The sequence below is a fragment of the Mus caroli genome, unplaced genomic scaffold, assembly GCF_978045245.1.
Source record: "Mus caroli unplaced genomic scaffold, Mus_caroli_1 scaffold_4, whole genome shotgun sequence".
NCBI lineage: Eukaryota > Metazoa > Chordata > Mammalia > Rodentia > Muridae > Mus > Mus caroli.
The window spans coordinates 150,873,718-150,945,806 of NW_028227259.1; the positions used below are offsets into that span (position 1 = coordinate 150,873,718).

The 72,089-nt window shown below is 47.5% G+C and overlaps 1 protein-coding gene across 1 annotated transcript; it reads right to left on the minus strand.

Annotated features, from left to right (window-relative positions):
• Positions 1-5,450: 5,450 nt before the first annotated feature.
• Usp12 (ubiquitin specific peptidase 12) lies at positions 5,451-59,779 on the minus strand. The gene is made up of 9 exons (XM_021163215.2): positions 59,548-59,779; positions 32,979-33,059; positions 26,996-27,209; positions 18,705-18,934; positions 16,176-16,252; positions 15,977-16,060; positions 11,407-11,604; positions 10,227-10,305; positions 5,451-8,419 (listed from the first exon to the last, which is right to left on the minus strand). The coding sequence occupies exons 1-9, from the start codon at positions 59,593-59,595 to the stop codon at positions 8,318-8,320; spliced, it is 1,113 nt and encodes a 370-aa protein (XP_021018874.1). The 5' UTR covers positions 59,596-59,779; the 3' UTR covers positions 5,451-8,317.
• Between the last annotated feature and the right edge of the window lie 12,310 nt (positions 59,780-72,089).

Genomic DNA, 72,089 nt, shown 5'->3' on the forward strand with positions numbered 1-72,089 from the left:
GCAGAGCCCCAAATATGGCCCAACGTGTTGAGCTGGTAAGCCCAGAATCCAATTAGAACCCCCTGGGTTGAGGTGGGGGCAGGATTCTTCACCTCTGGTCAGAGAAGGAAAATTCTGGGGATTTACCTCAGGAACCAGATTTAAGAATGGCTAGTCTGGGGGGCTGGAGAGATGGCTCAGCAGTTAAGAGCACTGACTGCTCTTCCGAAGGTCCTGAGTTCAAATCCCAGCAACCACATGGTGGCTCACAACCATCCGTAATGAGATCTGGCACCCTCTTCTGGAGTGTCTGAAGACAGCTACAGTGTACTTAAAGCATACAATAAATAAATAAATCTTTAAAAAAAAAAAGAATGGCTAGTCTGACCATCGAAACGGCTATTTTTCTTGATATCAAGCAAGGGTTGGGTTTTTGTTTTTTGGTTTTTGTTTTGTTTTGTTTTGTTTTTTTGTGATGGTGTGTGTGTGGGGGGGTGTTTTTTGTTTGTTTATTTTTAGTTCTGGGGTTTTTGTTGTTTTGTTTTTTGAGACAGGGTTTCTCTGTGTAGCCCTGACTGTCCTGGAACTCACTCTGTAGATCAGGCTGGCCTCGAACTCAAATCCACCTACCTCTGCCTCCCAAGTGCTGGGATTAAAGGCATGCACCACCACTGCCAGGCTATTTTTAGTTTTTAGATACAGGGTTTCTCTTTGTAGTCCTGGCCATCCTGGAACTCACTCTGTAGATCACGCTAACCTTTAACACCTGCTTCTGTCTCCATATGCTGGGACTAAAGGCATACACTACCACTACTCTGTGATATTAAGACAGTTCTTAAAGTAACCAGTGTGAGCTTTTTCCTTTTTTCTCCCCCTAGTTTGAAACCAGATAGAAACTGAGAAAACACCAGGAATTACCATGAGCTACAAAACATGAGCATGGTGTAAAATATTGTACAACTTTTCTCAGGAGTCAGTCAGCCTTGATGAGGACGACTTTGCAAAAGTGAAATATCCGCATGGCATTGGCGTCTCAAGTCTATCCCCAGCCATAGCATTAATTAGCATCCTTCCATCCCCAGCCCTTTCAATCGTGATTTTTAGGTCCCCGTTCTGGACCTGCACCCCATGGGTTCCACGCTGTCATCTCCACCTGTTCTCTAAAGCTGTATGCATGTTCCTTTCCCACCAAACCAGGCTGCCTTTGACTCCTTAGGTGGTGACATAGACTGTGTACACCTTCCAATTCCTCAAGGATGACATATATAAGTGTCAGTTATGATTTAAAAACAAGGGGGAAAAGTGTTTGATGTTCTTATATTCACCCAAAAGGTCTAATGGGTGAAAACTTCCTAATTCATTCTTCGAGGCCACTATCACTCTGATATAAAGATTAAAGACAGTACAAAAAAGGAAAGAAAAGAAATGAAGGCTGGGATACAGCTCATTGATAAGAGGGTCCAAGGGCCCAGATTTGACTCTCAGCATCACAAGAGACAAATACAAAGGGAAAGGAAAACCACGAGAACTACAGACCAGTGTGCTGTGGAGTTGGTCTAACACTTGTGTCTTAGTCAGCATTTCTTTTTTTTTTTTTTAAAGATTTATTTATTATATGTAAGTACACTGTAGCTGTCTTCAGACACTCCAGAAGAGGGAGTCAGATCTCCCTATGGATGGTTGTGAGCCACCATGTGGTTGCTGGGATTTGAACTCCGGACCTTCGGAAGAGCAGTCGGGTGCTCTTACCCACTGAGCCATCTCACCAGCCCCTAGTCAGCATTTCTAGTCCTGCACAAACATCATGACCAAGAAGCAAGTTGGGGAGGAAAGGGTTTATTCAGCTTACACTTCCATACTGCTGTTCATCACCAAAGGAAGTCAGGACTGGAACTCAAGCAGGTCAGGAAGCAGGAGCTGATGCAGAGGCCATGGAGGGATGTTACTTACTGGCTTGCTCAGCTTGCTTTCTTATAGAACTCAAGACTACCAGGCCAGGGATGGCACCACCCACAAGGGGCCCTCCTCCCTTGATCACTAATTGAGAAAATGCCTTACAGCTGGATCTCATGGAGGCATTTCCTCACCTGAAGCTCCTTTCTCTGTAATAACTCCAGCCTGTGTCAAGTTGACACACAAAACCAGCGAGTACAACTTTTTATTTGGGTTCCCAATATTGTAAGAGAATCCTTATGTAAGATGCTGAGGGTCCCTGCCCCCAGTTGGTTCTGATTGGTAAATAAAGTTGCCCGGCGGCCAGTGTCTGGGCAGGGAGACAGAGGCGGGACTTTAGGATTTGAGGGCAAGGGGACCAAGAAAAAGGAAAATTGCCATGCCAGGAAAGGAATAAGGTCCAAGCCTGAGAGCTGCAGGAGACCAATCACATAAGAATAGAAGAGCGGCCCCAGCCCCTGTCCCCCCATAATTTGATCTAGAGTAGCAAAAGATGGAATATAGATTTTAGTAAGGAATAACTCAGGAGTATTGGAGGGGAGGCGTTAGAAACATGGAAGTTTGCGAGTGGCCCAGCCATTGAGCTGATTCAGGCATATTAAAAACAAGGCTGCCTGTGGGTCTTATATTTATTTGGGAATTCAGAACACTGGGGCAGGTAGTGAGGAATGCACGAAGCTGCTGCCGCCGCTGCCATTATCAATCAATGTCCATGGAAAACTGGCCAACCAAATTCTACCAAATGGAATTCAGGAGCCACGTAGAAAGACCACATACCGAAACCTTGTGGTGTTCACTTCCAGAGTGCATGGATAGTTCCTTAAAGGGCCAGACCTGTCCTATGCCACAGTGATTCAATAAGGGTGAACAACACCTGATTACCTCAGTAGCTCAGACATGTGAGGAAATGTGATGTTTCCAATCTGCCCTCAAAATGATAAAAGGCCACGTGGGAAAAACTATAGCTGACATCATCCTCAGTGTGAAAGGTGGAGCTTCCCTTGGGGATAAGGAAGATGTCCCGCCGCCCTTTTTACGGCTTCCATTCGGAGTGGTATTGGAGGTTCTAGCCAGAGCAACGGGACAACAAAAAGAAATTCGAAGCATCCGAATTGGAAACAAAAAGGCCAGACGGTGAGTCTACAAGCGCCTTGCCTGTCACTGCTACATGTTTATGGTCAATGGGCCTGAGAGCAGACACAGGGCAACACAAACCAAACCATGAGGAGATAGAGCACGCCTATCTCGATGGCAATTACTCAACCAAAAACCACAACAGAGGTGTATGCCGGGAGGCTGAGAAAGCAGACTGGTGAGCTGCTGACAGGGGAAGCCGGCACGGGGGTGGGAAACGCCATGGTTGGTTGTTTTTAAACTTGGTAGCAGAGGATTCCATATGATCCAGCATTTCCCACATACACACACACCCAGGAAGAGACAGGCTCAAGGGTTCGAATGTGCACACTAGTGCACATGAGTCTCAATCTGTCAGCAAATGATGGGGCGGGGACAATGAAATGTTCTTTAAGCCTTGTTTTACTTCTTTGGTTTTGTAAGACAGTTTCTCTGTGTTATTTAAGCTTCATAAGGACATTCTCTCAGAGGCAGAAGGATGGCAAACTTGAGACCAGCCTGTGATATTTAGCAAAACTGATTTAAAAAAAAAAAAAAAAGGAAATGTTGGCGCACTCTACTGAGCCTTGGGAACCATTTAATAATAGACACAAAACAAATCCTTCATAATTCCACTTCTGAGGGATGTAAAACAGCCACACAGACACACCTGTGGTGACCAGAGGCTCAGCAAGCAACCCCTGGCAGCCAGACAGGGAGGGAGAGGGGCCATGGCTACGTGATAAAGATGGAGAACTCCCAAGGTGGCTGGATTCCTTACCATCCAGATCTGAAACTGGCAGCTTAAACAAAAGCTTTGTGGGCTCTTAACTCCCACCAGCAGCAACTCCCCCCCCCCCCCCCATGGACTGGCTCAACAAGTCTGATGCCAGAACAGGACAGGTTATAAACCAGTTGTGAGCCAATCAAACCTTTATCTCCAATCTGACTGACCCTAATTACAGGAAAGAAAACCTCAGATACTGAAAACCAAACCAAACCATGGTCTTCAGCAAGAGACTAAAGCGTTGTTTCTTGACCCCCCCACCCCCACCCCTCTTGCAGAGGGTCTGTGACTGCTGCCTGTTTCCACCCCCGCCCCTACCCTCCAACTGCCTTTCCTCATCTGCTGCTGTCTTCTGTGTTTGAGATGTCTCCACTACCACCTGTCATGCCAGAGATTTCTTTTCCTGCCTTGTAACCCTGTAACTAGCAGAGAAAATGAAGCCGATCAGGCCCCGCAGACTATACCTTGGGGACAGTCACGTCCAGATGGACAGCTCGTTAACTGGACTCTCGGGAAGGGTCAGAATGGCCTTCGTTTTACCTCACTGCAATGAAAAAACAGCTACGATGATGAGCTCAGGCACCCAAGTCATAACCAGTTGGAGCCTGGTGGATACTGAGTGTGTCTGGTCGAGTTCTCGGCTTCTAGAGAGACAGGAAGGAACTCTTTCGGAGGTGAAGACGTCATGACTGACTGACATTGGGAGAAGTAAAATACTCTGTCTAGGGCCACAGAGAGCAGCATCCAAACGTTCTTCCTTCAGAAGCTGAGACAGGCAGAAGTGAAGGCAGAGGGCTGGGAGGGACTCTGGGTGGGTACCGCCCAAGAAGAAGGGCTTTGAGCAAACGTGGGAGGCATGACTTCATCTGCTCCCAGTGAGACATGTGGGAAATGTGCTACAGACGTGGGAGACAGAAGTCACTCATGGTATGGCACATCCTCCTGACAGTGGGGCTCACTTACCGCTGACAACTGTCTTTTCAGAGCCCCAACAAAGCAGACTTCCACTAGGTGGCTCTCGGAGGGTCAGCTCTCAGAATAGAGGGCCACTGGGAAAACAGAGGGAGGTCCAGAGACGATGACCTCACCAATTACAGCTCAGGATACTCAGACCTGAGTGAATGCTCAAGACAGAACAGGGGCAGAGGAAGTGGGACAGACAGACAGACAGACAGACACTGGCCTCTGGGAACTTACCTCTTATTAACTAGGGACCTGTCTTAAAAGGCATGCATGCCATTACATAACAGCCAGTCTGGACCTGGCGCTCCCTGAGGCCATGGAGGTGGCTTGCTAGGGCAAACAATAGGGAGTTGACTGTGACTTCCACAGGCTCTCAGCCTACATTGCCACCATGCCACAGGCCCCAATTGCCGATGAACTGAGGCTCCTAGAAGCACAAGCCCAAACAGACCTTTCCTTGTTAGAACTTGTTCACCTTGGGAAGTCTGTCACAGGGCTGGAGGAGGAGACCCCACAAAGCACTGTTTTCTATGTGTGTGGTTTTCTAGGGGCTCTGGAGAACAAACGTTGTAACTTGCAGAAGGACTAATACATATTCCTAAAATGTATGCTTCTAATTTCAAATACATTTTGGGCAAAAGGAAAAAAAGTATAGTTAAAAACCAACAAGCACAAATAAGCCAACTTTAATAGATATTATTTTGTATTTATATAGCGCCTTCTTCAAGAACCTTTTAAATGCTTTACAGACTTCCTCTCTAATTAATCCCCACAACAACCCTGTGAGGTAGGTATTACTCCCATTTACAAGAGGGAGACTGAAGCACAGAGAGGTTAGGTGACTTGCCCAAGGTCACACAGCTAAGCTCACTGGAGAATGAGGACTCCAGCACCTTGCCTCCCAGCTCCCAGCCACATCCCTCCTGAGAGAATCTTTAATGAAAAGCATCTTTACACAAAGTATCAGGAGGAGCATGTTATGAAAGTGAGGTCTTCCTACGGCCATCATGGAGAGAAAAACCCGATGCTGATGGCTGACACCATAGCACATTTCCTGCCCCTTCCTAAGCCGCCCGGCTCCTGTCTTGAGTAACCTTCTAAAGGCGAAATCCCCATGACAGAAGCTGCATGACTCAGAAGTGGGCTTCACTTACAATATTTACTTTTAGTTATGCTAATTCATAGAAACTTTTGTCCTAATATACAAAATTTGGGACAGCTGCCCAAGCAAACATGTACATAATAACACAGCAGCTAGCCTTATCTGAAACTTGCATCTGCCCTCATCATAATCGCAGGCAAACAAACGACAATCCCCTGAAGTGTGTGCTGGGCGGGTCACCTTTGTCACCTTTCTTTCTCATTCCCCATACCTGCCTTCCCCAGTCCCCAACCCAAACCCTGTATGCTTTTTAAGTTTACTGAGTCTCTGATAAAATTCAAAATGTCTTCCTCAGATCCATCTGCACTATAAATAAAAAGTAAATTTAGAGCCAACACCCAGGAGTCCTTCCCCTGCAAACCGTCCAGCGCAGACCTGAGCCAAGCAGGTCTGCTCGCCTGGAGGCTGGCTCCCATGCTACAACTCACCTCATGGAGAACTTAACTAGGTTTTTCCTGCTTGTGTTTTAACTTCAAAAATGTGTGTGCAAGCAAACACAGTATTCAGTGCTGCACAAGGCCGCCTCGAGGACCCAGCCCCACTGTATGCCTTGTCTCTGAACCCAAAGCTGCAGCAGTGGCATTTCTTAATTCCAACACAATCTGGCGTAGGCCCTCACAGGCCTGTGCTCCTGGCTCTACCTCCCATGCTCTTGGTTGTGGTTCTCTGTGCAATGCTGGCAGATCACAAAACCCAGCCAGGGTAAGGCTTCAGAAACTATCAGAAAGAGTTTGTCAAAGGCCATCTTTTTCTCCCAGCACATCTGTCTACGAAGCCCGATTAGCTAAGTGACCCCGCCACAAATCTGCTTATGGGATGAATAGATGAAGTCATTTCCTGAGCTAAAGGTAGAAAATAAATGTTAATCATAGCAGCACAAAAAAACATTTCTTTTTGCTGTTTGCTTCTCAGTCAACAGTTTTAGTAAAATAGCTTTAGAAAACCAGGGGCTTTATCAACAGGCCACCACCACCACGGCATGCTTCACGGAGGGCAGTGTGAGGCTACCCAGAGTCTGACAGCTTCGACTAGAATCCTCATCCACTTTCTGCAAGCTACATTCAGCCACTGTCCTACCACTTGATGCCTGGCGGGACATGGAGACCCCGTACTGTTTCTTAAACTCCCAACAGGTCTAGTTGTAAGCGTCTGAACACTGTTCCAATAGGACGAGCAGGTCAGGAGGGGGAGGGGCTTCTTTTCGAGATTACTACTTCACCAAAATGTAATCTTCCAAAGGGCGTGAGCTGCCCTGCTGCTAGGGTTCTGGCTGCTCTACTAGTCCTTCCCAAGGCTAAAAAGAGACCGGAAGAACGCGCCGCGCCGCTGCAGCTGTGCATGGTCCTGGAGTTCTGGCTGGCAAGAGTGCCGGCTTCACGCTGCAGCTTCCTTTACCATTCTAGCAACAGGGAATTCCTACTTTACTGAAATTAAAGCTTTAAAAAAGTGACAAACTATAACCAAAGAGGAAATGCTCAGCCAGAGAGTCCCTCCTGACAGCACTGACCCCGCTCACTGCAATCTTGCAATCATCTCATGATTATCTTAGTGATTTCAGCTAGAATGTTTAGGTCACCTTGAAAACAGAAACGAACAACAGGACTACTTCAGCTGACAAACTAATAACATATGCTAAGACTTGCTGGTAGAGTCACTGGCACTTCACACAATGCTTAGACTCAACCAGTTTAAGTAAAATAAATAAGGGAAAAAAGATCATTACAAAGCCAGTCTTTCCCCTTGGGGAATCAAGAAGCCAGTTTTGACCAGCTGTTCCCTCCATGTACATACACTGTATATGATCACACGCTTCTCCAGAGAAGCAGGGTATCTTTGACCTCCTGACACTGGGCTCTGTGTCTGTGCTCTGTGCGTCAGGAAGGCAACTGCAAGGGTTGGGCCCAAAGGTACTTTCCGGGATGCTTGACAAGACCGCCACTGCTCCCATGCACAGTGTACGCATCCCGCACGCTGGTGCACAGTGCAGTGTGCTCAATCAGCCTAGCACATCTAATTCTTCACTGCCCTCCCGAGGAACTGAAATCATCATTGGTGCAATTACTACAGAAAATGTGTTGGCAGCTGGCAGCTGCTTCACACGGGAGCTGGTATCTCTGATTTTACTTCCTTGTGTGAACTGCACAGACAGCATGATTCCTGAGCAAAAAATTCCACTCCTGTCACCGGAAGGGCATGCTAATCCAGTCTCTGCTTTATCGTACGCAAAGTGAGCTCCTGCCCTGAGCGTCCTGCGGCTGTCTGTCTGTCTGTCTGTCGTGCTCTCTCTTCTTGAACATCGCTCGATCCTTTCTGAAACAACCAGAGAAGCCTGTAGAAGCTTCTCCCCACTGTGGCTCCTCTCAGTCCCGAGACTGATAGAAAAGGATGTACCCAGACTCCGAGTTCTTGGAGATATCAGATGTTAATCCGTAGAATTCTTCAATAGCTTGCGCATCGATTTTCTGTAAGACAGAACAGAAACGTCAGCACTTCCAGCTCTGACAAGCATGTTTTAAACTCCAATGAACAGCAGTGTCTATCCCATGTCACTCAGAACGGAGCACACCGTGTTCAGTGTTCTCCACGGCTGAGGAGAAGCCCTGTAGGAAACACCTTGAGCAACAGGTCCAAAGCTGAACACAACAGCTACCCTTGAGCCAGCGCCTCTCCTTGCAAGTGTCAGCCCAACCACATGAAACCCATTAGCTGTCAACTATTTTGGATGTGTAAAAATGGTCAACCCAACAGACTGGCCTAGCGCCAAGGAAGGTGAGAGACGCTGTCAGTAAAGGACCAACACAAGGACTGATCAGAACGGTCCACACTGATGATGCGCCAGTGTCTCAACTGCTCTATCCACCCAAGCCACCCGCAGCCAAGTGCACAGTGAGCAGGAGGCACTGGCGTGCGTGCAGTGGGCACTGTGGGGATGAAGCTTACAGCAATGGAAGGATGAGAGCCAGGCTCAGAGGCACTGTGCAAATGTGCTCACAGAGCACAGGGAACACTAATCACCACCGCAACACAACAAACAGCAACAAAGGCGCCCGCCCGCCTGCCTGCCCGCCCGCCCGCCCGCCCGCCCGCCCGCCTGCCTGCCCGCCTGCCTGCCCGCCTGCCCGCCTGCCCGCCTGCCTGCCCGCCTGCCCGCCTGCCCGCCCGCCTGCCTGCCCGCCTGCCTGCCCGCCTGCCCGCCTGCCCGCCTGCCTGCCCGCCTGCCCGCCTGCCCGCCTGCCCGCCCGCCTGCCTGCCCGCCCGCCTGCCCGCCCGCCTGCCTGCCTGCCTGCCCGCCCGCCTGCCTGCCCGCCCGCCTGCCCGCCCGCCTGCCTGCCCGCCCGCCCGCCTGCCTGCCTGCCCGCCTGCCTGCCCGCCTGCCTGCCCGCCTGCCTGCCTGCCCGCCCGCCTGCCTGCCCGCCCGCCCGCCTGCCCGCCTGCCCGCCTGCCTGCCCGCCTGCCCGCCTGCCTGCCTGCCCGCCTGCCTGCCCGCCCGCCCGCCTGCCCGCCTGCCTGCCCGCCTGCCTGCCTGCCTGCCTGCCCGCCTGCCTGCCTGCCCGCCTGCCTGCCTGCCTGCCTGCCTGCCCGCCTGCCTGCCCGCCTGCCTGCCTGCCTGCCTGCCTGCCCGCCCGGCCGCCCGCCTGCCCGCCTGCCTGCCTGCCTGCCTGCCTGCCTGCCGGGGTGAGGACTCCCTGAACATCCATCTGAGCACGCTCCCCTCTGCAAAGGAGGCCCACACTGCTGTGGAGGCCTGACTGACTGAGAAGGAGGCCCACACTGCTGTGGAGGCCTGACTGACTGAGAAGGAGGCCCACACTGCTGTGGAGGCCTGACTGACTGAGAAGGGCCCCTATGGACTCAGATGTTTGGATGCTTGGTCTCCAGCTGGGGCAGCTGGAAAAGAACTAGGAGGTGTGTCACTGTCAGTGGGCTTTGTGGGTGTATTCCCACTCTCGCCTCTCCCAGGATGGTTTCTCAGCCTCCTGCATGCAGATCAAGGTGTGAGCTCTTCCTGCCTCTATTATGGACTCTAAGCATCTGAAACCATAAGTTCAACTAAATGCTCTATTTTATAAGGTGCCTTGGTCATAGTGCTCTATCAGAGCAACAAAGCCTCACTATATTGGTTTAGACATCTGTACTTGAACTCTGACTACAAAATAATGCCCTGACCAATTCTGTAATTAATACCAGCAGTCCTACGGGAATGAGAAGCTGTGAAGGGAAACAGTAAAGAGACACGCCCAGCTCCAAGGCCATGAAGAAGCTACTTACTTCTACAATGTCGTCATCAAACAACAGCCAGAAATCATGACTCTTCACTATTGCAATATAATGGCCTCGGTTGGGACCACTAAAACAAGAGAAAAAAGAAAAGTTAATTAAAAAGCATTATATTACCTTCTTGTCCTAAATTTCAAAATTAAAAAAAATTTTAAGTGTGTGTGTGTGATACACACACACACACACACAACACACACTGCAGGTGCCCTCCATAGGCCCAAGGAGGGCTTCTGAGCCCTTGGGGCTGGTGTTGGGGCAGGTTTCCGCCTCCTGAGATGGGTGCTGGGAGTCAACTTTCCTGCCCTAGAGGAATGCTATGCGCTGAGAGATCTGGCATGCAGCTAGGTGCCACAGCACTTACTTGGCATGTGTAAGGCTCTGGGTTTAGCCCCCAAATCACACACCCTGCAAGGAAGGGCTACAGGCATACGCATCCACACAGAGAACACATGCCCTGTGGGTTCGAGTGGGACTGTCCATGAATCTGGATGGCTGGGGATGGCGAACACGCACTGCGGGACAGTCAGAGCACTGGACTGTTGCATGTCACATCCACCAGCACTCAAACGCTTCTCATAGTCACTGATGAGAACACACTCACTCACACACTCGGGAACAGTCTGTCCTGCAAAATCTATTCAGGCAGCATCATTTCAACACCAAAACCAAAAAAGTAAAGGAAGCCAACAGATGACAGCCAAGTTCTATAAGCTGCAATATCGGGCCCTTAGACTCAGTCAGACAAGAATGAAAATGAAGGCATAAAGCTAAAGTATTAAAGGTTTAAGCGAAGCGGTGATAAAGTATGTATTTCAAAAGCTAATTTCAAAACAAACTGATCTTGAGAAAGATGAAGAACACTGGAGTCCAGCCAAGTGTGGGAGCACAGACCTGGGATTCCAGCACTGAGGAGACTGAGGCCACCCTGGGCTTCACAACAGATTCTGTCTTTAAAAAAAAAAAAAAAAAAAAAAGATGTGGGGTGCTGGAGAGATGACCCAAAGTTAAGAACACTGGCTACTCCTGCAGAGGATCTAGGTTCAGGTCCCAGCACCCACATGGTGGCTCACAACTATCTGTAACTCCAGTCCCAGACAATCTGATGCCCTCTTCAGGGCTCTGAGGGCACCAGGCACAAACGCAGTCACATGCTCTCCAGAGCCACAGTTACCTTCCACAGTGAACCACAACGGCGACCAGGTCATACATTCTGTCAGGGTTAGTTGCATCTCCTGAAGTGTTAAACAGACGGAGCTCTAAAGGAAACACCACGCGGTATGAAAGCTTTGTGTATCGGTGAAGCTGGTCCATATACTTAAACCTCTTCAGGTGCAGAGCCAGGATCATGGGCAGTTTCTTAACTTTCATCCTGAAACAAAGAGGAAGACAGAATTTCAGAAAACAGTCACTGTGAGCTTGAAAGAATTCTCAAGTTGGTGCAGAAGAATTATGTTCTTGACCCTGTTGAAATCTGACTTTAATACTGGAATAATTCCCCGCCCCCTTCTACGTAGCCCTGGCTGTCCTGGAATTCACTTGTAGTCCAGATTGGCCTCAAACTCACAAAGATTCCCCTGCTTCTGCCTCCTGAGTGCTGGGATTAAAGGCGTGCGCCACCACTACATTCTTAATAAATATGCTTCTGTTAGACATCATTTAGTGGACACATCTCACTTCATGCTTTTTTGATAATGATTTACTTACTTGTATTTATTTTATACTATGGAACTGATACTAAACAAAAAGCAGATGTGAGAAGTTTTGGTTTTGGGTTTTTTTTTTTTTTTTTTAGTTGAAAATGCATCAAAAAAGCAGCAGAGACAGCTGGCAACATCAGCAACTCGTCTGACCCAGGAACGCTAAGGAAGGCGCAGTGCGGTGCTGGGTGAAGATGCTTCATAGAGGAGAGGAGTCCCTGAAGATGCAGAGCACTGTGGCAGCATCAGAAGCTGACAATGACCAATTGAGAGCGGCCAGCAGAGCCAGTCCTCTTACACCTGCAGAAGTGGTCATTTGTCCTCTCCTCCCAAAAGTGACCCACTCTTGATCTAACTGTGACCTGGGGGACAAGTGGAGTGTGGCCAGTGACAATGACTGGCTAAGCAGCAGCTGCAGCAACACCAGAGCTCACCCCAGAGCCAGTTACTGACAGTCTGCTGCTCCGTGAGCCACTACAGCTTTCTGGATCCCAGCCTCGCCTGTGCATCCGGGCAATGCTCACAGCAAAGTACACGGCTGCAGCAAGCACTCTCTCATCGGACAGGTCTGCTCTCTCCCACAACACAGCCGGACCTCACACAGCTCAGCCAATGCGTCCACCAACAGGAAGGCTATGGAGCTTGGTCTCACCCGCCCACCATGACACCTAACCCAAGCATCCTGACAGCAGTTTTCAGGGCAGACACTTCCACAAGCAGCAGGGTACAGAAGGTGCTTTCTAGGAGCTTGATAGATCCCGAGGCACAGAGTTTTATTTACACTAGAGGAATAAATAAACCTATTTCTCACTGGCAAAAATGTCTTGACTGTTTTGGTTCCTACTTTGATTGATAAACACATGCTTAAACCTGATTATAATGACTTAATTGCTCTGCCCAAGTAGCAGGGTGATAAAAGTAGCTTTCCCTGGAGCCTCTGACCTAGTTTCAGGTTCTGGGCCTCACTGACAGTGTCAGATATGGGTTCATCGCAAGCAGTGGCCCTTAAATCCAATCAAAATAAACCTCTCAACATTAATCCTACTGGCTCCTCTCCCCTAAAGAACTGGAACTCCAGGGGGAACGAGAAGACTCTTCATGGAAGCCACCTGCACTCTGAGCAGGGAGACCCAGGGAGGTAGCTTTCCAAAGTCATTGGCCATGCTCCAGGGAGTCACCACAACAAACTCAATGCTCTATCAAGCTAGACGGTGGCATTTCCTTGGTCCACAAGGAGAATGGTTCCTCTCACAACAGTATTAAAGATGAGTTCAGAGTGTTTGCCACAGTTAAGAATCACAAGGTTTAACAATGAGATATCCTCTATGAAGGGATAAAATAATCTGGGAATCAAAGAATTTGGCTTTTAACTGTGAAACATCCTAATGCTATATTTGTTTTCTTCTTCATTGCTATCTCACGCACTGTCGCCTGCCCTCACAGTCAGTTCTCTTCAGAGCAAAGCTCCCATGACTCTCTAATCCTCCACCGACACTTTACATGCTGGCCTTGACCCCTGTACCGCTCCACGCCCCAATCTCATCTTTTTTTCCCTTCTTTTATGAGCAATCCATTTGGACTATTAGGACCAGAAAAGAGCAGTCTGTATAAGCAAGGGAGGAGGGACTGAGGGTATCTGCAGGAGGGATGGGAGAGGGTCAGGCTAGGAGAGAGACCGGTTACTTACAGGGTGCTAACCAAAAATAGAGTATATGTTACAGGTTATTAGATCACACTGTGAACCCCAAGACTGTGTTGTTTATTGGAAAGACTTGTCTTTGGTTGTGGTGTAGCTCAGCCTTAGCACACACCTTTAATCCCTCTGGCTGGAATACAGACAAGCTCTTAGTACTCACCTTTAATCCTAAACAATGAAAGTAAAGTTAGTTTGTAGAAGGAAGCAACCACGTTTTAAAGTGATGTCTAGTTTAGAGGAACAAAGTGACGAATCAGAGAAAGATTTGACAGAATAGGATATGCCCAACTCTCATGAGAACAGAGAGTAAAGAGAGTCTACTTAAGAGCAGGCAAAGAAAGGGGGTGGGGGGGCAGTTTTACCAGGACAGTTATAGACAGGTTGCAAAGAGAACAAGCTAGACACAGGTGAAGACAAAAAAGCAAGAGAATGAGAAGGAACCAGACTAGAACAGACTGCCAAAGTTAGTCTGAGGCCAAACACAGCAATTCAGTCAGAAACTGAAAGAAGCCAGATTGAATCAGTCGGCTTGGAGAGGAGTTTGAGTCATAACAACTGAGTTGACCAGCCAGCCAGAGCTCAGAGAGAACTAGAAAGGGTGAGCTTATTCAGCAGTCAGTCTCAGAGGCTGAAAACACTCTAGGTCTAGATTAGACTGTACTGAGGCCAGAAGCTTCCAGGACGAGACCGAGGTTAGTAGACGGAGGCAGCAACCTCGGAGATGACAATTATATCAAGCGAATAAAAGATACTTTTACAAGTAAAGACAGCAGGAGCCAATCTTCACTCCTGGAGGAGAGAATTACAAAGCTTAAAAAGGAAGCACGGCAGGGAAGCCCATGCTGTCAGCTGCAATGGGAGCCACAGTGAATTCACAAGTCCTGGCTTCCAGGCCAGACAGGTACAGGGCAGAGTTATGATGTCCACACATCCTTTGCTCAGTTCAGAAGCTCAGGAAGCTGAACAGCAAGGCATACATTTCCCACAACAGGACCACACAGCAGCACAGGATCAGCTAGTTCCAAGGTGAGCTCAGAATGTATGAGGGAGCAACAGCCCAGAGGAGCCACAGGGACCTCCCCTAGCCACCAGCTGGGCTGTGGATAACCGGAACACAAAAACAGGAAGAGTAAAGGACTGTCTGGGTGTGCCTCAAGTTTTTAAAATGGCAGTTTAATGAAGAATGACGTATTTGCAATATTTAAATATCTCTACATTAAATACTTAAAAATTACAGCAGGAGAAACCATAGCTTACAAGGAGAATTCCAGGAAATACCTTAACCAAGAGTTGGGTGACAGTGGCAGCAGCAGTGTCGTGTGCAGAGACCCAGCATGGCCAGCAGACTCCCTGGCACTTGGGAACTGAGGTCTAAGGAGCGCCTCAAACCACACTCACCAGCTATGCCCCAGGCCCAAGCTGTTTGCCCAGCACAGTTAACGCTGAGCACCTGCTTCCCTCTGAGGGCCTGGAATTCGGAGCCAAGGAACCGAGAAAGCCTGCATGACAAGCCCGGAATGGCAAACCCGGGCATGGAGCCCGCAAAGAGCTTCCCATGATGTCATTAGGCAGGGGAAATTCAGTGTCTTGTGTCACTTCACTGGAACAGGGCCTCTTGGAAATCTGCCTGGCTTTGTCCTTTGCTCTGTGTCTTTTTCAGTGATGACATTAGCTGTGAGCATGACTGTATACCAAGTACTGAGTCCTAGAAAATCAGCAAGCATAGGGACACACAAATACTGAGGACACACTACAATTACACGCACTTAACAAGATGCACATCTGCAAGACTCCTCTAAGACATCTCAGCCCAACACCTGAAGACAGGAACCACAGATGTAGTGTATGGTTCCGGCCTGGGCACCATTCATCGAGCATTTCTCATGGAGCCGTAACTGCTAAGGCTAACAGTAAGAATGTGGGACTGGAGCTGGAGAGATGGCACAGCTGTAAAAGGCTAAACTCACAAACTAATCGTAGAACTGGAGAGACAGCTCAATGGATAAGAATGTTTGCTTCTTATCCATTGAGTGTGTGTGTGTGTGTGTGTGTGTGTGTGTGTCAAGAAGCAGCACTCAATGTGCAATTCTGCACATCATTTTCAGATAGAAAAGCCTACCCAACATCCCTGGCCACAGAATCATTAAAACAATTTTGAAACAGGCTTGGCAAAATAGTTCTGCCCAAACCTGAAGATCTGAGGTCAATCCCTAGCTGGTAGAAGGATGGAGTCCTGAACGTGGTCCTCTGATCTCTCTGTGTGGTCCCCTGTACACGAGTCAGCACCCCCACACACTCATACCACCACATTCTGATGACCCGAGCCCGGGAGGGAGGCGTCCACGTACCGCTTGTGTGCTTCCTGCTTGCTCCGGCACTCTTCACAGTAGTACTTATATTCACTGCACAGAGTTTCCGTGTTACTGAACCCTCTGTGAGAAACACAAATTGGGCTTGTTAGGGATACCCGAGAATTACTAATTCGCTTAAAAATCTTCTAAACGAAAAGTAAATATGAAACTGCAAAGAAAATAATCCTACACAAACCTTAAGCAGTGAGTAATTGATGTGTTTTGTTCCACGTCAACAGAAAGGTCTAGAAAATCTTCATCTTTGCTGCTTATCTGTAAAACAGGAGTCATTTCAATGACCAGGAAACCAGTTTCCAGCTGCCATACTCAAAAGACACCCACTTGGTCTGAAATAGCAGAAAAGCACCGAGCAACCGTCCACCCCTTACATCTCCTGGATGGGAAGACACCCAACACCTGACCATCTCCCTGGCTGAGGACGAGAATTTCCCTGCTCCCCAGTGACGACACAGGGAGTACACAGTGTCACCCTGGTCCTCAGAAGCACAGGCTCCACCTGGACACCGCCCAGCTGCTCTGGACGAGATCCTCAAGGCCAGGACTTGTAGGACGAGCCACCGAGGTTGGAGACCTGGGTGGGACTGACTTGGCCTGTGATAATGGATATAGACTGATGTCCCTGATGCATCATTGTATGAATGAAACTTGGCAACATCCACATTTAAGGGGAAAAAAATGGAAAAAGGCAAGGCAAGGCGTGTGACTGAAATCAGCCTTGGAAGAACAGAGGAAAGCACAGAGAGGTACAGCAGCGGTGGCTGGCTCCCTTCTGAAACCCTCCACTGTATTCACTGTATCCACGGCACACCTAACTCACGATGGAGTCTGTTCTGGCCTTTACTTTAACACTGTCTGGACATCACTGGCCAATCTTTGCTCCCTGCTGGGCATCTTGAAGGCAAGACTTCCAGCTTAATAATCTTCTACTACCTACTCTCTACTCACCGTCTCTCTGGCAGAGTCGGTTCTTAGATTTGCGTGTAATCAAATAAAGAAACGATGTGTATTTACACACTCCCTAGCTTATTTCGATAAAGGCAGCAACATGAGTATTCACTGTGAATCGGCATAATGATGGCCACAGAACTTATTAGTAGCAAAATAGTACCTACCCCATACAAGTTACATTAATGAATAGTCAAACTTTCGAACAGAATGGCTAATACTGCTTTCTCCTTCAAAAAGCTTTCTTGTCCGTCTTCCCCATCCAATACAAACCTGACTTCAAAGGCCTGGCAGAGTACTCTACAAGTCTCCCAGAGGCCCCAAATCTACATATAAGTCTCACCTATTACTACATTTCTCAACATGTTATGTAACTACTTTGTTTTATTGAAGGCTAAAGTGTGTGTATGTATGTACCAATACATACGTGTACACATATATTGATGTCTTGTAACAGATCAAAGTTCATTATAATAAACATAAAAAACATCCAATTCCCTGATTGTATCCACTATTCCAATGGAAACATTGCTGTAATAACTAGCAATCAAACATTGCCCTGCACCACTGACTGCTGGTTCAGGCAATGAAAAAGGCCCACACCACAGGCAGCCTTTCTCTAGCCAAAAGCATCTTCACAGACTGCTGTAGAATACGCCTCTTCCCTGACCTGGATGAGACCCACCACGAAGACTCACACAGGAAGGGCAACTGTTTCCTAGCGCAAGGCTATCTGATTCTTGGCAACCAATCTAGAGCTTGGTCTTGGCCAAGCGTCCACCCAAAGGGTGCTCCCGTCCTTGAGGGCATGCGGTACTGTTCTATTCCAACAACAACCACATGCACAACTGTAGAAAGGGAACTCCCAGTTGTGAAGGCTTGAAAATGTTTGGCCCAGGGAGTGGCACTATTAGAAGGGGTGGCCCTGTTGGAGTGGGTGTGTCACTGTGGACGTGGGCTTTAAGACCCTCACCCTAGCTGCCTGGAAGCCAGTCTTCTCCTAGTGGCCTTCAGATGTAGATGTAGAACTCTCAGCTCTGCCTGCACCATGTCTGTCTAGATGCTGCCATGCTCCAGCCTTGATGATAATGGACTGAACCACTGACCTGTAAGCCAGCACAAATATATGTTGGTCATGGTATCTGTTCACAGCAGTCATGTGCCACACTGCTGTCATTAACAGCCCACATAGAGGACGGTGACCTTGTAGGATTATTATGGGACTAAGAAGTCCTCACCACCTAGCAACACTGTGGCCATGTCATTGTGCGCAGTGCATAACGCAGGCACTGGATATGCTATCAACCAGCCTACTGTGCTGCTGCTTGTCACCCCAGAGGTGAGCACAGTACAGTTAACTGACGTCAGTTACATGCGTCTCCACAATAGGTTTCTGCTTCCAACTTCATTTCACATCCCTTTATCTTAGCAAAGACTCAGAAGAGAGGAGTACTGTGGAATATGGTGGCAGCACACAGCCCTGTGCTGAGCATGTCCTTTGATGATATTCAAACTCAGCATGGAGGGACCACATTTGGCTCGGTACCTATCCCTGAGGTGAAGACTCGGAGCTATGCTTCCATGACCCTATGTGTCATCTAGTCTTATGTGGTTCTAAAGCCTCTTAAACTATAACAACAGCATGATGCAGACTGCAGTGAGCATCCTGGCATCCTCATGACAAGCACGCAGCACCTGACAGGGCTACACAAAAGCACAGGCAGGGCCTTCAGACTGACAGCTATGCCGATGGACTTACAGTTTCACAAGTAAGACACCTGGTTTCATTAGTTAATGTTCCCTGAAAAATCTCGTGGACCCACGTTGGGTCTGGTGTGCTGTTGTTATCCTCGTTGTCCACATCTCCATTCCGTAATCGGCCATTTTGCTTCTCCTGTTTTCTTTCTTCTTGTAGAATATCAGCAATTGTATTGAGTAGGTAATTTAAGAATTCATGGGCATCTTGTTGCATGTAGTTGTCAAACAGCTCTAAAAATAAAACAGGAAATGAGTGTGTAGTATAAAATCTGGTATTTTATCAGAACTAGAAGCACATACTAATTCTAGACAATGTACAGAGAACAGACAACTACGGCATGTGAACTTCTGACTGATGCATTGGGAAAGAAGGTAAGGGGAATGATGGCTCCATGCCGGCTGGGGGAGGCAGGCAGCAGCAGCTCATCTTCACCACCTGGGTCCTCCTACAACCGCTTCAGTCGAGGCAAACCTGTCAGAAGGAGCCGACACCGCTTACTAACGAGGCTGAGCAAACTCTGAGAGCCCGCTTATGCTTACGAAAGGAAATTACCGGGCAGGCCATGCGCTCCACAGTCTGATTTAGCAGGAGAGGAGTGAGGCTTTTCAAAACTCCCACAGCCAACTGTCATGCAGTCAGGTGTGGATCTGCCATCAAGTATTTTCCACTCAGGTCACATGATCACTACAGTCCACCCCGATTCTGAACTCCAAGAACGGCCTTCCCAGCAGCCATGGACAGACATGGCACACACACTGGCTGCTCCTTGAATCCCCCAGGTGCACGTGAGTTCTCTGCAGTCAGTAGGCTAGGGCCTGCTTTGTATAGTACCTGGGGACTTTATTTTACAAGGGCTGAAAAAGTAAAGTCTTCCTGCCAGGAAAAACGAAGCAAATAAAATAAAATACGCCTCCCCCAACCCCCACTGCGAGCCCACTAACTGAAAAGAGCTGCAGTAGTAAACTTTGCTTTTACATCCTCAAGCACAGCGAGGAAACCCACAACTGTCTCTTTTAAAGCAAACACAGGGTGGGAATGTAGCTCAGTGGTGGAGCACTTGCATCCTGAGACCCTAGGTCAACTCCTAGCGCCTCACTATACACACACACACACACACACACACACACATGCCAACACACAACAACAACATACATCTTTAGAAAAAGAGTAGGGAATGTCTAAGACAGAAACTACGAAATGCTGTTTTTAAGCTACAGATGAACACATTAAAGTCCGCTCCATGCATTAGGTCATTTCCAAAGCCAGGGCCTTTACAACATTCCCCTGGTGAGTGTGGCTGTTGGATCAAGACTGTCTGAAGCTACAGGCAGTGTCATTCACCTGAGACGCGTTTCTCAGTCACCACCAGGGACCCGGCACATGCAGCTGTAACAGATTCTGAGCACTGAGAACACAGAACTGTAAGCTCAGAGGCCCCCACGGCTGCACTGGCTCCCACGGCTGCACTGGCTCCCACGGCTACCGTTGATGATGATGCTAGGGAACACTGGCTTCACAGACAGCATGAATAAAGGACAGAGTAAAAGAGGAGTACACACTACGTATCAGTCACCCATGTGTGCTAGAACAAACATAAGACCAACTCCTAAACCTTTGCAAAGGTAGAAGAAAACCAACTAGAAAACTGACAAAGGAGATGAACAGGTGGCACAGACTAAAAATTCAGATCCTTAGCAATACTTAACTAACTGGGAGACGAAAGCTAAAACAGGGAAAGCACGATTTTGGCCATCACTTTGCCAGTGTGAGAACATGCCTTACTTGGCTTGAGTGGAAAGGGTCATTCGTCAGCACTGGCGCTAGGGCAATAGTGGAACGGCAGGCATGCGCTGAAGGGCAGTCTGCATGGAGGTTCTAACAAAATGCCGTCTAGCGCTCAAGAGTGCAGCCAGGTGAATCTGGTCGCACAAGGAAACAGAAGTCTGCAGATATCCGAAATGCTTCTGAAAAGAATGGGTCAAGTTTAAGTCATGGTATGGCTCTGCTATGGTCGTGAGGGAACAGCTCTCGGTGAACATGGAGCATGGCTACATTTCCAAAACACTCAGTAGGAAGGAGGCGGAGTCTGTACTGCTCCATCCAACCCGACCTGCACTTTCTCTGCGGACTTGATTAAGTGCATATAGAAAGCGCTGCTAAGATCCAGCTGGTCCTCGGGAGTCTAGTTTCTCTGTGGATTCTCTCAGACCACACATCATATTGATTATCCACTGAACAATACAGTGCAGCGTGTTGTGCAAGCCTCCCCACCCCGCTCTCCACCTGCGTGCTGCATACCCTTCCCATCCGGCTGCTTCTTAAGCCCTTTCAGTGTTTTTCCTTCCTTTCTTAGACAGGGTCGCACTCTATAACTCAGGCTGGTCTGTACCTCATAGCAATCCTCATGCTTCAGTCACCAGTGCTGCGACTCTAGGTGGGAGCCACCATTCCTGTGCCTCAGCCTGCCCCATTTCCACCACAACTTACCCAGTGGAAGGTGGCTCCCCTGACTTGGCCCACAAGGTCTCCCTAGATTCTATACTGAGAGTAACAAGTTTGACTTGTAGATCTGAGTCTTTCTACCTCCTGTACTGCAGAGTAAATTCCCACAAATCCTGCCCAGCTCGTTCCTGCCCAGCTCTCGCACGCACACTCAAACCCATTCTGCAAATTTCAATCTCAAACCAATGCAGTAATAATGCAGCTGGAGTGGCCCTTCACTTCTGCCTGCTGGACTCCAGCCCCCAAAACCCCCCTGTGAGACATATAAGAGCCCAAAGCCCATGAGTCCCAAGGCTGCCACATGCCCTACTCCAAACAGAATTAATTAACATCAATTTGATCTTTAGCTCTCTATACTTGCATGCTGCTATTTGCCCATCAGGGACAGTTGATCCAAAGCACTGTGGCCCACTTCCCATTCCTACCCAGCAAGAGCACTGCAGCCCACCCCTGCACTGAGTGTATGCTGCTGACCACTCTACAAACCCTCTCATGGTTCCATCTGAAACCGTGCAAATCATACTACAGGCTCCAGGAGGCTCTAAAGGTGAGATAACGAAGTCAATGACCTTTAACCTTTGCTCTCAGTGTGACAAACCCTCTCTGAGGCACGCACTACTTCCTAATGCTGGGGCTCCCCCTCCACTGTCCACCCTCCCCACTGCTTCTGGGCGTTGTGTCTCACCTACCTCTGACTTGCCAGCCTGCAGCTGCCACTTCTAACTTACTTCATGCTTGCTTGAGTATCAGAGCCCGCCAAAGGAAAAGCATAAAGATCTATCCATACAGAGAGCCACCACCCTTTCACTGACTCTAAATGCCAACTTCTCCCAACTCACTGGTGGCCTGATTCACAGACCACCCCAATATCCACCACAACCTTAATATCTCAGTGTCAAGGTCACTTCCTCGAATGAACCTCTTTTTCTTTAAATACAAAAACAGCAAAACAAAATGAGACAGCTTTTCACTTGCTCACTAGTGTTAAGAACCAGAAGAATGATAAAAAGACATTAGAAAATCAGAATGGCCGGGCGGTGGTGGTGCACGCCTTTAATCCCAGCACTTGGGAGGCAAAGGCAGGTGGATTTCTGAGTTCGAGGCCAGCCTGGTCTACAGAGTGAGTTCCAGGACAGCCAGGGCTACAGAGAAACCCTGTCTCGAAAAACAAAAAGGAAAAAAAAAAAAAAAAAAAAAGAAAGAAAGAAAGAAAGAAAGAAAGAAAGAAAGAAAAAATCAGAATGGCCTGGGTGATGCCTCTTACCTGTGACCTTGACACTGGAGGCTGAGACATAGTGAGTTTGTTTAGTTTGATGCCAAGCTGAGTTAGAGTTCAAGGCTTCAGAGGAGATGCAAGGGAGAGGGAAGGCAGGGCGAGGAAGTGAAGGGAGGCAGGAAGCCTTTCTAAGAGTGGCTGGGAAGCTAGTTGCCAGCTTCCATGATTACCTCACGGCAGTGGGCAGCACACACTGGATCAACGCCACCATCTCTCTCTAACACTGGAACCTTCCCTTAAAAGGCACTTTCACGTATATGCACGCTCTTTCAAAACAACTGCTATGTTTATTCTTCAAAAATGCAAACGAGTTTTTAATGAAAATCCTCTTGGGGAGGAGAAAGGAGTCCACGTAGCAGCGGCTCCAGATCCCTGAAAAGCGCCCTATCTTGAACTTCAGAAATGATGCACGAGGCAGGGCAGCAGCCCCACATGTCCTCAGGAAATGGTATGCTCAGGATCCCAGCACCCTGCAACCCCCGGACGGACGATGGCTACTTACGGTTTAAAGGGATCAGCAGGATTATACAGATATCAACTCACAGCCAGAGGGAAGAGCTGAAGGGTCGCACTGTACTGCTTACAATGGCCACGTTTTCTTCCTAATACAGAAATAGCTAGAGCTTTCACAAGAAAGCAGTGTGCTGTTCTTAGGTGAAACACAACTGGATAAAGTAAACATGAGAAGTATACTCAAATCTTTCTAACAGGTGTCATTTACAAACATCTGGTGTGTGCTCATTTGCAGCACGCCCAGGCTTACACACACGGATTTATGTTTTCAGTGACACATGACTTTATCATCACTCCACTCTTCACATTCAGATCCCTTCAGAACCAGACCCTTCCTTAGTCAGCACAGCTGCATTGCTAGCACAGCAGGGGTGGCGGCAGGGATCCAGGATGTGCTTAATGTTTTTTGAATGAATGAATGAACAAATAAATGAATGAACTGAACAAAAAACAGGTGTTCAAACAGCTATAAAATGTACAAAAAGACATGGCTCATAACGTGAACAAATGTATATACACATACATACATACATACATGTCATATCTAGTATACAGGCTAAGGTTTATGAAGTCAGACAAAGCTCAAAGCCACTGATAAGGTTCAAGGCCACCTTAAGGTCTGAGAACTGCTCAGCTGACAGTGAGCACTGACAGTCACCTCACTCACCTGTGCTGCATTTCCTCCAAGGTAAAATGGCGCCTACAGGAAGCAGCACTGGCTAGAGGGGGTCACGGTGTCCCTGAGGACTGCAGCAGCCCTGCCTTACCCTCCAATGCTGTTCTCACCATCCAATACCCATCCATGCATGGGGCTCCTGTCCCAATGACACCTACAGCCCCTGACAGCTTCCCAGACCACCCTCCAGTGCACCTCACGGCACTCTGCTTCCATCCCACTCACCTAGGCGGCCAGGTGGCCTCTAATCTCACCTGAGCAAGAGTGTCCCTACACCCACACTAGATGACTGCTCACACTTCCATGCCACCTCTGCTTGTTTCTCCTTCCTAGTAAAGCCACACCGCATACACACAGAGTTGTGGGCACCTGCCTCCCCTGTGGAGGGTCAGGCCTCCACAGGGCTGGTGCACAACAGGAAATCAGTATGCAATGATCAATGTGAACAAGTACCTAGCCATCAAAGATAGCTCCGGGTGTGGTGGCGCACGCCTTTAATCCCAGCACTCAGCCAGGGCTACACAGAGAAACCCTGTCTCCAAAAACAAAACAAAACAAACAAACAAACAAAAGAGTGTTGCTGTGGAGCTGAAGGAGTCACTACCTGTGGGGAGCGCCTGTGCCTGTGCACATACCAGGAGTTAAAACCTAAGAACACAGATTTGTTGAATTAGTAGAAGCCAAAGTCTGTTCCTTCTCCAAATAGCCAAACAATTAACAAATGGAAGCGGCATGCGTAAACAACGAGGGTGACTGTACTGAGAATGCTTGTGCCTCTAACCGTGACCCGGGACGGAGGAGGTCAAGGCAGGTGGGCAGCCCGACAGGGCTTCCCAGAGATTGAAAGGAAAGCATATGGCGGGGAAGACAGTAACCTACTTTCATCTATACACCCACAAAATTCTCAAGGAGAAACCCAAAACCCTGAGGAAAATATTAATGTATTCCAAATCATATTTATAGATGCCAACAATACCAAGAAATAAGAATAGAGAGTATGAGAAGACACGTTTATCATAAACATTTAACCTGGCATCTGTCTCACTGAAGCAGGTAGTAAGGAGTCTGCTGCTTTATTCATTTACTCTTCCTAGACACACACAAAACCAAAACCAAAACCCAACAACAGCAACTTTAAAAACCCTCTACAAACCAGGAAAAGTCTTCAAGCGTGTAACTGAATAGGATGTTCAAAACACTGCTGTTAACTCAGGGCTTGGGCCACTGCTCGCTTGCTCATTTATGCTCGCTCGCGCGCTCTCTCTCTCTTTCCTCTCTCTCTCTCTCTCTCTCTCTCTCTCTCTCTGTGTATGTGTGTGTGCGCGCGTGCACTAGCTCAAGTGTGTACTCAGCTTGACCTGTGCCCAGCATCAATCAAAGCACAGGTAATCAATTTAAAGGCTTACTGCTCCACACCTGAAAACTACCATGTGCTCTGTGTAAACACAGAGGCTTTCCCAGCAGACACTCCTGCAGAGGTGAGCAGCACACAGACAAGAGGACAGGACTGCACTACATTACTTTAAACCACATTCTGAAGGCTTAAGTCTGAGTTTCTTTTTTTCCCCTCCTTTTTTGGTTTTCAAGATGGGGTTTCTCTGTGTAGCCCCGGCTGTCCTAGAACTTGCTCTGAAGACCAGGCTGGCCTTGAACTCAGAAATCCACCTGCCTCTGTCTCCTGAGTGCTGGGATTAAAGGCGTGTGCCACCACGGCCCAGCTTTTTTTTTTTTTTTTTTTTTTTTTTTTTTTCTTAAAAACAGAAAAAAAAAACCAAAAACCCTGTGCAGATCTAGAATCTAAACAAGTAAATGCCTCTCATGAGAGGGAAATGTGGTCTGCAAGAAAGACTCAAATGTTCTGTATATGAGGAAAACAAACACCTCTTACACCTCTTCAGAATGCCCATTGGCTTCAACAACAGCCCCTAACGGTGCCAGTCAGTCTAGAAGTCAGTGGATAGCTCTTCCTAGACTCATTCCAATTCACTGAATGAGCAATGTAAGTGAGCACCTTAAAGGCACCATACCATTACACACTGGTATACTCAGCAAGCAGTCATAAAGACCTCAGTCATGGCCATGAGTATCGTACGTGAGAGGGAGATCAAACTCAACAACGATTCACCATCACCTCTACACTGATCTGAGGCAGCAGCACTGCCATAGAGACAGAACTGGCTTAGGAAGGAAGGGAGCCAAGCACCAACTCGGCCACTTCCCAGGGACTCTGCAACCTTGGGCAAAATGATGCACATCTCATGGAAGTAATGTCTAACTTAAAGTCTTGTAAAAATTAAATGAGAAGTACCTCAAATTAGAAAGAGATGGACCAGGCAGTAGTGGCAATGGCACACACTTTCAGATCCTGGCACTCAGGAGGCAAAATTAGGCAGATCTTTGTGAGTTCAAGGCCAGCCTGGTCTAAGAATGAGTTCCAGGACAGCCAGGGCTATATAGAGAAACCCTGCCACAAACAAAACAAAAATGCAAAACAAAACAACAATAACAACAAATAGGAAAGAAAACAGACGGGAATTCTCAGTGGCTTAACTGATGTGATTTTTGTTTTGTGGGCAGAGCAAGGAGAATAAGGCGCTCTCTATCTTAAGATTTTTGTTTTAAGAGAAATGAATTAACATAGGAAAGCAATGTACAACCAACCTCCCATGGAACTGTGCTTTTGTTTTGTTTTGCTTTGTTTTTACAGGGTGGATACAGGGATAGAGCATCTCACTCGGTCCAGGCCAGCCACAAACTGATGATCTCCACGTTGCAGGCTGAGTGCCGGAGTTCCGGGCACGTGCCACACAGAAGGCACAACCAACCACTCCAGAGAGAAATGTCAAGTGGGCAGAAGAGAGCAGGGGCTCCACTCTCTCGGGCACGTGTGGTTTCAGCTGAGTGCCATACTCCTCCCAACACTGATCAACCTCACACAAACCTCTGGAGCTGAAACAGGAGCCCCACGCCTCTGCTCCCCCAGAGGCTTATGTGTTTGCATACTTGGGTCCAGTTATTGATGCTGGGCGGTAGGCTATGGAAACTTCCTACAGTAGTAGTCACTGGCGAAGGTGTGAACTTTTACATCTCCTGTTCTTTCTGTGTGCTTCCTGTGTCTGGTTGAAATGTGGTCTAACGGGCAGACCGGACTTTCTGCTGCTATGTTCCCAGACAAAACAAAACACACTCCCAACACAGTCTGAGGTACAAACAGATGATGCTCAAAAAAAATAAATAAATAAAAAAGAAACCCTGCGTGTTACAGCATGCTCTGTTCACCTTCCTAGGACATAAGCAACAGCACAGAGGAACTAGAAGAATTACCGTTCTCTTTCCGCAACCTTGTGATGAACTTCTTGGGCGGGATCACGCCGACCTTCTTCTTCTGGGTGGCTATGCTGTGGAAGAGGTCTGCCAGGCAGGTGAGAAGGCTCTCCTTTTTTCTGGGCTGACTTTTGTACGCTAGAACTTTTTCCCGAAATGGACGACAAAAATAAAGTGCTTGAAGAACTGAGTTGCAGTAGCAGGTATTCCCAAACTACGAGAGGAAAGAATGATGCCGTTAAATGTGAAGAAGGCAGCTGTGAGGAGCGAGCCCCGGGGAAAGCAGAGGACTGCGCTCTCCGTCCTGCAGCCCATTATTAACTCCAGTCAGATCGTAAGTGGTTTACGTCGTGATTTTAAATACGACTCACAGGCCAGCTGTGGTCCCCTTTAATCTCAGCACTCAGTAGGCAGAGGCAGGCAGGCCTCTGAGTTTAAGGCCAGCCTGGTCTACAGAGTGAGTTCCAGGACAGCCAGGGCTACACAGAGAAACCCTGTCTCAAAAACAAACAAACAAACAACAACAAAAACCAAATCCCAGATCGGGTGTGGTGGCGCACGCCTTTAATCCCAGCACTCGGGAGGCAGAGGCAGGCGGATTTCTGAGTTCGAGGCCAGCCTGGTCTACAAAGTGAGCTCCAGGACAGCCAGAGCTATAAAGAGAAACCCTGTCTCGAAAAAAAAAAAAAAACCAAATCCCTCAACACAAACTCTTCCAAGAAATATACCAAAATAAACATTTTCTGTCAAGGTCACACGGGCACTAACATACCAAGCACAAACAGAAAGCTGGCTGGGCTGTCAGCATGGAGGATGAGAGAGGCTGCAGGCAGAGCTGGCAATGGTGGCATTACCCCTGCAGGTCTCAGGGAAGTGCTGCTGCCCCTTACTCAACCAACCCTTCCCTTCAAAACTGTTCCCCTCCCATGGGGACACTGCCTGACAGAGCCAACACAGAAAGGGTAAGACCTCCCTTCTCTGAGGTAAAGGGAACCATCACCCACCAAGCTAAAAGCAAATACAGGAGCTGTGTAGAGTCACAGCAGCAAGGCAGAACCAGGCCCGGCCCATGGCTCCAAGTTAAAGCTTATTCTGTTTGCATGTTCTTCTCCAAGAGACAAAGCCCTCAGAACAGCTACAGTCTTTTTTCTTTTTTTAAGAAGTCGGATTTAAAAAGATATGAAGGTCTGTGAGAACATGAAACTTCTCATCTTAATGTCTGCTTGGGCGGGAGAAGCAAGCACTGGCTTCATTCAGAAAGACACTGTGAAATGAAGACTTCCCAGGACAGCTACTGAAGTCTAGGCTGCAGCTCTCTGGTACTATTGGCTAGCTCCAGAGAAAGTAAGTACCCCTGCAGTATACACATCACTAAGACTCATTATTAATTAGCCATCATCATTTTCATCTTCAAAGTAGAATCCGTACCACAACCATAGAAATCTAACGGTCAACACATTCTGGTTCTGTCAAAGAGCGACACATCCATGATCGGGACAATAACCAGCATTTGGATATCCTTATCAGAAGACATGTAACAGATATTTAACACCTTCCACAGAAATAAGAGAAAAACACAACACCTCATAGTTACATCAGAAAGGTTAAGACAACAAGGACTCATTGTCTGTAAAAAAAACAAAACTACAAGATGCAAATGGCACAGGCTGAGAAACCAGAGGGCAGTGTGTACGCGTACTGAGAAGACTACAAGCCAGGCTCTGTCTTAGTCAGGTTACTACTGCTCTGAGGGAACTCCATGACCAAAAGCAACTGGGAGAGGAAAGGGTTCATTTGGCTTAGACTTCCACATTGGAGTAAATCACCGAAGAAAGTCAGGACAGGAACTCAAACAGGGCAGGATCCTGGAGACAGGAGCTGATGCAGAGGCCATGGAGGAGTGTTGTTAACTGGCTTGCTCCTCATGACTTGCTCAGTCTGCTTTCTTATAGAACCCAGGACCACCAGCCCAGGGATGGCACCACCCAGTGGGCTGGCATCCCCCATGGACTATTAATTAAGAACATGCCCTACAGGCTTAGTACAGTGTGATTTTCAGGCAATTCCTTAATTGAGGCTCCCTTCTCTCGTCAAGCTGACAGAAAACTTTCCAGTGTAGCCCCACTGTGTCAACACAGCCAATCCATCTTCTGACGCAGCACTACCCAGCCCCGAGTCCTGCCATTGGATAGTTTTCCTTAATCAGTTCTATCAAGGAAATCATTAAGGAGAGTTAGAATTCTTTCTCAACAGTTGATATTAAATCCTCACAATAATTAATAACCCCCCTGTGGTGGCTTGAATATGCTTGGAGGTGTGGCCTTGGAGTAGGTGTGACCTTGTTGGAGGAAGCGTGTCACTGTGGGGGTGGGCTTTGAGACCCTCCCTCCTAGGTGCCTGAGGAGAGTCTGCTCCTAGCTTCCTTTGGTAGAAGATGAAGAACTCTAAGCTCCTCCAGCACCATGGGTGCTGCTGTGCTTCCTGTCATGATGAGAATGAACTAAACTCAGCCCCAATTAAATATTGACTTTTATAAGAATTGCCTTGGTCATGGAGTCTGTTCACAGCAGGAAAGCCCAAATTAAGACAACACACACACACACCCTTCTTTTGTTTTTCAATACAGGGTTTGTCTTTGTATAGCCATGGTTGTCCTGGAACACACTATGTAGACTAACTCACAGAGATCCTCCAGCCTCTGCCTCCTAAGAGCTGGGATTAAAGATGTGTGCCACCATTCCTGGCTTTAAAAACTTCGAAGAGGGGGCTGGAGAGATGGCTCAGCGGTTAAGAGCACTGACTGCTCTTCCAGAGGTCCTGAGTTCAAATTCCAGCAACCACCATAAATGGTTGCTGGTGGCTCAAAACCATCCATAATGAGATCTGACGCCCTCTTCTGGAATGTCTAAAGACAGCTACAGTGTACTTAGATTTAAAAAACAAAACAAAAACAAAACAAAACAAAAAAAAACCTTTGAAGAGGGAGTCAGACAGCCTGAAATTGGAGTTAGAAGTGACTAAGGGCCAACTGAGTATACCAAGAGCCAAACTTTCCCCAGATCCTAAGATACTTTTAAAAATTCATATTCATATGTGTGGACATGCATGTGTATGGTGAGCTAGCATTTTTACCTGTTCAGCCATCTCCCAATGGCCACTATGAAAATACCTTCTTCAACCAGTCAGCCCTGGTGACCCCAACCTCTGCATCTGCCCAAGTGGTCCAAAGGCTATGAATTAATCTAGAAGCCTTTTCCACTCCCACCCCTGCCCCCACCACCCCCCGTGTAGACAGACTGTGCTGCTCACTCCCACTCTATCCTACTGCCCATGCCTCCATGCCAACTCCTCCTTTATCCTGTCCAGTAGCTGACCACACCCGTGTCATCACATCTGTGGAGAGTCAGGGCACCTGGACAATCTAGATAGAGCCCTGGACCGGCTTTCTTTGACCAGGAACTCTGGCATCTCTGGAACACAACCCCAAACAGGCTGTGTCTGCCAGATGGACAGACACAAGACAAGACTGGAACACAACCCCAAACAGGCTGTGTCTGCCAGATGGACAGACACAAGACAAGACTGGAACACAACCCCAAACAGGCTGTGTCTGCCAGATGGACAGACACAAGACAAGAATGAAATCGATTTGCAAGAAAACAGAACCAGGACACCTTCCACCTAATCACGCCCATAACCCAGAGGGCAAAGAAAAAGACTTTATTCTCTCTTCTCCACCCCAGGTCTTGTTCCAAACAACTCAGCTTAAACAATCCATCAGAAGAGTCTAGGAAGGCAACATAATTTGTTTACATGTTTTGGAATTTTATTTTTATTTTATGTGTACAGATAACTTTGGCAGTACATGTGTCTATCAACTACTTCCATGCAATGCCCAGGGAGGCCAAAGGAAGGTATATAGTCTCCTGACACTGGAGTCACAGGTGGTCGGGAGCCACCATATAAGAGCTGGGAACCGAACCCAGGTCCTCCGAAACAACAGCCAGTGCTCTAACCCCTGAGCCTTCTCTCCAGCCCCAGTGATCCTAACCTTGCTAACAGGGATCTGGTGAGGAGGCTCACAATGGAGCCGCAGGGAATGTGCCAGAGTGGCCTGAGAACTGCATGGCCCAGGAGGCGCCAACACAGCAGTGAGGAGACAGCACTCCACAGTCCAGTAGCTACTCAGTGTGTGTCCCGTACGTACCACAGACATTCAGAAGCTTGTTCATCCTGCAAGCTCCTCACCAGCAAAAACCACCGACCTACTCACACAACTATAGGATCAAAGTGCAAAACAATGTTTTCAAAGAATTTAGCCAATAAAAATTTTAAAACAGATTAAACAAAACCAAACCAACCTATAACTAAAGCTAGATTAAGCACGTGATGATTAACAATGCTGAGAATCATCCCATTTGTCTCCTGTAGGCTAGTCAGCTGTCTGTCTTAACTGCTGTGCAAACACAAAGGCCCTGGCTCCCACAGGTGACTGCTTGGTGATGACCTGACCCCCAAAGTCCAAAAGGGACCCTGTAAGGCAAGTCTAGCAGCAATTCTTCCATATGTACTTCCCGGAAAAGCAAAGCAGCCTGGGAATGCAGCTACTTACAGGCTAATGGGAGGAGCTCTCCCTTAAACCCCAAAGTGTCTTCCCCTCCTGCAACCCCCCTGCAGTTGGGGAGCATGGACTCCAGGGCCCTGAGCACACTGCACAGTGCTTCACCACCCAGGATGTCCGACCCCACTTCAGGGTTTCTAGAACAGCTCCACAGATGAGTACTGCTCACCGTGCACATAAGATACAGACGGGAACGTGACTCGAAAACTGACCTCCGAGTTACCCAGCCCATTCCCCACACCACCACTCCCAGGTCCAACACTGTTGCTGTTTTTAAGCAACACTGGAGTTTTGATACAGACTTAATCACACAAAATAATATAGAAACTGGTGCTTATGAAAGGACAGTTGTACACCCCATGTGTGGGTGCAGGCATCTCAAGGGAGTTGAGCCAATCTTGATATTTAAGGGACACCTCTGAGTAAGTAGTGTTACAGTTCTAAAACTAAAGCAGCAGCCAAGTGAACAAGAGAAAAAAAGCTGCAGAGAGAGTAAGGGCTGGGCACAAAGGGCGGAAGCAACAGAAGCCACCTGAAAGCGTCAGCCACAGTGAAGCCCAGCCCTGCAACCAGACGGCTATCTGAGTAGAGGCCAAGGCTCTCGGCCACCTGAACCCTTAGGTTCTGAGAACCCCCACAAGTGGCAGGATTTGTATAATAATGAGGCATGACAACCAGAAGCTGTATTTCCATCTATCAAACACATTCAATGGTCTCGCCACAGTTTATCCCTCCGGTCTATCCTGAGCTGACTGCTTTGTGGCCTCAAGAGAAGCATAAACGCTGTTTATGTTTACACTGACTCATGAGATCTCTAAAAAGATAATTCAAAATTAACCAGACCTGAATATGATACAGCTTCATGATCGTCTAGTGAGAGCAGCCATTCTGGACAGAGCTGTGGAGTTTCACTATCAAATGTATTTTATGTCGTATCTGCCACCAAGACTGAAATATCCAGGACAGACTTGGAACTAGGAAAATAATATGTTTTTTCTTTGTTGAGTTTCAGTTCTGTAAAAAACACGTTCAGTTAAATTCCCAAGTTCTCGCCAGGCTTTACGGATTGGGGCCAGCGGCCTCTCTTGTAGGAAGCTTTTGCCTGGCTGTACATGTGCGATACACTAAAGAACTCTTAAATATCAAGCAATCACTTGTCTAGTTATAGATCAAACTCTTGCTGTGAGAATTCTGTTGCCAGAACTGTGAGATTAGGCTAAAAGTCTTAAGACCTCAGAGATGTTTACCTCCTTTCAACGACAGGTCATTTTTCAATCCTAACGCCACAAATGGGTTTCCTTTACTGAAGGAGGAAGCGTACTGACTCAGTGCTGCACAGCTTCAAGGCTGGAATGTACTTACATTGACTAATCCAAAATAGTGCTCGTTGACCGGAAACTGTTCTGGACCAATCTCTTTCTCTAATGCCGAGGCATTGGCGCCCTGTAAAACGAAAACCGCAATGGTCAGTATCTACAGTATTGCTATAATGTACCGTCATTTCTATAGTACAGGCTGAGACAGCCTTCTAAGGCCACACTCAAGCTATAGCAAACCAACATTATTCACAAAGAATGATACTGAAAAATTAATAGCTTTAAAAAAAAAAAGATTTATTTATTTATTTATTTTGTGTAAGTACACTGTAGCTGTCTTCAGACACACCAGAAGAAGGCATCAGATCTCATTACAGATGATTTTGAGCCACCATGTGGTTGCTGGGATTTGAACTCAGGACCTCTGGAAGAGCAGTCAGTGCTCTTGACCACTGAGCCAACTCTCCAGCCCCCAAAATTAATAGCTTTTAATCACATGACTAAATACTAGTTTACACAAGTTAGTCAGGATTCATGTTCCTAGAGCAATCAAGGAAAACTTCTGACTTTTATACTGCAATAGAACAAGACTTTGCTGGCAACCACCTTGGAGCCAAAAGGAAGGAAGGAAGGAAGGTTCACACAGTTGAGGGCCCAGCCAGCATGTGCAACAGGACTCCTTAAGGATGGGAGACCCAACTGGGCTAGTATCTATAACCTGCTGTCCTAGAGGAAGACCCAGAAGTAACAGCCAGATGCCCACAGGGTAAGCAGCATCAGTGGCCCTGCACAGCACAGGAACTCCCAACAAGGAAGCAGACTTTCTGGGATCAGAAACACTAGAGGAAGAGAGCGCCGGAAGCCAAGAGACAAACAGACACACAAACAGAGCACCTACTTCCTCCCCGTTCACATCAACAATGTGGCAGCTCCTGCTCTGTGCCTGTCCTCCCCACGCACGCCTCCTCCCACTGCTGCTTTCATCCCTATACTTTCTTTTTCATGTTCTTCTTCCAAAGCACACAGCTGGCCTGACTGCTGGGCCCCAGTGGCACTTATCTGAGCATGTTTACTATTTTTAGTTATATGTATGTGTGTATTCAATGTGGTTATTATATGCATGTGAGTGCAGGTGTCCCTGGAAGCCAGAGACATGGGGTTCCCCTGGAGCTGGAGTTACAGGTGCTGTGAGCTGTCCATCATGGGTGAAGTGGCCTCAGGTCCTCTTCAAGAACAGCACTTGCCCTGAACTCCTGGTAACCTCTCCAGCACCTGGTCCCACTGCCTCACCTCTCTTTTCCATCTACTTTTAGCCAAGCAATAACCCAGTTCCACAGGAAGACGCGTCACTGCTGCTGGCAGAGCAGGAAGAGGAAGCAAATCCCTTCCAACGACTCAGAGCCACAAGCTAGACCGCAAGAAACCCAAATGTCAGTGCAATTAACCCGTGGGACCCACCCAGGACCCTAAGGACCGGACGGCAACACTGTGCACACTGGAAGGCGGAGACATTTCCCCCCCGCAAAAAAAGTTCTAGCAATACGCTCCTAAGTTTGAGTGCTGAGTGAAAATCACTAACACGGGATGGAACATAAAGAACAGAGGCGACAGAACACAAAGCACAAAGGATCACAAAGCTACAAGGGCACAATGCCCAAGTGGCGGGGAGAAAGGCCAGCACTGCCAACAAAGAGCAGCCACTGGGCATGAGCCTGAGACAGCAAGGGTCAATCGTGTTCTCAGAAAAGACAGAATACTTACAGCAGTCATAATAAAACCTGTGATGTCTAAGAATCAAGCAAGGTTGCTTTAATCCATTTTCTTGTCAACAGGTGGCCAACTAAAACTCATTTCATTAAAAACAAAACTGTTGCCAGGCGATGGTGGCGCACACCTTTAATCCCAGCGCTCAGGAGACAGAAGCAGGTGGATCTCGCCAGTCTGGTCTCCAGAGTTTTAGGACAGCCAGAGCGATTGCACAGAGAAATCCTGTGTGGACACCCTCACCCCCAAATATTTTACAAAAACCAACCCCATGAGAGGATGAAGCCACTATGGAAAGATAGACAGCAGGCACGCTAGAGCAGGACTGACTGTGAAGCTGCAGCCCGAGGCTGCTCTGGGCCACAGCATTAAGTGGTTGAGCGGTGCGTCTCTGCCCAGACATGGGTTTCCTGAGGAACAGAACCCATGCCACTGTGCCTTCTTTCCATCTACAAGTAGGTAAGGCAGCCATTTCACCTCCCTAAAACATGGACAGACGATTCAATGTGGACAGGCCACCAAAGACCAACGACTAGAACAAGACAGGGAGGAGCCAGCCTCACAGGTCAGTATTGTTATTACAGAGAATTATGGTGTTAGACTGTATTAGATACAGATAATTAAGACACACAGATATAAAACCTTGCAGGCCACAAGCAAAAGCCAGGTGCACCTCTCCTGACTGTCCAGGACAAATTTTTGGAAAGATGAGGACTTTCTATACAGAGAGATTATCACCAAAGGATGACAGGTGAAGCTGCAGAGACTGTGGCCGTCACTCTGATAATAAGAAAGTAGTAATGTGCTAAACCCTGCTGGTAAAGCAAGGAGACCATCTGACAGTTTCCCTCTCAGACACAAAAACACATTGAACAAGCCTTCCTTCTCCGTTTCAGAAATACAAAATTGAGCCGGACGGTGGTGGCGCACGCCTTTAATCCTTGCACTTGGGAGGCAGAGGCAGGCGGATTTCTGAGTTTGAGGCCAGCCTGGTCTACAAAGTGAGTTCCAGGACAGCCAGGGCTATACAGAGAAACCCTGTCTCGAAAAACCAAAAAAAAAAAAAAAAAGGAAATACAAAATTGCATGGAAGCAAGCTGATAACCTGTACTGTTCTCATTAAAAGAATTAACTTACTGTAGGATAAACCTTATGTCTGTAGAATGGGCTAGAAATTAGAAATCTCCTGCATCCAATGTCCATAGCTAAGGCTAGACGTGTGGGGGGTGGGGGAGAGGTTACTGATAAGGACACGTTACTTTGAGAAGTTGATTATGAACAATGTACATGTTTATGTGAGAAATCAGACCTGCTATGTAGGAGATGTAAGTACACACTGTGTTTGCACACTACAGCTTATGCTAAACTATTATTTCTCACTTTTCTTGCTGTTTAAATAAATGGGAAAGTTCAATAAATCTTTCTCAGTTTCCTGTTCCAACCTTATTTTAGAAGCTAGCACTTCTCATTGCCAGGTTGAACATTGAACAGGGTCAGCTGAGGTCAATGCATTAAAGACATCAGCCAACCAACCAGGAAGGAGAAAAGTGGCTGAGGGGTGGGGAAGCCCTCGCGACCTTGGGAAACTAAGAAAGCTTCAGGAGGGAAGGAAGCAGCCGCCCCGCTGGGAGGGTGTGAGCAGCAAGGAGGGTGCGAACGCCAAGGCCCAAGAGCAGGCTGAGAAACTCAAGTATGCGCCAGTGCAGACACCACAGCCTCATACCGTACAGGAGAACGAAGTTTAGCCCTCATACCTGTCCAAGAATGTCCTAAAAACCCACTGAGATCAACAAATGATACAAGAAAAAAAAAAACAAAACATATTTATACCGTATTAAGAAGCACCAGAGAAAGAGAGGGTGGGGTGGGATCAGAGAAGACTTCTTTTTTATTAAAAAAAAAAGATTTATTTTATTTATTATTTTATATATATGAGTACACTGTAGCTGTACAGATGGTTACGAGCCATCATGTGGTTGCTGGGAATTGAACTCAAGATCTCTGCTCGCTCCCGCCCAAAGATTTATATATTATTATATGTAAGTACACTGTCACTGTCTTCAAACACACCAGAAGAGGGCATCAGATCTCATTATGGATGGTTGTAAGGCACCATGTGGTTGCTGGGATTTGAACTCAGGACCTTCGGAAGAGCAGTCAGTGCTCTTAACCGCTGAGCCATCTTGCCAGCCCAAGATGACTTCTTCTAATTTGGTGTCTGCCAAAAGGCTGAGAAGTAGTGAAACTCCCCATCTGTGTATCTTGTCATCTTCTGGCCTTGCTTGTTGAATTTGATTCTTGAAATAAAAGCCACATACACATTTAATGCTAGTACTCAGGAGGCTGAGGCCCTATGGTTTCAATGACATCCTGGTCTACATAGAGAGTTCTAGGCCAACTTGATCTACATAGTGAGTTCCAGGACAGACATAGCTACATAGTGAGCCCCCCCCCGCCCCAATGTAGAAAATAAGAGGAGGAGGAAGAAGAGAAGGAAGGAAGGAAGGAAGGAAGGCAGGCAGGCAGGCAGGCGGCAGCAACAGCAAAACAAAATAAAAACCCATGCTCCAACACTGATTGACCAGCCTATGAGAACAGAAGTAGACCACACTCTGGAATATTTGGGGCGCACATCAGAGGCCATGGTTTTTCCCTTAGGGAACCTTACTACAGCTACTTGGTTACTCCACAAATGTCTGCTATCCAGCCCACACCACAGACAGGCTGGCAGTGGAAGCTGCACTCCTGACCTAGTTCCCACATGAACCGCAGCATCGCCGGGAGTAACCAGGTGGCCTCAGTTTTCTCCCCGGCAGGGAAGGGAGCAGATCTAGAGCATGCACTGCACGCAAGCCCTCGGCACTGCACACAGAGTCTTACATGGTGACATTGAAGTAGAAACTGAAGGGTCTTTGGAAGTCGGTTGGATGGTGTTTGCTGGGGCAAACAGGTGAAGGAATGTTTCCTTAAAGTAGACACGGGTGTGAGAGGCTAAGGCAACTTCGCTGAAGCAGACATGGGAGAGACTCACATCAGTCAGCTCAGAAAACCTTAAACTATGACTAAATTAATGGCCAAATGACTGCAGATCTTAATGTACGCCTAGCATTCCATATATGTAATTGTTCTCATCCAATGGTAGAATACATACCACATCATGTAAGAACATCAAGCAACAAGTGACATTTGCCTCTTTTTACAGTTCATTAATGAAATGATCAATTAAAACAGGCATGTAATATTAATCTATTATTGATAAAATAATGTATACACATATATATGCACATAAATAAATATAACTTACTCAGTCCATATAATATTACTTGTGTATACAGTTCTACGGCTGATAAATTGGTATTAGATATCCAATTAGGATGTTCATCCCTAAAGAAGATCTCTCCCCCTCTTGGTCGGTAGTCATTAGTTTTCTGTCCCTTTTTGTCTAGAGGTGGGGCCTAGGCGATGCCTCTTCCCGTGTTAACGTCTGTTGACGGGTGGTGTACTTGCTGTAGTCTTGCTTGGGCAGCCATGGTTAGGGTATCATGGGAGAAGTTCCCCCGCCATTTTCTGGAAGATGTTTTTGTGGCCTGTGTAAAGATTATCCTTGCGTTGTTCAGAGGCTGAGTCCTCTGCTCCCCGTGTCTTGTTGCAATCAGAACATGGCACTGTGATGCTTATTCTAAGTCTCGTCTGCTTGAGTGCTGTGTAAGCGCTGCTCCCCATTTATTCTGACTTGTCAATAAAAAATGATCAGCAATGGCTACGCTAAAGAGAGAATAGGGCTGAACTTCCTATCCATGGGATTGTGGGGGGTTGGGGGGGGCATGAAAAAAAGGGTCCAAGAGCTATCATGAGAACGGAGCCAGATCCATTCTAAAATGCAATTATCTCGGGGACTTTAGCTGGGAGGTAGCCAGATTAGTTTAGAGGAATAGAATAAATAATAACTGCTCAGTTCTCTGTTGTAAAGCTTATCAAATAAATCTTACAGTCTTTGTCTCTTATTTGGGAGGTAGTAAGGCTAGAGAAAAATTATTACATTTAAAATTGATTTAACAAGCACATTTCCTGGTCCTCTGGCTCTTACAATCTTTCCGTCCCCTTTTTAGTGATTGTCCTTGAGCCTTTGTTGCAAGAATTGTATTGCAGATAGGGCTAGATACCCCTTGATCACTTTCCTATTCACTTTAGCCAGTTGCAGGCTTTTTGTAATGTCTCTAACTACTGCAAGGATAAGTTTACATTTATCTGTGGTATAAGGATAAGTACTCAGAATGCAGGGAGGAATTATGCTGGTACGGCTCTCCACTGGGGTCCATGACTTCATGAGCAACAGGTCCTGGGTTACATTTAGTTACCTCCTATTAAGGTTGGTCCTGAGCTGTGGTTGCCCCCGAGATGTCAGTGCCGCTATTACACCCTGCCATGCTGGACTCTGCTGTGGACCACGGGCATTACAGTTCACAAGGACTACTGGCTGCTTCCCGCCTTGGAAGCTCAACTAGCAGCTGCCAGCACTATGGAAGCTGGTCCTCAGGGAGGAGAAGGCCTCCAGGTCACATCCAGATCAGATCCTCCAAGTCCATGTCTGAAGCCAGGCAAGCACATGTGTTTATTTAGTCTCAAACTCAGCAAAGTATATGCTTATGTGAAATTTTCATTTTCAAGTCAGTATAGTTGTAATTTTAGAATATGAGATCTGAAATCTGCATCACCAAGTATATTAAACATGTATTTCATGCTCGTTATGCCTATAAGCATAATATTCATCTATAGTAGAAAAACTACCATTTATTAAGAAAACACGGGGGTTGCAGAGCTGGTTCTGCAGCGAAAAGGCCCCAGGTTCAGTTCCCAGCACCCATGTCAGATGTCTCACTACCTAGAACTCCAGTTCCAGGGCATCTGACACCCTCTTCTGTTCTCCACGAGCACCGAACATACCCACATGAAAGCAAGCAGGCAGGCAGGCAGATACAATTTGTAAATATTTCAAAAAGAAAAAAGTCTACACCTAGAACTTCATATACATTACCTTAAATTTTTGGAATTTAATCCTCAAAACAAACTCTTTAGAGATCCCAATTTTATATATAACAGAATCAGTATTCTCAGTGAAGCCCTAAGACATTTTTATTAATCATATTCTTTCTTCACTCTGTAATAAAAAAATTCTTTTAGATAGAACTAATCCAAACATTTAAAATTTTTTCACACTTCAAAATGTTCACCTGCTCTAAGAAAAGAGATCAGTGACTTTCCAGCTCTCCAGCCAGGAGAACAGCAAAGTTACGCCGGCCTCAGAGCTGCCGTGAGAATGCTTCCAAAGCAATCGGTAATACTAATTTAATTTGAAATTATGATAAATTCACAGGAAGGAAGGAAGGAAGGAAGGAAGGAAGGAAGGAAGGAAGGAAGGAAGGAAGGAAAGGAGAGGAGAGGAGAGGAGAGGAGAGGAGAGGAGAGGAGAGGAGAGGAGAGGAGAGGAGAGGAGAGGGAGAAAGGAAGGGAGGGAAAGAGAGGAAAAGAGGATGGGGAGGTGGGAGAAGGAAGGAGGAAGAGAAGGGGGGCACCGAAAGCACCTGTTTCTAAGCACTGTTCTCCACAGGCAGGGGGTGCAGGGGGCAGGGGAGGGACAGACAGTTACAGAGAAATACAGAACAGGACAAGGAGCACAGAGCCGCTGACGCCTGCTCACCACGCGGGGCAATCTGCACTTTCACTACCAATGCTATAGACTATATAGACTATAGACACGGATCAGTCTATACAGGCAAAGTCCATGTTGCTTGAAGGACATGAACAAATGAGTGGAGGGAACCCTCCTTCTTAAAATGAACTGCCAACCGCATGCAGAAAGCCCTAAATCTAATGAATAAAAATGATGCAAAACAGTATATTTACGGTCATCTCAAAAGTATCTCCCCAGAAATTAATTTCCAAGTAAAACACAGCAGTAACTTCACACTGGAAAAACCTGTTGAGCCAGTATTTGTACTTGGGGGAAAAAAATGTATAACATGAATCTAATCCTGAAGGAGCATCAGCCAAGCCCACCTGAGGGACGACCTGCAGAGTGACTGGCTTGTCCCTCTCATCATCTCAAGGTCAAATGAAACCAAAACCGCTGGCAGGGGTGTGAAAGAAACTATAGATGGTCCAGAGAGATGGAGTACGTGCAAACATCCTATTTGCAAAGCAGATTTAACAAAATGCAAATAGCCAGTAGAGAACATCTGGGCAATTCTCACACTTGCAATTTTCCTAAAACTTCTGATCGGATTAATAGTCTCCACAATGGAGTAGCCTCCATTCACAAACCTGGGAAAATTGTCCATCCAACATGAAAGTGACTAGTACGCACAAGAACCCGAATTGCTTCTCAGCACATGGCCTGGGCAGTTACCACCTGTCATTAGGTCTCATGGGGTGGCACAGCCCTAATTCACTCCGCCTTTCTCAGGGACTGAAGTTGAAGGGCAGCTCCTATACTCTAAAAGCCAATGCTCTAGCCCCCGCGTCCAGTCTTACTGTGGGCAGCCAGTGGGCACGTCCTACCCACACATGCTGTACTGAGTTCCTTTACTGATCTGCCCTATTTGTTTGTCTTAAATGTCACGCTGGAATGCTTATTCAGGGTTGTAGCTGGCTGTTGACTCAATAACCAATTACTGTCTGTTTCTTCTATTCATGGATGCCCTGTGGAAGGGGCTGGCAAAGGGGCAAGCCCATGACTGGCTATCTGGAAGCAAAGCAATTCGCTTACAGGGAAGACGCCTGCGGTCTCCATCTGGACGCAGTGGTAGTTCTCCCAACTCTGTCCCACAGTGAGTCACCAAGCATTCTTCCCAGAATACCCCGAGCCTTTGCACCGACTTCCACTTTAAGCCCCTCGCTTGATGACCTTAGCTACAGTAGCTTATGGTAGAGCTGGCTCTGGATGCCCCCATCATCTTGTGCACCAGAAGATCGATCCCACTTGAGTCCCCACTGCTGCTCACTTGCCCTGCAGTCACTTAAAAAGCCATGTAGCCCCGACAGACCCGGCTGCCTGCGCCTTAACCTCTGTGGCCCCGCTTCTGCTTCAGGAGCGCCTCTCTTGCTTTTTTTCAAAGGGCAAAGGAGCACATTGAAAGACGACAGGAAACATTCACACAACCCCTGCAAGCCCTCACTGGCGTGACAACAGCCTGCCTGCTCAGCAGCCATGGAGCAAAGAGGAGGCTGCACTAGGTAATGAAGACACAGCAATGAAATCAACAGCGTGAGTCACTGCTGGACCATGACTCCAAAGAACAAAAGACCACACAAGGCGTGCTTGTAACAACCTGAGCTACTGAAACATAGTCTCCATATTAGACCGTGTTAGTAAGTAAATCCCATTACTCTCTTTGGGTAAGAAGTGGAGATATGGGCTGTGGAGATAGCTCAGTCAGTTTAGTGGTTACCAAACAATCTATTTGGAGCTGAGTTGAATTCACAGAAGCCACATGTGAAAAGAAAAGTAAAGTCTGGCACAGTGGTACACACCTTTAATCCAGCGCTAGGGGGAGGGCAGGTGGTATACACCTTTAATCCAGCGCTAGGGGGAGGACAGGTGGTATACACCTTTAACCCAGTGCTTGGGGGAGGGCAGGTGGTACACACCTTTAACCCAGTGCTTGGGGGAGGGCAGGTGGTACACACCTTTAACCCAGTGCTTGGGGGAGGGCAGGTGGTACACACCTTTAACCCAGCACTGGGAGGACAGGGGACATGGCAGGCAGATCTCTGTGTGTCTGAGGCCAGCCTAGTCTACATAGCAAGCTTCAGGACAGCCAGGACTACAGAAATTCTGCCTCAAAATGAAGAGGAAGCTAAATAGAAGAAAAACACAGTGTGGTGGAGTGTGCTATAATGCCAGCATTGGGAGATAGACACAGACGGCCCACTACTTGTTGAGCTCCAGGTCAGTGAAAGGCCCTGCCCCAAGATCCCTCCCAAAAAAGGAAGTGCATAGTGCCTGATTGAATTCCAGCTGAGGATGTCCTCTGCATGTTCATGTGCACATGCACACACGCACGGACGCAGACACTCATATGAGTTATATCATCATGAAGCAGGATGGGTTACTCAGACATTTGGGGCCCTGGGTTGTCTGGAGATGCCCGCAGTCTGGACAAGCTGGTGCAGTGGGTCGAGGCCCCTCGCTTGATGACCTTAGCTACAGTAGCTTATGGTAGAGCTGGCTCTGGATGCCCCCATCATCTTGTGCACCAGAAGATCGATCCCACTTGAGTCCCCACTGCTGCTCACTTGCCCTGCAGTCACTTAAAAAGCCATGTAGCCCCGACAGACCCGGCTGCCTGCGCCTTAACCTCTGTGGCCCCGCTTCTGCTTCAGGAGCGCCTCTCTTGCTTTCTAACAATCTGCTCTATCTACACGGGCTTCATACCTCATTCTCTGCAGACCGATGAGGCTCACGATGAAAGCAGTTAACAGATCTCGCTCTTCCCTCCGAATGGCCAATCTCCCCAAGCAACTGTCAAAGCTCAGATATTTCCCAGGGAGTTTCCCCCAAGGTGGACAGCAGGCAAACAGCAGGCAAATCCAAGATGCACTGTCTCGCTTCTGACAGAGGTTAGAACTCTTTCCATCAAACTAAAGCTACAATACAGATGAAGCAATGCCTGACCAAGGAACTGAATGTACACACTCTGTGCAGAGAAGACTAAGCTCCAAGAAGAGACTCTGTGGGAATGAATTAGTTCACTGATGGCCTCCTACGAGGCCATCTTCTTCTGAGGTTTGTTGTTCCATGTGGGTAACTTTTCAGAAGGCAGCCCACTAGCTCCCACAGAACGTACTCTAAATTACCAGGCTGCATTCACTTAGAATCTACTCATCACTGTGAAATACAAGCTACAGCAAGACATATTTGTCACAAAAGACTAGCTGCCCCAAAGTCCTTCCTAACCTTTTTTTTTTTTTTTTTTTTGGTTTTCGAGACAGGATTTCTCTGTGTAGCCTTGGCTGTCCTGAAACAATATTTTTATAACACTAAATTTTTACTATAATAGAGAAGCAATTAAAAAATGTGTTACAACTGGGCAATGGTGGTGCATGCCTTTAATCCCAGCACTTGGGAGGCAGAGGTAGGTGGATTTCTGAGTGCAAGGCCAGCCTGCTCTACAGAGTGAGTTCCAGGACAGCCAGGGCTACACAGAGAAACCCTGTCCAAAAAAAAAAAAAAAAAAAATGCATTACAAAACTACAGAATGAGAGAAAAAAGTTAACAGCAAAAAGTACTTGATTTTAAGAGTATGGGGTACTAGAGAGATAGCTCAGTGGTTAAGAGCACCTCTGACCCCTCAGAGGAATCCAGTCTGGGTCATGAACCCACGTGGCAGCTCACAATGGTCTCTCTCTCTACAACACCCTCTTCTAGCATCCTCCAGCACTGCATACACGTGGTACACTAACATACAGACAAAACACTCAGACACAGAAAATAAACACATCTGTAACAGTAACTGAAAACGAGTAGAAGGTTGAGTGTGGTGGTACACAGCAGCAATCCAAACACTTGGGAGGCTAAGGCAGGAAAGCTCTGAGTTCGAGGCCACCCTATCTGCAGAGCAAGACTGTTCCAAAACCTAACTATCAGAAAGAGAGCTAGCTTTCTACCTGAGATCCACTCAAGAAGCAAAGATGGATGCCGATGCTCACATCAGGTCTGGAAGGGTCCCCCACCAGGGTCACCTCAGGCTAGGTGACCCACCTTAGATAAACCTTTCAGGAAATCCTCTCAGAGAAGACCAGGGGTTTATCTCATGCATCCTGTCAAGCTGACTCCCAAGATCAACCTCCACACTCACAATACACAGGGAGGACAGAGATGCAGGTAGCAGAAAGCTGCCGTGAAAACTAGATGCTGTCTACTAACACTAGATGTGAACCGGTTGGTCACACCATTAAACTAAAGGTGGAGGTTATCAGACTAAATCAAATAGAAATCCCAAGCTGGGGAGATGACTCACTGGTTAGGTGGACTTGCTGTGTAAGCGTGAGTCCCAGAGTACGGACCTCTAGCACCCACAGAAAAGCCACTCAAGGCCATAAGCAAACCTGGAGCCCGAGCCCTGGGGAAGCTGACAGGGTGTGGCTGGGCAGCCAGCCAGCCCAGCAGAAAATCAGTGAGTTCCAAGTTCATCAAGAGGCTGCATCTCAGCAGAGTGAGGTGCAGTGACAGAAGAGGCCTCCACCCAGCACACACTGTACGCACACACTCACACACCACATTCACACACACAAGAAAACAGATCCCGCACCAGGCACAACTGCAGGCTTGTCGTCTAGCTACTGGGGAGGCTGAGGCAGGACTGAGACTCAAGAGTTCCAGGCCAGCTTCAGCTACACAGACAAAGAAGAAAAGGAGAAAGCAGTTTTCAAAGTTCACACAACCAATCTCCAACAAAGCACTAGCAAATGAAGCCCATCAGCAGTCCAGAAGAGCCATGCGCCAGTGGCCCACCAGAGTTATCCCAAGAACGCAAGGGCAGTCTGACCACCTAAAACTAATTCCTATAATACAGCATGCTAACTGAATTTAAGTAAAATTGCGTGCTCATTTCAGTAGACAAGTGACACCTTTTCACAACCAAGAAAAACACACAAACCCACCAGAACAGAATCCAGAAGACGTTCTCAACCTGGTAATACGGAGACTGCTCACCTGTTTGCCAAAGTGTTTGCCACGTGCACAGAGACATGCCTGTGATCCCCAGAACCCAAGTGAAAAGGCTAAGAATGGTAACATGTCTGCAATTGCAGCCCCCACCCGAGAGGCTACACTAGCAGAGTCCTGGGCCACCCACCTTGATTTCTGAGTCAAGGTCTCTCACTGGCCTGGGGCTTGCCAGTCATGCTAGGCTGACTCTTGATAGACACTTGAAGAGATCTGTGGCCTAGACACACACACACACACACACACACAAAAGAAACACCCATAAAAATTCAACAGCAGAGCTGCAGAGATGGCTCAGCAGTTAAAGAGCACTGACTACACTTTCAGAGGCCCTGGGTTCAATTCCCAGCAACCACATGGTATCTCACAACCATCTGTAATGGGATCTGATCCCCTCTTCTGGTGTGCCTGAAGACAGCTACAGTGCACTCACATACATTAAATAAATAAATAAATCCTTAAAAAAACCTTCACTGTGAAAGGAAGAATTGGTCTGTCTGTATCCACACAGCCTGGTCTCATACCACGAGTCTTAAGCCAATACAAGAGTTGCTGGAACAAATGGGCTCTGAGGAGCTGGGCATAAGACATAAGACTGCTTATTTCTACATCTTTTGCACTCAACAATCTTTAATAAGACCACAATTTCGTCAAAACCACCCAAATACACCAGAATCATAGGGAAAAGAGTGATTTATACTCTCCAAACTCTTAAAATTACTGAAAAAATTAAAGGATATTGAGGGGAACAGGGAAAAAAAAACGCACCCACACTGTATCAGAAATCTGATAGCAACACTCCACAATCAATGCAAGCCCTTATCAGAATTCCAGCCAATTGTTTATAGACATTGATAAGCTGCTTCTAAAACCCATGCAGAATTAACATAAGACCCAAAAGAGTCAACTGTGATCAGGAAAAGAACAAAGTCTGAGAACCCCCACTTCCTGATTTCAAAACTCACTTCAAAGCACCCATAATCAAAGCAGTAACACTAGAGGAAAGTCACATGAGCAAGTCGAGGAAACAGAGCTGAGGTTTCAGCTGGAGTGGAGGCTGTCACCCTGGCATCTGTGAGGTCATCCTCTACTTAAGTTTGAAGACAGCCTTGACACCGTTTCAAAAACATGGAACAACACAGAAGCCAAGATCCCAGCTATAAACCCACATATTCCTCCATTTCTGTTTGCTTTCAGCAAGGGTGCTAAGGCCATCCAATGGAAAATAGGCTGTACATGTGTGCGCATGCATGTGCGTGTGTGATGGGAAAGTGTGAACTACACCACACACGTGTAAAGGACGGAGCAGAGTCAGTTCTCACCTTTACAAGGATTCCAGGGACGGAATGCTGACCACCAGGCGTGATGGTAAAGGCCTTTCCTGCTGAGCCTCCTCACGGGCCCTGACCCAGCAACTCTAAGAAGATACCCAACGTGACGGAGAAGACAGGACCACCCAAAAACTTGCTGTCCTGACTCATAGCAGCATTTATCCACCCAAAGGCACAAACAACTCAAAACCATCAATGAACACACAGATAAAACATGTGACATAAGTACAGTAGATAACACATCCATTAAAGGTGACAGAATACAGGTACATCTTGTAGCACAGAGGGATCCTGAAAATGATACAAAGGGCATAGAGTCGGTCACAGTAGGCACAGATAATATGCAAATGGTAGCTGTCTGGAAGGGAGGAGAGTGGGAAAGGAGGTGCAGATGGCTGCTGAAGGGAATACCTTCTGAGATGGAGAAATATCTGACAACTGACGTGAATATGCTAAACCACTCAACTGTATCTGAATGTTTTAAGAGCTGGGCCTGGTGACACAGACTTGTAAGGCTTGTAATCCTGGCTAGTATAGGCTGAGGCAGGAGAGTGGTAAATTCAAGGCCAGCTTTCACAACTCAGACCTTGCTCAAAATAAAACAGTAGGAAGAAGGCTGGATTTGGGGGTTGGGTGGCAGACATGTAAGAATCAGGAGTCCAAGGCCATCCTCAGCGGCACATAGACTTCTAGGCCAGCATAGGTTACACACAAGACCCTGCCTTCAAAAAGAAATAATAAAGATGCCCATCCCAGATGCATGTAGGAGATGTAACACTGTGAGAGAGTGCAGTACGAGGAAGGCAGAAGGGCTAGCTAGGATCAATACCCCATAAACAAAGAACAATGGCTTTAAGAAAGAATATGGACACTGACCGTCCAATGAGGCGCTACAGACAATGTATGTAAGGCTTACTGGGTCCAAACTCAAATGCAGTTTTACTCTTCAATATAAACTTAGCTGTGTCCACACGGTGCAGCTCCTCACAGTTATATAGACAGTAAAAGTGACTGAAAGTTCCATGAACTCTAGACTCAAAAATGGGGTTGACAAGAGTGGCCCCCTTGCTTCCAACATGAGAAGCTATCCATCACCCGCAAGCTGGCACAGCTTCAGATCCTGCAACCTGGCCCCTCACAACTCACTCTCGGGAGCACCCACCCGTCAACACTGCGGTTAGAGCCGAGGCTCACCTCGAAGCGTGGCCGGCCACGTGTACCTAGTGAACAGGAAGCACTCTCGGCCTTATCCGGCTCTCACACACACATCTGGTGGTTTTCCTCTCACCCCCTCAGTATGTTTTTCCCCTTGTCCTCTCATATTCTGCTGAATTTCTTCTAGACTTACAAGGAAAATGAGAAAAATTAGGTTGCTAACCGTCCCTATTTTTGCCTCATCCTAGCCAGTAGCTTTACTGAGATTCTAAATCTAATCCTAACAGTCCGTTGATAAAATTAGGGAGACATGAGGAGCCCCTTACTCCCGCTGGCTGAAAATATCTCAACCTTTAGAAGCATGCTTGCAGTCGAACGCCTGCCATCCGTCCATGTAGAGCACGTCTGGAGGCTCTCCCTGGAGCGGCCTGGCCTGCCCCTCTTCTGTCTCACTGACCCACCCGCACTCTTGGGACTGTAGCCTTCAAGATGACCCTCCAGCCACCTTACAGTCCCATTCACTGGGCAAAGGTCCTTACCAGACAGTGCTGCTGCATGCCTTTAACCTGGCACTAAGGAGGCGTTCCAGGCCAGCCTGGGCTACACAGAGAAACCCTGTCTCAAAGCAACAAACAAAACAGTTCAAAACACTCTTTTAGATTTACTTTTACTTTATTTTATAAATATGAGTGTTTTGTGGCGTGTATGTGTGTGTACCATGTGTGAACCTAGTGCCTTTGGAGAGAAAAAAAAAAATCACTGGATGCCACAGAACTGGAGTTCTGGGACGTTATGAGATGCCACGGAGGTGCTGGGAACTGAATCCAGGCCTCTGAAAGAGCAGCCAGTGTTCTCAATGAGAGCCATCTCTCCAGGCCCTATGAAAACATTTTTAATGTTTTAAATCCTTTGTGTAATGCAACTTCAAAAGCCACAAACTATATATAGTTGTGGCTAAGACATTTCAATGTGACTCTCCTCCCTTAACATGTATTCAGTCTGTATCAAAACATTTCCTTAATACATTCTAGCTCTCTATTCACAGTGATTTGTTCTACAGTTCTTTTAATCAGTGTAATCAACAATCCCAGCTTCAGGACGAGAGAGATGTCTCGGTGCTTCATCACCCCAGAGGAACTCCAGGGAACTAAATTCTCTCTCCTGGCGTCTGTGGGCAGCTGCACACATTAAAACAGACACACATATATAAAAATAAAATCTTTAATTTAGAAAATAACAGTAGGGGTGGCACAAGCCTTTAATCCCAGCACTTGGTAAGCAGAGGCAAGTGGATCTTTGAGTTTGAGGCCAGCCTGGTCTACAGAGGGAGGGAGTTCCAGGACAGCCAGGGAAAGCTACACAGAGACTGTGCTGGGAATCCCAGCTTCACCTGAGCAGAGGAACTGGACAGAATGGGGGAGAACGGTCTGAAGAGGCACAGGGCTGTGTCTCCAGATGCCACCGCCTGTCATAAGATTTCAAAGTAAAAGCTGCAGCCAGACCACGCTGTATACCTATGACCCACTCCGCCCACTCCATGACCCCTCGAGATACAGATTTTGCATTTGCTTACAGATTCTAGAAGCTGACTCCCTCAGTAGACTAAGCTAGGTATCCGGACTCAAAGAACCGCTCATTTGCAATGCTTGTAAAAGAGCTCAAACACTCAGCCCATCCTACATGAGCCTGTGCTACAGTCCTCAGAACACACTATGGTAGCAGAAAAGAAAAGCTCACCCCCAACCCGTGTCACACTCTAATCCCCAGAGTATGTAATACCACGCTACAGGGCAAGGGGAAATTAAGGTTGCATAAGGGCTTAAAGTTGCTAAAATCAAATGGCCTTGGTTTGGAGATTACCCTGGATTATCCAAATGGGCCTCCCCCCAACCCCCAGGTGTCAATGACTGACAGGAAACTAGTATCTGAGGGATGTAAGAGTGACCAGACACAGAAGCGACCTAAAGACACAGAAGCTGAGGTCAGGGAACATGGGAAGCCTCTAAGGTAGAAAAGGCAAAACAAAACAAAACAACAACAAAATTGAGCTCCCCAGACCCTCCAAAAGAATAATCTCTCTAACACCCATTCAAAGTTCTGGCGTCCAGAGTGCGCAGTAAGAGACGGGTTGCTGTGAGCATACAGATGTGGCTAGAACTGTGCTGTTTATAGGAGCCACTGGAAATTAACGTATACACAAATGTTTTGGTTTGTTGTAAACATTACATATAGAAACAAATGCATTCTAATATAAAAACTAAAGTACTCGGCTCATCTTTCTGAATTACATATTTAAAAACCTGAAGTAAACTTTTTAAACAAATAGGTTTAATAAATATGTAACCTCAAAATGTTTGCTTTAAAAAACAGAAACGTGCTGGATGTGGTGGCACACCCCTTTAATCCTAGCACTCGCAAGACAGAGGCAGAGGGATCTCTCTGATGAGGACAGCCTGGTCTACACAGTGAGTTCTAGGAGAGCTAAGACTATGTGGAGAAACCTTGCTCAAAAAGAGAAAGAGAAAAAAAGAAAGGAGGAAGAGGAAAAGGAGGGGAAGGAAGGAAGGAAGGAAGGAAGGAAGGAAGGAAGGAAGGAAGGAAGGAAGGAAGGAAGGAAGGAAGGACGGAAGGATCATGCAGTGTACATACTCTGACGGTCTTGTAGTTCACTGAATCTGCACTGGAGCCTCTGTGCTCATTCACACACTTGATTATGTTGGAAGTGTTTAACTTTTTAAAAACTATTTCATACCATAAAAATATGGAGCACGTCACAAACTTGTACCGGATCTTTGCCCAGGGATGGTGCCAATCTTCATAAAGCGAAAAAACCAACCACAAATCCTTGCAATATCAGCAAAGGAGAGAACAGAAGCAAAGCATGGGCTGCAGAGATGGCTCAACAGTTAAAAGCACTTGCTGCCCCTTTAGGGGACCTAGTGCCATTTCTGGCACCCATATGGCAGCTCACAACCATTTTTAACTCTAGTTTGGGAGGAAGGGATGTCTGATGCCCTCTTCTAGCCCACAGGGGTACTGCATGCATGTGGTTCACAGATAAACACTCACACACTTAAAATAAATACCTTACTAATTTAAAAGTCTAGAAAAAAAAGAAAATTTCTTCAACGTCATAAGGGACAGACACAGACACAGAAACAAACACAGACACTCACCCACAGAGCAGAAGACCGTCCGTCCTGCCAAGTGTCCGGCTGTAAGCGCTTTCTACTACTAAGAAGGCGTCACTTTACCCTCTGCGGGCCCCAGGACTTCCTTTATGGCTTACCTGACCCACACAGGCACTTCTAACTTGAGTTAGTGATGTTCTCTTTTCAGATACCCTTGAGAGAGCCCAGAGGCCAACACTGTACACATTAACCCACCTTCTACAACCTCAGCCCTTTTAAACGCGTTATTAGCACTTGGACTTGGCAGACGTCAGAAGTCGACTGCTCGTGGGCTGGAGACGAAGCTCCATTAGTAAAGTGCTTGCCTAGCATTCACAACGTCCTGGGTTCAATCCCCACAGAAACCCAGCACAGACTCCTAGCCTGTAGTTCTAGCACTCAAGAGGAAGGCGCAATAGGATCAGAGCTCAGAAAAACGCCAGCAAGATGGCTCAGTGAGTTAAGACACTTGCTGCAGAGCCTCAATCCCCCAAACACAGAAGAACCAAGTCTGCGTGGTTGTTCCCTGACCTACACACATGCACCGTGACATGTGTTCATGCATACACATAGATAAACTTTTTTTAATTAAAAAAATAGTGCAAAGGTCATCCTCAGGTGCCACATCCCAGGTCAGCAGGGATGCAAGCGAACCTACAAAAAAAAAGCAACCCGTCTCTTACTGCGGACTCTGGACGCCAGAACTTTGAATGGGTGTTAGAGAGATTATTCTTTTGGAGGGTCTGGGGAGCTCAATTTTTGTTGTTGTTTTGTTTTGTTTTGCCTTTTCTACCTTAGAGGCTTCCCATGTTCCCTGACCTCAGCTTCTGTGTCTTTAGGTCGCTTCTGTGTCTGGTCACTCTTACATCCCTCAGATACTAGTTTCCTGTCAGTCATTGACACCTGGGGGTTGGGGGGAGGCCCATTTGGATAATCCAGGGTAATCTCCAAACCAAACCATTTGATTTGCCCATGCCCGGGCATAGTGGTCCACGCCTTTGATCACAGCACTCAGGAGGCAGAGGCAGGAGGATCTCTGTAAGTTTAAGGGCAGGGCAGCCAGGGGTACAAAGAAAGACCCCGTCTCAAAAAAACAACAACAACAAAAAAGGTTAATTCTTTCCCTGTATCAGCAAAAGAACCAAGCTAAAATATCTTACTGTAAATGTTTTTTAGAAACTGTTTAGCACCTCAGCCAGCCAGTTCACATCACACTGTACCGTCGGCAATCTGGGTTTTCAGTTTTCCCCTAAGACAGGGTCTCAATACAGAGCTCAAGTTGGCCTGCTGCTAAAGCTGGTGATCCTCCTGCCTCAGCCTCCCAGGTGCTTACAGGCCCACAGAACCACACCCACTTCAGTTTTTATTGTTTTCTTCCAAAACCAAATCTTTACATCATTCCTGCCTCCTTCTATTCAAACTCTGTGCACATTACACAATCATCTATATGAATTGTATGCATGTTAAACACTCAGATCTCTCAAGAATTCCCCACAACATTGATTCTGAGTATTCAAATGAGTGGCCTACATTCACATCTAGGACTTAATTATGTTTTTTTCCAACACCTCGAGGTAACATATAGGTATTTAAGTAATCTTCAACCCAAGAGACAAAGTACCTACTAATAATAGGTGTATCCCAAAGCAACAAAACAGGGCTCTAGGGAGGATGGGCAACCAGGCAGCTGAGTGTGAGATACAACCTGAGCTTCTAGCTGGAGAACTACATGCTGGAGGAAGGCTAAGGCTGGCTGAAACAGACATGCCTGCTCTGATTCAAGGATGGTGTTCCGTCGTATTTAAAATATTTAGGCTGGATGCTGGGGTGACAGAGCATAGGGTTAGCATGTGCTTAGCATGTACAATCACTGCCTTCAACCCGCAACCTGGTAATAAATAAATAAATAAACATCACTCTGTCTCCTCACACAGTGCTCTCAAGCTGTCTGAACCTCTAAGATAGACCGGGGCGCCCAGTCAGTCACTGCTGTCCCCAAACCAGAAGAAGATGATCACTTTCATTCTTAGCTTTAATGTCATCATTTGATTTAAATGTGGGTGAATGTCCTCAGAGGCAGCTGCTGCTAATAACTAGTGATGGATGGATGAACTGGTAAGTTCAGACTCCAGCAAGTGTTTGCTGGGCTCTGAGATTCACCAGGGCAACACAAACACCATAAACCCGGCAGGAGCCAGGGGAAGCAGCGGGAGCAGGGCACCCCTCCGAGCGAGTGCAGGTTGTCATTGTCTAAAGACACAGTTCACAGTTAGGGAATGAATGCAGACCCTTAAACAAGGGAACCAATGCAAGTGCATGCTTTTCTTTCCAAAAGTACAGGCGAAAACGGTGTCCAAATTAGAAAGCCAGGTGTGGGGGTGCAGAGCTGGGACCCTGCACATCCAGCTCTCAGGGGCTGAAACGCACTGGTCAGGCTAGAAGCATCTCAGGGCTATACACCAGACCCTATCTCAAAGGCCCAAACCCGAACAAACAAAGTGTCAAGGGTGCAGCTTAGTGTAGAGTGCGTGCCTCCCACCGACGAGGTCCAGAGGCTGGGGTTAGTAAATAGCTCTTTGGATCAGTCTGATGGTAACAAAGTACTGAGGTCACTAACCTGCAGTGAAGACGTGAAGGGGAGGAAATGTGTATTTACTGTGGGCTGTAATTCTGCATAAAGTCTGGAACACTAAAAAGATGCTAGGAAAACCAAACAAGACTATGAGCTGCCAACGTGAGCACAGACAGCATCATCACATCGGTTACAACTTCTCAAGGGACGAGACCTCAACTTTACAGCTAAAGGAAACCATGCAATGCTCACCAAAAACTGTCTAACTTGGGCCAGCAAGATGGCCCTCTGTATGTAAAGGTGCCTGTCACCCAGTCTGACAATCCAAGTTCAATCCCCAGAACCCACCTACATATGAGGGGACATGCTCACCATGGCACATACACTTACATGCATATCATGGACACGCAGATGATCGTTTTCTTAATTAAAAGAAATGTCTGACTCAATCCTTGTATTCACAGATGACAAAAAAAAACAGTTCAGAATTATAAGAAAACTATTCCCCACACATACATCTAAATGTCAAAATCTGGGCTCCAATGTACCTCTCTTATTATTGCATGATGCAGAATAAAATACATAATAAAACAGCCTACTGAGTTTCTGCAAGTGACCACTAAAAGAGAAACATCCCCACCCCCAATGTGGTTAAACCTCAAGAGTTTCTGGAACGATAAGAAATGCACACATGATTAGTCTTTCCTGAGACTATGGTAAGCTGCATTAGTAGAATTAACATCACTTTACAGGCAAGAAGAAGGGAATGTGGTCAGGAACCAGGAAACAACCTCATCTGCAGTGGCTTGGTCTTTAAAGGCATAGAACTCAAAAAAAAAAAGCCTTGCGTGAGAGCGGCTGAAGTGCAGTGATTCAGTGTCAGAAACTAACCAAGTGGATCAGGACTGGGTGGTCATTAACCAACTCGGGATTCCTAGAATAAGATTATCGAGAGGTGGAAGAAGACACCAGAAAGGCCACATGGCATGAAGCAAGGCCACCTTATGGACCCCAGTGAGCTGTTTCACTCCAGGTTCAGCAAAGCACCTTTACTTGTGCAAGTGTCTTAGACATAATTTCATGCCTAGTAACTATATCTATCACTTTACCCTCTCCTACAGCAGGGTTGTCAAAGTATGGGTTGCAACCCCCACTGATGTTGTATAATGGATTGCCTGCATATCAGATATTTACATTACGATTCATAACAGTAGCAAAATTACAGTTATGATGCAGCAATAAAATAATTTTATGGGTGGGAATCACCCCAGCATGAGGAACTATATTAAAGGTCTCGCATCAGGAGAGAACCATTGCTCTGATCCCATAAACACATAACCTGCTGGCCACCTAATTACCCACCCCTGTGACCCAGTCATCTTGCCGAATTATCTTAAAACATTCAACTCTCCGTGCTTATTGGTCAACTTTTGAAACAATCATGATAGTGACTGCTGGGAAGACTGAACTGTCGCCTACAGTCAGGTTTGGGGAGCGGGGCAGAAAACAGGTTTATGGAATACACAGCCCAAGGCTCAGCTTCTTGGGTCTCCAGTCCATGATCCCATAACTGAACTAGGGACAGCTGTGACAAACTGGGCAAGCTTCAAGGGTTTGTGAATGAACAATCACCCAAAATTAATTCCAAAATCAAACATCAGGCTTCATTAGAAAGCAAGCTAATGAAGACACATTGCAAAAAAAAAAACAACAAACAAACAAACAAACAAACAAAACTAAGGACTATGGCTCCCAAGTTCTCTCCTCTGCCTCCACATAAATGAATTTTGATTTGGATCAGGACAGAACATCTAAGAGTTTCTTAAATGTCCCTAAACGTCCTTCTGCCATTTCTCACTACATGTTTTATGGGAAACAGTTTCTCACCAGAGACATAAAATTAAACTATCAATTCTGATGACTGCAGAAAGGAAGCACACCAAGAATGGAGGAACCTTCCTTTAATCTCATAGCTCGATTGGCAAGTGGAGGCAGGAGATTCAGGAGTTCTCCAAACACAGAAAGGAGTAAGCAGGGTGGAGGGCGGGCGGAACACAGAGGAAAGGAAGGCAAGGCAGTGGCCTGCTCATTTCTCCACATTCCTTCAGATAAAGCCGAAAGCTTAAGTTTTAGGGCTGTGCCCCTCCTTTCTGGAATGACGCTAAGCTGCATGCCCACACACGCATACTAGCCCAGCAGCAAGACAAGGCAAGGGAGCCAGCTTTACCTGAGACGGCTACAATAAGTGCTTTATGGTTTTCTCGTCAGAGTCCAGTACAACCTAGCACCTACCTTGTGGCATTGACTTCACTCACACCCACACTCACTTGTGCACGCGCTCGAGCACACACACACCTCCTGCCAAGCTAGCAGCCAAGCCAGTGCCATCTCAAGCTGAGAAGCCGCTCACCTCCTTGTTTCTGCTCTATCCAATCTCCCTCCCAATAAATCTTTCCCAACCCGGACTCCCACAACCAGAGACAGCGGCCAGTTTCTGCCAGTGCTACAAACTCCCAGTGGGCAGCCCTGGTCTCCGGAAGACATCCTGGACACCTGGATTAGCTGCGGGATGCTGCTGACTTCCAACCAGGGCCCTCTGCTGTTCGCTGATTACTAAGTACAGAACTCAGCAGTTCATGAGCCACACTGCACCAGGCTGTGAGAGCAGGAATCTCCTAAGGAGCAGCCGCACACCAAGCTGAAGGTGTGCTAGAGTGGCCGGTAGGGAAGCGATTCTGGAGGCACGCTCAGGACAGTCTGAAGACAGGTACTCTCTGAGCCAGGCTACAACACCAAGACAAACACATCACACTCATTTTCACACAAAGGCAGAACAGTGATCTGAATCAAGGCCTATCTGAAGACTTATTTGTAATCTATTTCACCCAATAAAGCTACTGCAGGCTTGCTCTGCACCTTATTTTGACAAGTGAAAAAATTATGTAAACTTCCACACTTAACAGAATAAAATTTCAATTCATCTCAAGTGTTTCTCTGTTTCTGACCTGCTGACGTGCTGACGCATCCATTTCTGAGTCCCCTTCCCTCCACTGTTCCACAGCTTCACTCAGCCTTCCCCCTACTTCAAACTCACCATGTGAGTAAATGAAGGCCTCTTTGCACTGTATGAAGATGTTAGTGCTCCAATCAAATGGCATAAATAAATGTAAGTTTTTCACTTTAACCCCCTCAGTCTAAACCTGGTGTGATGATGGTGCATGCCTGATATCTCAGTGACTGGGAAGTGGAGGCAGGAGAATCATGAGTTCAAGGCCAGCCACCACTACATACCAAATTCAAACGCAGCGTGACCTACAGAAGACCCTGTTTCAAAACTACAGCAAAGATGGAAATCAAACAAACAAACAACGCCCCCACCATGAACTACTGAAAGGTAAGGTGGACCATAGACAGCACAGTACTCCCGAGATCACAAAAGTCCTGTGCAACTGTCTAAGGCAGGGTGTTGTTCGGGTCAGGTGACCTGCTGAAGAGAGTTACTCACTCACTGGAGAGTTCACATTCCAAGCAAAACAGAACCTACAAGCAGGCTGTTTCTCATTTTCACTTTCTGTTCATTCTCAGAAGATGGACAGCAAGCTTCCTTACACTCAAAACTGCAAATCACTCTGATGCTCAGAACCTACTCCGGGAGGGTAGTAGGATTCATTCAAGTAAGAACACAGACACACCCAATCTTAATAGCACCTTTCTAACAGTCTCACTTTGGCCAGGCATGGATGCCTATGCATTTGCCAAAAAGCATACACACACCATGTGCAATTACTGCACCCGGGCAGAAGCCCTAAGGAGAGTGAGCTTGGGAGTGGACATCAGCCTCTCTCTGGATAGAGAACCCTGGCAGGGCTCTGTCCTCTGCTGCTCTTTTCTGGGGTTGTTTTGTGGAGGTTGGATTTGGGGGGGGGGGGAGGGCTGGGGGGGTGTTTGTTTGGTTTGGAAACAGGGTTTCTCTGTGTAGTCCTGGCTGTCCTGGAACTCACTTTGTAGACCAGGCTGGCTTCAAACTCAGAGATCTGCTTGTCTCTGCCTTGAGAGTGCCACCACCACGCCCTTTGTTGCTCTTATTTGAGTATGCTACATTATTACATACATGAGTATTGTCTCCCTCAAGTAGAATGTAAACACAAGAAAGTGGGCATTATCTTTGGTTAGGGAGGGGCAGTTCTTTTGACCCGAGGTCTTAGCTACACTTGCCTGGAAAGTGTGATCTTTCTGCACCCAAAGTCCTGGGCTAGAAGCATGCTATAAAAAGCCCTGCTGTGGGAACTGTCTGGATCACTGCAGTAGCCCCAGTTCCAGTCAGCGGGTGCGAGATGTATACTTGATGAAACTGAGTGAATGAACAGACTACAGGAATCACACCACTCCTGAAACCTTCGACTTTGTCAATGAACCATGACCCCAAAATACACGGAGCTCAGCAATCTGGCAAAATTATCACTATGAAAGATTCGATTATCCCATGTGGCATGTCTAATTAGCACAACCAATCCCAGTAACTGTAAATACAGCCCCCTTCTCAACACCAGGAAAGAAGAATTACCCACGCGGGAAAATGGATCCTTCAGTGATTCCATAATCTTAGGACTTTTTTGATGCTGTGGATTTTAAGTCCACTTATTCCACCCCTTTTTTTAAATACTGTTCCACAGAAAGTAGCAGATAGTCCACTTTTCCTACCTGATTCTCCACTCCTTACACACACACACACACACACACACACACACACACACAACCACAGATCACTTGCAGGTGGAAGATGGTTTGGAGAATCTCCTAGATGATTCTCCACTCCTTACACACACACACACACACACACAACCACAGATCACTTGCAGGTGGAAGATGGTTTGGAGAATCTCCTAGATACAACCCAGAACACAAAAACGGAGCTGAAGGGTGCAGGTCTTTGGTAAAGAACGCCAGACCCACATTGCAAAGAGTTAACTTTTTTCATTGATTCATAAAATCACAATCTCTACGTCGAAGTTCATAAAGGAGGTAATGGATTTGCTTTATCACGTGGGAAGCCGTGGTGCTTCTGGCAATGCACAAAAACACGTTTGGAACCCACCCGCGTTTTCGCTTTTTTCGGGGGAATCTTGTGTACTTCAACCCCACACAGCGGTGTCTGCTCTATTAAAGTAAACAAATGACAGGAAAGCGAATGCAGCTTTTCAAGATTAACACGGATTCCCAGAGACAAGGCTGCCATCTGGACGGACACAGGTTGGAAGCCGCAAGAGTTCCTTTCGCCTCTGAGAGTTGAAAATAAGAAAACATTTCAACAGCACTCTTAAAAGTTTCCACCTTCACACGCCCCCTTCCCGAGCCGGGGCCTGGGGCTCCACCTAACCCCAGGAGGAACTCCGCCAGGACTTCCGTTCTCCAGAAGGATCGAGACCCTTCCTTCCTGCCGCAGACCCCCGCCCTGCCCCGCGCAGCGCCCCAAGGAAATGCGTCCCTTCCCCTGGCCCAATCCCCTCGCTTCCCGGTACCAGTCCCCAGTTTAAAGTCCCGGCTCCAGCCCCAACCTCAGTCCACACCTCGAGTCCCCAAGTCCCCAACCCCAGTCTGCAGCCCTTACCCCCAACCCCGTCCCTGAGCCCCCAGGCCCTAGTCCCCAGCCACAGTCCCCGAGTCCCCGGTGCCCAGACCCAGAGCTCCCCGTCCTCAACTGCGACCCCGTGGTCAGGACCCAACCCCGAACCCCGGTCGGTCCTATCCCCAGTGCCCCGGCCCCGCCTGCCGTGTCCAGCACGCCTTCCCCGCGGCCACTCGGCCCCGCGCCCGGTCCGCCCGCACACGAACAGGCCCGCGGGCGGCGCCTCGAAGGCGGGGACCGGCCACCCGGGCCGCGCTGCCGCCGCACCTACCATGGTACAGATGGAGGCGAATTTGGAGACTGTCATTAGGATTTCCATCCGCCCGGCGCCATCTTCCAGACAGTCGCGGCGGGCGGGGGACGCGGGGAGCCGGGCCGCCCGCTCGCTCCGCAGCCCGCGGCCGCACCCGGAGCCGCCGCCGACCCACGCTTCTAGCCTGCTGGGCCGCCGCTGCCGTCGTCGCCGCGGGCGCTCAGGCTTCCTCCGGCCCAGCCCCCGCCCGCCGGCCGCCCGCCCGCCCCCGGCTCCGCCCCGGCGCACGGCGCAGCCGCCGCCTCAGGGCCCGCGCCTGCCCGGGAAGCCGCTCACAGCACACCCCGCCCAGCGCGCTGGGGAGCGAGCTCCGCGCAGGCCCTACCGCCCCGCCGACCTGGCAGCGTCCTTCCGCCCCGCCCGCCTCCGGCACCGCCACGCCCACCGCAGCTGTGCCACGCCCATGCTGCCCCGCCCTCCCACGGGGGGGGGGCGAGCCTGGGGAGGAAGGCTCCACCCAGTGCGCGTTGGGGCGGGGCGAGACCGGTGCGGCGTCGTTCCTGCAGATGGGTCCTAGCGCCGACGTGAAGCACTACCTTAGCTTGCAAGAGCCGGTCTTATGGGGATCGAGCCTTTGCTCTGTGACATCAAGCAGCCTTTAGAGCGACTGACAGACAGTTGAAACAGTAGACGGAGACCATGTTTGGGAAACTGGATGGGTTGGAAGGCAACCCCGCCAGAGTCCCAAGCACTTGGATGTTTTTCTGGGGTGAATCATCTGGGCCAAATTCCCTAAGAAAAGGCTAATTAGATAAAAAGACAAGATTTAACTCTATGAATTAGCAGTAGTGGGGGAGGAGAGGAAGGGGAGCCAATCCTGAATAACAGTGGGATACCAACTTGGAATTTGTAAGGGGGTGGGGGTAATGTCCCAAGTAAGAAGCCGGAAGCCAGTGTGTGAGGAGCACATAGACCGTGTTAGCTAGTGGATGAACGCTTCCTATTTTCTACCGGCAGAAAATATATAAAACTTCATAAATTACTACTTTAAAAAGCCTGTGATTTGTTTTGATTGGTGATCTGAGGGTGGGACCTTTTCTGCCTTCCACCCAACTCCCCACCACACCCGGTCTGTGGAACTTGGGGCCTAAATTCCGACGAAAGCTCTAAAATCTGATAAGCCTCACTTCATAGTCCAAAGCATTCAAGAGACCGAGAATTTGAACAAAATTTAGCCGAGAAACAGATTTCTGGTACATGAATACTGTTTCCATAGCAATTCCATTGTAAGCGTTGGGGGAGGGGAACACCCACTGAATACAGCTAAGTTCCTCCGGCAGCTGCCTGTTCTCCAGGTATCTACCTGCGTAGAGGCTAGGCCTCCCGCTTTTCTGTAGATACCACAGCAGGGGCTTGGACTCCGGTTTACACCAGTTCAGGTCTATGCAGTGTTTGTCGTGTCGCTCGCCTCTCTAGACTCCACAAGCATAGAGCATGGTCGTACAGCATCTATATTTTAAAGATCAGGATGGGGGCTGGACATATGGCTTAGTTGGCGAAGTGTTTGTGTAGTGTGTAGGTGTTCTGAGGTTTCATATCCTCAGCACTTCATTAATTCTAGTATGGTAAGGTCATCCTCAGCTATGTAATGAGTTCAAGACCAGCCTGGATCACTTGAGTCCTTGTCCCAAAAAAAAAATAAATGAATGGCCAGTCACTGGGTATTGTGACATGCATCTACAATCCCAGCACAGGAAACAGAGAAAGGTGAGTCTCTGTGAGTTCAAGGGCAGCCTGGACTAAATAGCAAGTCTACCGATCAGTCAGATCTATGCAGGGAGACCTGGTCTCAAAAATAAATAAAAGAGAATAAACAGCACATGTATGAAATTGTCAAAAAGAAATTAGCAAAAGCCAACGAGTAATTAATTAAAATGTTGAGCAAATAACACCCTCCAGCTGTCAGTGTGCCGCTTCAGAATTCCTGTCATAGGTTAGGTAGTCTGCTGGACACAGTTTCATTTTTAAGCTTTATTATTTTTACTTTATGTGTATGGGTGTTTTGCTTGCTCATACGCATACAGTGTCCGTGGAGGCCAGAAGAAGGCATCAGATCCCCTTGGAACTGGAGTTGTAGAAGGTTGTGAGTCACCAGATGGATGCTGGGAATCAACCCCAGGTCCTCTGCAAGAGCAGTCCTCTCAACCTCTAAGCTGGCTCTCCAGACCCTTTGAATGCACTAAACGTAACCCTTCCAATAACCCCGGAGATCCATCATGCCAGGCTTGTTTTCTAAGTGAAGTATGGCATTCATCATTGCACACCCAGTGAGTGCAGGGCCTGCGTCTATACACACACAGCACAGGCTCTGTCCCTGAAATCTGACGTCTCTCCCTACCTCTCCCAATGAGTCAACCTCTTTGGTTGCATTAATAATGTGGTCTAGCTGTTCAGATAGTAGGTGTCAATCAAAATAGCCATAGTTCTAACTCAAGTCTATTTGGAAATTGTCTTAGGGTTTCCATTGCTCTGAAGAGACACCATGACCAAGGCAACATTCTTATAAAGGACAATATTTAATTGGGCCTGGCTTATACTTTCAGAGGTTCAGTCCATTATCATCATGATAAGAAGCATGGCAGCATGCAAGCAGACATGGTGCTGGAGAAGGAGATGAGAGTTCTATATCTTCATCTGAAGACAGCCAGGAGGGAAATCTCCACACTGGGCGGAGCTTGAGCACTAGGAGACCTCAAAACCCGCCTACACAGGGCCACACCTCCTCCAAGAAGGCCACACCTCCTCATAGTGCCACTTACCATAGGCCAAGCATATTCAACTCCCCACAGGAATGGAACCCAGGACCTAATTTAGGTTTAGACAAGTGTTAAACCACTGAGTTACACTCTCAGTGCAATGGCTTTTCAAAGCTCACTCACTACTAATCCAGCAAATAAAGTTGAGTATCTGTACAATAGACGTAGGTCTTATATAGGCTGCTCCAGATGAAGTATAGCCCATAGGTCTAAATACTTGTGTGTATTTATTTATTTTACCCTGTCACTGTCTTCAGACACACCAGAAGAATGCATCTGATCCCATTACAGATGGTTATGAGCCACCATGTGGTTGCTGGGAATTGAACTCAGGAAGAACAGTCAGTGCTCTTAACCATTGAGCCATCTCTGCAGCTCCCGTGTTGGTATTTAAACACCGATTTAAAAGAAGGGGTTGGAAGGGTAAGATGTAGTTCAGGGGAAGAGCATATACTTAGCAAGAGGTCTTGGGTTCAGTCTCCAACATCAACAAAACAAAACAACCACAACTTAACTAAAAGAAGAGGCTTATCAGCCTCTACTTAAAACTGAAACAATGGCTTCATTCATTCGAATAGATAGATAGATAGATAGATAGATAGATAGATAGATAGATAGATAGATAGATAGATAGATAACACCACCAAGTTTCTGTCACAGATTGCAAGGGGAAGGCTACTTGTCCTCCTCATCCCTGCTGGTTCTTCCCTGAACCCAGAAACACCCCACCATACACATGCCTCACCCCACCCTATCCCCCACCTCCACTCCAGTCATGCCGAGCAGAGTACAGAAGCAGCTGGCTGCAATGTGCTCTCCACGGGACAGCAGCTCTTTCACAACAACCGCGTCTAGACTACATTGTCTAGATACTTTTCTGTTTGTGACACTACATCTTCTGCAGATGTTCCTGACGGCTGAGTCCACCACAGGGAGTGATGAAGACGTCAAAGGCAACAAGAGGGTGCCGGAGATGTGTGCCTTTACCTCTGGTTGGTCCCGCTGAGAGCTCTCTAGCTTCTGCCTGCCTGTTCTGTTCCATCCACAGCAATGAGCTGTTGCTGCTCGCCTGCAGGATGCCTAACCACATCCAGTTGACCCCCTTATCTCTGACCTATGGAAACTTGTTTCTCTCTTCTCCAACCTGCCCCTTATCTTCCTCATACCCTCTGGATAGCTCTCCATGGAGTCTGAAGGCTTTACTGGCTCCAGAAAGGATGTCCTGGGCCAGTACCAACATCCTTGGTGATGCTGGTACTCCTCGTTGCTCCTCATCAGCCATAGTGGACAGCAACAAAGCCAGCAGTGAATCTCCCAGTGACTTCTGGGAGATACCACCTCTAAATGTGCTCTTGCATCTTCTCCTTTGAGGTCCTGCTGCCCCTGCTGTATACCCAACTAGGTCTCACCTGTATGCTCCTGGCCACTGCAAAACTGCTGGTCAAACCTCAGCTATTAGAACAGCTGACCTCCTGCCCTCTTCCTCCTGAGTGCCTTCTACACAGGGCTGTTGTGTCAGATAGGCCCTAGTTCTACAGACATAGAGGGGTCCCGTTGGAGACCCGGAGGAAGGCTTCAGCACAGCAACAGACCGGGGGCTACCCTCTGGTCTTGCTGCTCTTGTTGACACTCCCTGTGGCCACCCATACCCAGAAGCTGCTCATGAATGAGTGTGTGTAGGTGCCTCCTTGGGCCAGTTGTCTTCCCATTGGGCTGTTTTTGGCAGCAGCATCCAGATTGCATCCATCTTTTACCTGACAGTATCCTCAGTCACCAGGCTGCTCTTATAGCTCTCCACTCTTCCAGAGCCAGATGGCATGACACAGATCATTAGAAAGCATGTCTGTTTTTCCTAGTCCAAAGCTCAGCAATTCTGTCCTCTCTGGAACTGAACAGGTCTTAGCTTGCTCTAACCTGCTGTATGCCCTGGAAGTAGCATGTGGGGTGTGTGTGTGTGTGTGCGCGCGCGCACGCGTGCGCACATACATGCACATGCAACAAACTTGCAATAGCTGGTTCTTTTTTTTTTTTTTTTTTTTAACCATGTGGATTCTTGGGGTTAAACCCAGGTTTTTTAAGTCTTGACAGGGAGTGCCTTTATCTGCTGAGCCATCTCACTAACTCGGTTTTGGGTGTTTCAACTGGCTGGGCAAAACTTCTACACCAGGTTCTTCTCTGAAGGCAGCTTTCTATGACCTGACCACATACCTTCATCACAGTTGTGAAGTCAGAGCTGATAGCTATACATGCACACACATGCACACACATACGTACACCGCATACACACTCACACACACATTCATGCACACAAATTCACACATGCACACATAAGCATCCAGGAAGAACTAACAACAATAACCTCCGGCAAAGAAGTCAGGAGTAAAAAAAAATGGACTCTGTCATCTGCCATCTAGATCTAGATATGAGCCCAACGGTGGCTGGAGCTCAGGATCTGGAGTTTTATGAAACCATGTGTCAAAGGTCAGCCCACTTTGCTTGTCAGACTTACCTGTGGCCTACGCTTGGGATTAGATCTGACTCCTGATTAACATAGATAGCATTTACTGTTGTTCTGGGCGGCCCTTCAAGACTTGCTTTCTGATTTGAATTACAGTAGGGTAGAGTATGAGGAGGAGAGAGAGTATCTAGCAGGGAGCTCAGGTATCAGGTCAGGTCCCTGCCTCTGGGCCAGCTGAGCCTCAGCACTGCAGGGGCTTTGGGCCACTGGAGACACGATGCAGGGAGGAAGGAACAATAAAGTGGAGGAGGCGGTTGCACCTATTAGCAATAAAGATGATCTCACGTACACAAGTATCACATATATAATTATACATATGACACACACACACACACATGTCCGAAAAGGTCAGACTCTATTGTAGGAGACATTGCTTTATGGAAAGGGAACTCAGAGAATAGAGAACAGTATTGTTAGCTCCAAGGCGTATGTCCACCTCTTCCTGCAGGAGGCACAAGCTGAGCCTGCTTCCCCATCTCTCTAGAGATGGGAAAAAAAGGGTGAGAGGAAGCTAGAGACCTCCCAGCAGATGGAAAAAAATCACATGCTTCAACATGGGTGAGAAGAAATGTAGATTGTCTACAGCTGTCCCACAGGGCATGTTACAAAGTAACTGAGGACAATACAAACACAGAAGGGATAATTTGGCCCTCAATGATGTCACTTTAGACAGGTGTCTCTGAGACTGCCATTATCCACTAGTGACCAGTGGAAGCACTGGCCTACCCTAAAACCCTAGGGTTAGTCTAGTCTACGAAGTGAGTTCCAGGCCAACCATGCTGAGTGAGGATTTTAGTTCTCATCAAACTAAAAACAAATTGCTTCTTTGTTTTTCATGCTATTGTTGGGCTCTTAGTACTGCCACTCATTAAAATTAAACATGGCCAAGGCTTCAGAGAAGAAATCAAAGTAGCAGGCCTGTCACCACACAGAAAATTGTGTCAAAAGCCAGCTAGACAACCAGACAACCAGTAAGGATCACATGGTCATTTGGATGATCTCGGAGCAGGGCTGCTTAAGCTGTTTATTAAACGTACCTTCCAGCTGCCCTGAGAACTATCCATGCGACCCGAAGAATAACAACATATTAATCATCCTTAACTAATTAGCTAAAGTGGCTGAGCCTAAAAAGCAGCAGGGTAGCTGGGTGTGGTGGTGTGGTGTAGTGGTGCACACCTTTAGGCCTAGCACTTGGGAGATAAAGGCAGGAGGATCTCTGTGAGTTCAAGGCCAGCCCAGTCTACAGCCAGAACCACATAGTCAGGACTGTTTAAAACAAGATAAAACTAAACACTTATTGATAAATGTAACAGGACCCGAGACCTTGGCATAACTGTCTCCATGGTGGAAGTACCATTCAGGCTAGAAATTCAGCACATAGTACCACCTGCCAAAATAAAAACAAAGACTTAATCTATCAACGTCCACAGTTCTAGGAAAGTCTCTAAATGTACTAACCTTCCTTTTTTTATTTCTGTAGTTCTGCTCCTAGCTAACTATTCTTGTTAACTGAAGTATGTCAATCCAAAACATGGTTTTGGTGCTTAAAGGCTCGCCCTGAGAAAGGCTCAAGGCTACACTGCGATCCTGAACACCCAGTGTAGTTGTCAGGAAGCTAAAAGACGTTTTATTGGCTTAAACCCATGTTCAAGCAGTCCTCTCTGATGAATACCCCACAACAACAATGAACCACTATGGTGTTTGAATATGGGCCTGGCACTATTAGCAGGTGTGGCCTTATTGGAGGAAGTATGTCACCATAGGGTTGGGCTCTGAGATCATCCTTCTAGCTGCCTGAAGATAGTCTTCTCCTGCTTGCCTTTGGATCAAGATGTAGAACGCTCAGCTCCTTCAGCACCATGCCTGCCTAGACACTGCCATGCTTCCCCCATGGTGGTAATGAACTGAACCTCAGAACTTGTAAGCCAGCCCCAATTAAATGTTGTCTTTATAAGAGTTGCCTTGGTTATGATGTCTCTTCACAGCAGTGGAAACCCTAACTAAGATAGGAGTTGGTACCAGGAGTGGGGTATTGCTCTGTTAGGCCTGACCATGTTTTTGTTTGGAAGAATGTGGATTTGGGACTTTGGATTTGGGAAGCAGGTGACTGATTTAAGTGGGACTTACTGGGCCATCCTAGTAGGAGTATGGAAGACATTGATTCTGAGGGTGATGAACTGGGTGGGGTGGGGGTGTCTGTCTCAAGAGTTTTCAAAGGAAAAGAATGGTAGTGACCTAGACACTGTTCTTGTGATATTTTGGTGAAGAACATGGCTGCTTTTTTGCCCTTGTCTTTAAAGTCTGACTGAGGCTAAAGTGAAAAGATTCAGATTAATTGTATTGACAAAGGAAATCTCAAAGAAGCCAAGTTTAGATTTTATCCTGTGGATCAATCTTATGAAGAGCATTTTGATCAAGCATAGCAAGCTTAAAAAGAAAAAGTACAAAATATATGGTTCGAGTAATAAAGAGGCATGAGGAACACAAGAGCTGAATCTTGTGTTCAAGGAGATAAACAGACTAAGGGAGTAGTGATCTCAGGGTGAGATCCCACCCAGCTAAGCTTATTGTTTGTATTTGCAGTTGAACAATGGATAGTTAGTTTATTATTACTTTTATTTGGACATAAAGAGGAGATATAATCATGTGTCAAATTGACATAGGATGACACAAGATTTTGATCTGGATCTTGAAGCCTGATTGCTATGAAAAGCTTAGGCCCAGCCATGGTGGTACATGCTCAGCCGTGGCTCCCTCTGGCTGCCCGGTGGCACAGCAGCATGGATCTGAATAACATTTCTCTCTGTCACTATCTGATCATAGCTACTAATCTCGTTGCTATGAGGGAGGAGAAAGGCAACCGGTGATTTAAGGAAGGCAGAGTTTGTTTTGACTCACATACAGTCCCTCATGGTGGGAGACTCTAGGCGTGGGAGCTGTGTCCCCAGTCAGGACGTGGGCAGCAGTGAACATACCTCACGCCCACACACCTTCCTTCTTCTATGGTCCAGGACTTTGGGCCAGGGGAATGGTGCCTTCCACGTTTAAACTGAATCGTTTCATCTCAACCTAATCAACATAATCCCCACTCCCCACATGAATATGTCCAGAAGCTTGTCTCCTGGGTGATTCTAGATCCGGTCAAGTTGACAAACAACACCACGGTAGCTTTGATGTGGTTTTTGAGAAAGGAGAGACAGTCAGGCCTTCTTTCCTGAGCCTTTAATCCCAGCACTCAGGAGGCAAAGACAGGTGAATCTCTATGAGCCCGCTCTATACAGTGGGTGGGGTGGGGGTGGGAGAGGGAGAGAGGGGGAGGGGGAGAGGGAGAGATGGGGAGGGGGAGGAGGAGGGAGAGGAAGATGGGGACCACATGATTTCTTCAAAACTGTGCCATCCAGTTGAAGAGAGACATTTTAAGGGCAGTACACCACACCTGGGATTTTCTGAAAAGTTCTGACAACATCCCCATTTGAGACAAATTTGACAAGTGCCGATCTTGTGGTTTCTAGCGTGACAGGGTTCCTTGAGGACATACTGTCTCCTTTGTCAACCCTCCAGTGGTCACACACTGACTGCATTCCCCTTCCTCTTCTCTTTCCCCCTCTGCTGCTCTTTCTTGTCCCTCCCCACTTCTGATTCTTCCCTTTCTGCCTCCCCATCCTCCCTTCCTCTCACTCCTTCCTCCATATTTTTCCCCAGATACCAGCAAGGTTCGTCGCGCCTCTGAGTGTTCACTTGCCATCCTTCCTCTCTTGAACTTCCTCCCTCCTTTTTAGCATGGGAGACATTCAACCTCAGATCTCAACCTATATGTCACCTCCTCAAGGAGGCCTGGCCTGAGCCTGGTGTCACACCCATGACAAATGGGAAGCTGTCGGGTGATATTTTTGTTCACTGGCAGGGAAGAGTACACACTCAGTAAATCGTTGTTACTGAATGAACCGAAACTCATAAAAATGCATATCCAACTCCAGAGGAGGTCAAAAGTCTGCCCTGAAGGTGTTGCCCAGGGTAGCCCATTTGCCTAGCCTGTAGGAGGCCCTGGATCCATCACCACTACCACTACGGAGGGAAAAGAATAAAATAGTTCTGATATATATGCCCCACAGTGGTGGCTCACACCTTCAATCCCAGCACCTGGGAGGCAGAGGCAGGTGGATCTCTGAGTTTGAGGCCAGCCTGGTCTACAGAGCGAGTTCCAGGACAGCCAGGGTTACACTGAGTAACCCTGTCTCAAATTTTTTGTCAGTTTATTATGTTGCAGGCAGCATAATAAATGGATCGTCTCCTCCTCCAGCGCTGGCAGTATCCCTCCCTGCTGACCTCTCCAGTTTGAGGGTCACATATCAGGCCTTTGCTTCCCAAATTGTTCCTCATCTCGCTCAACTCAAATAACTCTAGGAAATGCAGCCCCCTCCCCCTGAGAAAGTCTCAAGAACTGTGTTTAACTTCTCCAACCCAAACTCTCTCATTTCCTCCAATGCTGCTCACTTCTCCCTGCAAGCTGGGTTTATCTTGGTTTATTCTCTATCTGCAGAATCAGGGTTCAACTGTCGGGAGCCTGCACTGCAAACCTGGGGCTCTGACTTGTGGCTTTGCTGTCTCCTCCATATTCAGATTTGTACATCAGCACCCAACGGACCTCCTTCCTCTGACCCTGGTCGGCCCACTGAGGATGCCTTCTGAGAGGCCATGCCTCCCCCAGAGAACTACTCAGATGTTCAAGCAGGCTCCTCAGTGGTAAAAACACGGGTATCGCTTTCACTTCTACAGAAAAAGAAAAAGAAAAAAAGAACTACATGATTATAATAGCAAGACTCAGGCAATGCCAAACAACAACAAAACCACCTAGAATTTTTAGAATAAAGAAACTTCTGGAACTCCAAAGGTGACCAAATTAATAAAGTGTTTGCTGGGCAAAAATGAGGGCCTGAACTCCATCCCTAGCACATGAGCTAAAGCAGGGCATAGACCACGGGTGGATGTAATCCCAGAGGTGAGGAGGTAGAGACAGGAGAATGAGCTCTGGGTTCAGTGACAGACACTGCCTCAATAATTAAAGTGTAGTTTAGGGATGAACCTGACTGGGGTGGCAAGGGAATGAAGAAAAGAAAAGAGACAGACAAGACAGACAGACAGACACACACATATAGAGCAAGCTGAGATTGGGAGGCCTATGCTCCCAGATGGAGAAACTCCAGTTCCCGGGAATTTCAGGGTGCTAATTAGAGAATTGAACCTAGAGGTGGGGTTTTTGCATAGAGCTAAACAAGGAGGGGTCGTATCACATACTGTTAAGAAGGAGGCAGGGTTTATGGTTTACAGATGGGTAACAAGGGCAGATTTAGCTGATCTAGGTGGGAGCAGACTTCAGGCCATAAACTTCTGGAAAGGAGAAAGCTAATGTGGACTCCTCCCCCATCCCACCCCACCACCACAGAAACCTAACTTTTTTCCACTAGCTGTCATCTCTTCAAGTTTCCACCATCTCCCAAGAGCACCACAGGGTAGGGACCCAGCCTTCAACATCTGGCCTTTGGGAGGCATTGGTGGCTATAGAGGTGATGGCTACAAACATGATGAGGTACATTTAAAACCACTGAATTTTAAGAAAAGGTCTCTCTGTGTAGCCCTGGCCTTCCTGGAACTCACTCTGTAGACCAGGCTAGCCTCAAACTCAGAGATCTGCATGCTTCTGCCTCTCTATTGCTGGGATTAAAGGCGTGCACCTTCACCCCCAGCTAAAACCAATGAACCATACTTTTGCAAATAGCTAGCATTTTATCTATTTACATTACGTATGTGTTGCCACAACAAAAATTAACAATCAGAAAACACCAGAGAAATCTCCCTGGGGTTTAGGGATAAGACAGAATGCCAAAAGCCAGGCGTGGTGGCACACGCCTTTAAGGGCACTTGGGAGGCAGAGGCAGGCGGATTTCTGAGTTCGAGGCCAGCCTGGTCTACAAAGTAAGTTCCAGGACAGCCAGGGCTATATAGAGAAACCCTGTCTCGAAAAACCAAAAAAAAAAAAAAAAAACCCAGAATGCCAAGTGGTTAGTTTTAAGCTTGTTCACCCAAAGAATTCGTTGCTTTGGCTGCTTTGGCCGACATACAGACCAACCTGTGGATCGAGACCCCTCTGGGGGTCACACATTGGACATCCTGCACACAGATGTTTACACTATGATTTATAACAGTAGCAAAATTGCAGTTATGAGATAGCAAGGAAATAATTTTATAGTTGGGGGTGTCACCACAACATGAGGAACTGTATTAAAGGGTCACAACACTGAGAAGGTTATGACCCACAGCTGTCAATCCGCCTTTTCTGCCCCCCCTACCCTAACCCTTTTCATGTCCTTTTAGTTCTTCCTAGAGATCACCTGTCACCTTCAGGGTCTTGATGCAAAGGTGCAGAAAAAGAGAAGCATGAACTATGCTTGTGAGTAACAGAAGCCCAGGTCTGGGAGCCTGATGCCCTGCCTACCTGCATCCATCCGTGCTTTGTGATAATAGACCTTCTAGTTCTCCAGAGGCACCTTCACCTCCTCTTTTGCATCAGCGCTCACGCTTTGGATTTAGTGAGTCAGCTTCTGAGTTGGCCACTGGCCTTCTGAAAGATTCAGCATCTTGCCTCTTCCTCCTTGTAAACTCTCTCTCTTTTTTTTTTTTTTCCGTGGTTGCTGGGATTTGAACTCTGGACCTTCGGAAGAGCAGTTGGGTACTCTTACCCACTGAGCCATCTCACCAGCCCCCCCTCCTTGTAAACTCTCAGAATTGCCAAAAAGCGGAGGCCTTTATACCACCTCGGGAGAAGCCGGGCAGAAGCCTCTAGACACCCAAGCCGGAGACCTGGGTATTGTCCGTCTTTCCTTTTACTTCGCAGCCCTATCTCTTCTTGATGCCCGGTCTCTTGTGTCGCGGGTTCTTTTCCTTTGGAAAGCCCCACCTTCATACTGCTTGGGAGCAGGTCGCCATGACTCACAAGCCGCTCCGCTTGCTGCACCAGCCACTGCCTCACCTCACTCTCCTCTAGTCTGTGGTCCTCCCGTCCCTTCTCTACGTGCTTGCCCAGTTACCATCTCCAGTTGCAGATCTGGTCATGGTGCTCCTTGTTGCAGAAACACAACTCCCATTGCCAGCGCCTCCCCGACTGCAGCCCCAATTCTCTTCCCACCCACTTCCAGCCTCACTCCAACATCCGGAAGTTCACTGCCTTC

What these genes read in the sequence shown, in the direction of transcription:
- Usp12 (XM_021163215.2), bottom strand. Translation starts at nt 59,595, where the DNA reads ATGGAAATCCTAATGACAGTCTCCAAATTCGCCTCCATCTGTACCATG. An exon ending in AAGGTTGCGGAAAGAGAACG is followed by an intron (nt 18,935 to 26,995) that starts GTAATTCTTCTA and finishes TTTTATTTTTAG; the next exon opens with AGCTGTTTGACAACTACATG. An exon ending in AAGCAGGAAGCACACAAGCG is followed by an intron (nt 11,605 to 15,976) that starts GTACGTGGACGC and finishes TCTTTGTTTCAG; the next exon opens with GATGAAAGTTAAGAAACTGC.